The following is a 72,089-nucleotide window of genomic DNA, read 5'->3' on the forward strand; positions in this document are numbered from 1 at the left end:
TCCCACATTACAGGCATTTCCACTGCAAAGCCAATTGACTGCCTCTGAGGCTTTCCCACAAGTTAAGAAGGGTTATACCTAACATAGGATTGCCAATATCCAGGTGGTGGCTCCTGGAATTACAACTGGTCTCCAGGGGACAAAGATCAGTTCCCCTGGAGAAAATGGCTCCCTTGGAGGGTGGACCCTATGGAATTATACCTCACTGAGGCTCCTCTTCTCCATATAGGGCTGCCAAGTCCCCCAGTAGGGACAGAGGATCCTTCATTCCTAGCCTCTGCCCCCCCTCTCACCTGGGCAGAGGGGGTGGAAAGCCCCAGGAAATGGGCCCAGGAGACAAGAAAAAAATCTTCTGTGCCAGCATGTAGCAGGCATGCTTCCTCTGGGCACCATCACATCTTTAAGTGATTCATCACACTCGGAGGCAGGCATGCTCCTGCACTTCACAGGGGCCCAGTAAGTGCCAGGTCTCCCTTCCTAAAAAAAAATAAAAAAAAAATATTTTATTGGATTAGATTATAATATCATTCAGTACATTCATTACCCCCTTGTAGGTCTATTTCTAACCCCCTCCCTTTCCTCCCCCTTTTTAGTTGACTTCCAACAGTTTTCCAACCCTTAGTCTATTTTATTACTTAATTACTTAATATCTCATATACCCTGTTAAACACACACTTAATACTCTTTTCTCTAAGCTTATTAAATCTCTACTAAAAATATCTCTATATCTCTATGGTACAAGTTTCCCTTTAAATACCTCAGGTAAACCATATGTTCTACCTAAAATAATGCTAGCATAATCATATATATTAGCAATCAAGATATTAAAAATATAACATTACATCCATTTTACTTTCCGATTATCTAAACTCTTTACTTTCCACAATCCTCCTGATTCTAATATTAACTTAAACTCTAATATTCTATTACACACCCATCTTTTACTTTTTCTTGTTCTGAGCTTATTTTAAATCTATAAGGTAACTGTTATACTCAAATATCTATTATATACTCTTTACTTAAACTATATATTGTACATAATATCTAGCTAGCTTAATCTTATATATCTTATGTACCAATAGTAAAACATCTATTATTTAATACTCCATAATTTTTACTTTTATCATAACCCCAATAATAGCTTAGATTTCTATAATTATATTCCCCCTTTCCCGGTAAAGTCACTTCTCTCTTCTTCTTCTATTACATTTCAATAATTCTCGAACTGCCACAGTTCCCCTTTCACGTCCCATTTTTTTCTAGATATTGTTTCAATTTCTCCCAATCTGCATTAAATTGTCCTGGATCAAGATCTTTAAGTTTTCTTGTCATTTTGTCCATCTCAGCCATGTACAGCAATTTATAAATCCAATCTTCTGTAGTTGGTATTTCTTGTACTTTCCATTTCTGCGCATATAAAAGTCTTGCTGCTGTAATCATGTAAAATAACAATGTTCTATACTGCATTGGAACATCTTCCATTCCCAAGTTCAGTAGCAGCAATTCTGGGTTCTTATTTATTTGGGTTTGCAAAACCTCATTAATTACTTCAATTATATCTCCCCAGTATTGCTTCGCTACCTCACAAGTCCACCATATGTGGTATAATGATCCTTCATGTTTTTTACATTTCCAGCATTTATTCGACATATTAATATTTCCTAGCGCAATTTTCTTTGGTGTCAAGTACCAACGATAAATCATTTTGTAGACATTCTCTTTAATACTTGTACATGTTGTAATCTTCAAAGTCGTTTTCCACAGGTATTCCCACACCTCCATTGTTATTTCTTGGTGAAAATTTATAGCCCACTTCACCATCTGGACTTTTACTGTTTCATCCTCTGTAAACCATTTTAAAAGTACTTTATAAATCCTTGAAATTTCCTTTTTACCTTCTTGAAAAATTACATCTTCTAATTCTGAATTCTCCATTTTTATTCCTCCTTTCAAACAATCCGAATTGTAAAGATCTCTGATCTGTCTATATTGAAACCATCCATAACATGGAGACAGCTCTTCTTCTGTTTTTATTCTCAATTTTGACAATTCTACTCGAGTTATCTCCTTGTAGGTTAAACATTGCTGCTCATTATCAACAGCTCTCGGATCTATTACTTCATACGGAACCACCCAAGAAGGAATTCCATCTTGTAAGTAATTTTTATACTTCTTCCAAATTGTGAAGAGGCTTCTCCGGATATAGTGGTGTATAAACATAGAGTCTGCTTTTACTTCATCGTACCACAAATATGCATGCCATCCAAATGTTTTTTTGTATCCCTCCAAAGCCAATAACTTGCGGTTTTTCAACGTCATCCATTCTTTTATCCATGCCAAACATATTGCTTCGTGATATAGTCTTAGATTGGGCAGCTGCATTCCACCTCTCTCTTTAGCGTCCTGCAATACTTTCATTTTCACACTGTCAGGTTCGGAATGCTGTATTGTACTGCTTCGCTTAACCGACTCCATCTTTAATCCTTTCAGTGTTTAAGTGCTCTCTCCACAGGTGCCAAGCTTCCCAGGCAGCTATCTCACAGAAGAGGATTGTTTTGGCTACCGACGTTCCACCAAGAGCCGGCCTTGGGAACTTTCGCTATCCTGACTTCAAAGGGGTTGTTTTGAGAACTATGGGGGGAGGTTGGGCCTTCTGTGATCTGTTACTTTGTACCTCATGCTTTGCTAGTCATTGGTAACAATGCATATGTACCATCCTGAATATTGCATTCAGGCTAGTGGACTATAATGGACTATTTCTTCAATAAAAGCCTTTTGGAAACAATGGACTATTGTCTAATTGCAGAAGGCAGACTGGAGTAAGGACATTATCTAGCCACAGTTCTGACATTTTGTTACCAATCACCCTTTCCAATGCCTAAGCCGGATCAAACGGACTCCAAAGCTGTCCCAGTCAGGGATCCTTTGTTTGACCCGTATGCCTCTCCCGGCTCTCAAGGTTTGGAAGCCCAAGAACCTGTACCGCAAGGAGATGGCTCCTCGGTTACAACGATTTATACCCTCGCTCCCAGCAACGCTGATACTCGGCCTAGAGCTACAGCCGCACCGCTCTTCAACTTGCCCACCCCGACGCAGTGGGGTGCAAGGCCACAGGAAACGAGGTAGCGGAGGGCCAGCGCGATGTTTACGCAGCTACAGCTGGATAGTCGGCGCAGTTTGGAATCCATACCTGAACAAACCGGTGGCCGACCGTGGCTGTTCTGGAACAGGACGACCGAACAAACGGAATGGGAAACGTCCCGCCGTGGTGCCCTGAGTTGGGATTATGCGGAAGTCACCCCGTGGTCGGGGCAACCAGATGTAAGTGAGCACCAATGGGTGCAGCTTCAGAGCCGGACAATTGCCATTGATTCAGGGATATCAGCAATCACTGGCCTGACAAAAGGAGTTTTAGCCACGAGATCTCAAGAGGAACAGGGGATAGAAACACCCTTGCCGTGGCAGCAGACGTTAACCACGGGACCGCCGCCCGAAACTATACCAACCTCACAGACGATGGGAGATGTGGGGTCCACGGAATTACGGGAGGAGGAAACTACTGATCGAGTACAGCTGTTGGAGAACAGACTCCTAAATATGGAAGAAAGTTTGGCAAATGCCGTCCACCTGCTTTCAGTGCTAGTGGCGGGGGACAGAGGCCGTGTTCTGCCTGCTGGTCTACCTGACATCAGCCAAAGTTTGGCTAACCTGCAAAATCAACTGTGGCCGCAACAGCCACCAGAGACGGGAGACGAAGACTCCATCACCGGGGAAAGACCCTGCCCAGAGGATCCTTGTCCAGATGAACCCCGTCCCGAGCAACCGATTGCATCAGGAGATGTCGGCACCGACGGGGGAGGTGGAGAACCATGTCCGGAAGACCCTTGTCCTGATCGCCCTATAACTCCGGCTGGCAGTGGGACTGGAGGAGGAGGAGGGGGAGAACCAGGACGACCGCTGGAGCCAGCTTCCCCGATAGTCCCACCACCTACAACTCAAGCGAGCCAGCCCCCAAGCCTTCCGGGAGGAACCACACCGCCGGTCGTTCCAGGAGCAGGCAGGCCTCTTCCTACACCGGGGCCGCGAGGGGATACGGTCCCTCTCCAACCCATCTCTCCTCTTCCACCTCCGTTGCGGCCAGCTCCCACTCCCCTTCAACCAGTACCCGGGGGCCTACCGAGGGGGCGTCCGACACCTTCTGCGCCAGCACTGGTGCATCCGGCACCAAGAGAACCCCAGCCAATCCCCCAGCCGATTCTGGGGGCGCCGGGGATTCCCCAGCCGATTCCGGGAGCACCTCTGCCACACCAACCTCAACCCTACCCTCAGTATCCTCCGCCACAGCTACCGCCAACGCAGCGACAGCCCCCTTTACAACTCGCTCCGCTCGATGCCTACCCAATGCTGGCACCAGCTCCTAGACAAGATCTTCCCATGGGATGGGTCAAACTGGACGCTACGTTTGATGGAGACCCTTCCAAATTGGGATTCTTCCTGGTACAAGTTGTGCAATTTTTCAATCGATGGGGACATCTTTTCGGGAGTGAGGCCAGTCAAATAGAGCATCTGGGATCACGTCTCCAAGGTAAAGCTGCCGACTGGTATGTGGGACTTTATAACGTGGGGGCCCCTGAGTTAGATACGCTCCAAGGGCTAGTGGATGCGATCCGAGCCCAATATGAAGACCCCCTAGAAGAAACTAGGGCCAGAACGGAATTGAAGGCTATTAGGCAAGGCAGCATGTCGGCTAGAGACTATGCCACAAAATTCCGACAACTCGCTGCCAAATGCCCAAGGTGCGAAGAGTCCACCAAGATTATTTTGTACAAACAAGGGTTAAATCCTAAATTGTTGGACCGAGCTCTCATGCAGGATAACCCTCCTACGCTGTTAGGGTGGATACAATTGACCTGCGAAGTTGAAAACTGTCTACTAGAAGTTCGTTTAGTGGAACAACACCAACAACCTCCGGGCCAAAGACGTTCCTCCACTCCTCTCAGGGGGAGCCGGGGGGCTGGATATGCCACTCGTGGAGCAAGAGATGCTAGATGGCAACAAGGGCTATGTTTGCAATGTGGCCAAAGTGGTCATTTTGCGGCGCAATGCCCATATCGGCCTGTGCAAAGACCTCTGCTCCAACTAAGACGTCCAGCCCCCGCAGCCTACCCGGCGCCACCGCGCCCCACTCCAGCTCCAAGGACCGCTCCAAGAGGTAGGGGAGCTTCGAGGAGGAGCCTCCCCGAAAGAGGACTGGAATTGGAAGAAGTCATGGAGGACGATCCAACAGCCCTAACGGGGGGAGAGAATCCAGATAGTCCCACCTCGGGAAACGAAATGGATCTGTCGTAAAAGGACCCAAACGGCAGATCAAACCTTCGGCGGTTCCGGTTCCGAGCCGACCCCGTGGGTCCATACTCTTCATACCAGTAACGTTGGTGAATCCTGACAAGAAAATGCATATTCGCATACAAGCCCTAATTGACTCAGGCTGCTCCAGAGACATTATCGCGCCAGCTTTAGTTAATGGACTAGTACTTCCTGTAAAAGATTTGGAAATACCGGTAATTTTCGAGCAAATGGTTGGCACTAACATGAATCCAGTCACTACCAAAACCACTCCAATCATAACAGGCATGGGTCAACATTGGGAAGTAAGATCATTCGTCATTAGTGCCACAGCGAAATACCCCTTGATCTTGGGAAGCCGGTGGTTATGCGAACATAACCCTTATATCAACTGGGCAGAGGGAAGTATCACGTTTACTCATGAATCATGCAAAGATCATCGTTGGAATCAAAATTGGGGTAGTAATCCTACTGTAACTGAGCCTGCTCTTCTCACCCAAGAAGAAATTAACCAAATACCCAAGCAATACAGAGCATACACCCAAGCCTTCACAGAGGAAGAAGCTAATACTTTACCTCCTCACAGGAGGACGGACTGTGCTGTGGAAATTTTACCGGGCGCCTCGCTGCCCAAGGGCCGGCTATATCCCATGAGTCCTAACGAAAGAGAAGAGCTCCGCAAGTTCATAGACCTGAATCTTCAAAGAGGATTCATTCGCCCGGCTAATAGCCCCCACGCAGCGCCAGTGCTTTTCGTTAAAAAGAAGGATGGGGGCCTAAGACTGTGCACGGACTTTCGGGGACTCAACGCGGTCTCCTCCAGCAACGCCTACCCCATCCCGCTCATCAGGGATCTACTCAACGTCGTGGCGCAAGGTAAGGTCTTTACGAAATTAGATTTAAAAGACGCTTACTTCCATGTCCGTATCCAAGAGGGGGATGAATGGAAAACCGCTTTTAACACGCCCCTCGGCCAGTATGAATACTTAGTTATGCCCTTTGGTCTGGCCGGAGCACCCTCGGTTTTCATGTCCATGATCAATGAAGTGCTACATGAATTTCTATACAAAGGCGTTGTGGTGTACCTAGATGATGTGTTAATCTATTCGGAGACTGAAGAGGAACATGTGGACCTTGTAAAAAGGGTCTTAACCACGCTCATGAATAACAAACTACCCATAAAGCTCTCCAAGTGTGAGTTCCACAAAACAGAACTCACTTATTTAGGCTACTGTATTTCCCAGGAGGGCTTGAAAATGGATCCAGGCAAAATACAGGCAGTATTAAATTGGCAAACCCCCGCGACCCGCAAAGAACTACAATCCTTCTTGGGCTTTGCCAACTTCTATAGAGAGTTCATAGCAAACTTCGCTCAAATCACACTCCCCCTAACCAAACTGTTAAAAACCAAAGACAAGGGGGACCAAGCCAAAAAACCAAGTGCAAAATTGTCCTGGACACCGGAATGCCAAACAGCGTTCCATCTCCTCAAAACGCAGTTTGTTTCAGAACCCGTCCTGCAGCACCCCGATGAAAATCGCCCCTTCATAGTGCAGGTCGACGCCAGCGACGCTGCGATTGGGGGGGTATTACTACAGCGGGGGGCGGACGATAAACTCAGGCCCTGCGCTTTCCTCTCCAGGAAATTTTCAGAAGCGGAAAGAAATTGGAATGTTTGGGAAAAAGAGGCCTTTGCTGTAAAAGCGGCTCTCACTACCTGGAGACATTGGCTAGAAGGTGCCCGTCATCCGTTCAAGGTCTGGACGGACCATAAAAATTTAGAGGCCCTACGCAGCCCTCGCCGATTAAACGCCAAGCAATTGCGATGGGCAGAATACTTCTCCAAGTTCGATTTCACTTTGAATTTTCTCCCAGGCAAAACCAACTTCTTGGCCGACGCTCTATCACACATGCCCCAACACAAAAGCAAAAGGGAGGAGACAATCGACACAGTCTTTTCGCCTATGCAATTAGGGGGCGTGGTGACCACACACAGCCGCACAACCCTATCCCATCCACCCGATCAAGGGTGGAGGCAAAAATTAAAAGCTGAAGTGGAGAAGGAAGGGGGGGATGTGCCCAAAGACAAATTGCAGCGTTCCGACCAAGGGGAATGGCTTTGGGGAGATCGCTTCTACGTACCCAAAAGTTTGAGAAAAGAAGTTTTGCAACGCTGTCATGATGCTCCCACTGCGGGGCACTATGGGTACTTAAAGACGCTTCATCTAGTCCAACGCCAATTTTGGTGGCCGGGCATGCGCAAAGACATCTCCCAATATGTAGCGTCTTGCCCCATTTGTCTCAGTGCCAAATCCCGAAAAGGCAAACCTCCAGGACTCTTACAGCCGTTAGAAACGCCAAGTAGACCGTGGGAAATAATTTCTATGGACTTTATCACTGACTTACCCCCCTCAAAGGGGCATAACTGTATTTTGGTCGTGGTTGATTTGTTCTCCAAGCAAGCTCATTTTATACCTTGCACCACAATTCCCTCTGCTAGGAAACTAGCCGACATCTTCCTAAAAAACATTGTAAAAATACATTCTTTTCCATCCAAGGTGATCTCGGATCGCGGCGGACAATTCGTTGCCAACTTCTGGCGGGAGCTTTTGCAACTGCTGGGCATTGAACAAGGTTTGAGTTCAAGCCATCACCCGGAAACAGACGGACAGTCGGAAAAAACTAATCAGATATTAGAGCAATTTCTACGATGTTACATTAACTTCCAACAAGACAATTGGTTTGACTTGCTCCCCTTGGCAGAGTTTTCATACAATAACAGTGTACACGCTTCCACAGGGGAAACTCCCTTCAAAGTCGTCTATGGCTTCCACTTCAAGCCATTCCCGTTTGAAGCGCTCCCCCCTCCTATTGCAGTTTCCAAAGACGTCTCCGAATGGTAGGGGGAGGCAGCCCAACAATGGACTCAAATTAGAAAACACCTCATCAAAGCCAAACAGGATTACAAAAAATACGCTGACCGCCACCGTGCGGCGGAATGGGAATTACAACCTGGTGATCTCGTTTACCTTTCTACAAACAATCTGAAAGTAACCCAAACCAGCCGCAAGCTCGCATTAAAGTACCTGGGACCTTTTCCTGTTCGCAAAGTAATCAACAAAGTGACTGTTGCCTTGGATTTACCAAAGAATCTACGCCATGTACATGATACCTTCCATGTCAGTTTATTGAAAAAAGCCCCTTCTGCAGACCAGTGGCACACCCGTGCTCCTCCCATCCCTACGTTAATTGATGATCAAACCCACTATGAAGTTCAACAAATATTGGACTCTAAAGTAAAACGTAATCAGCTGTTTTATCTCATCAGATGGAAGGACTTTGATTCTGGGTTCGATGAGTGGGTGAATTCTGTACATGTTCATGCTCCTAGACTAGTTAAAGCATTTCACTCTCGTTATCCATATAAACCTGGGGGGGGGCATCTTAGAGGGGGCAGAATATCAGGTTCGGAATGCTGTATTGTACTGCTTCGCTTAACCGACTCCATCTTTAATCCTTTCAGTGTTTAAGTGCTCTCTCCACAGGTGCCAAGCTTCCCAGGCAGCTATCTCACAGAAGAGGATTGTTTTGGCTACCGACGTTCCACCAAGAGCCGGCCTTGGGAACTTTCGCTATCCTGACTTCAAAGGGGTTGTTTTGAGAACTATGGGGGGAGGTTGGGCCTTCTGTGATCTGTTACTTTGTACCTCATGCTTTGCTAGTCATTGGTAACAATGCATACGTACCATCCTGAATATTGCATTCAGGCTAGTGGACTATAATGGACTATTTCTTCAATAAAAGCCTTTTGGAAACAATGGACTATTGTCTAATTGCAGAAGGCAGACTGGAGTAAGGACATTATCTAGCCACAGTTCTGACACACACGAGGTTTCTTGCCTGCCCACACAAAGTCTGATATTTTCCTTTGCCATTTTTCAAATTGTTTGGAGTCTCGGATAATTGCAATTGTTTGTAACAAGAACATCACTCTTGGCAATACATTCATCTTTACAGCTGCAATTCTTCCCAACCATGACAAATTCAACTTATTCCATTTTATCAAGTCTCGCTCTATTTGTATCCACAATTTCTCATAGTTATTCTTAAATAAGTCTATCTTTTTAACAGTTAGTTCAATACCAAGATATTTCACCTTATTTGTTACTTCACAGTCCATTATTTCCATTAGTTCTTGTTGTTTCTGTTTAGTCATATTCTTACATAGTATCTTTGACTTCCTTTTATTTACATAAAATCCTGCCAAATCTCCAAATTCCTTTATTTTCTCCATTACCTTTGGCATGTTCTCAATTGGGTCATCCACAATTAACATTATATCATCCGCAAATGCTCTGACCTTGTAGGAAAACTCTTTTATTTTTCTTCCTCGGATTGCATCATCTTCCTGTATCTGAATCATCAATATTTCCAAAACCAAAATAAACAACAATGGTGACAAAGGGCAACCCTGTCTTGTACCTTTACCTATTGTTAATTTTTTAGTCACATCATCATTCACCACAATTGCTGCACTCTGGTCCCTATAAATTTCTTTCACTGCTCGTATGAACTTTTCTCCCATTTGCAGCTTCTCCATAGTGGCAAACATAAAATTCCAGTTCAAGTTGTCAAATGCTTTTTCAGCGTCCGCGAAGAAGAAACCAACTTCTCTATCACAACGCTTGTCATAGTATTCAATAGCATTTATAACTGTCCTTAAGTTGTCTTTGATTTGTCTATTTGGCAAAAATCCAGCTTGCTCCTCCGCAATAAATTCAGACATCCATCCTTTTATTCTCTCAGCCAAAATCTTCGCAAAGATTTTGTAATCATTATTCAGCAACGAAATTGGTCTATAATTTTTAACATTGGTCAAATCCTGTCCCTCCTTAGGAATCAATGATATATTAGCTTCTCCCCAAGTATCGGGGATCCTCTGATCTCTCATGACTCCATTAATCACTTCTTTCAGGAAAGGCGCCAGTTCATTAGCCATTACTTTATAGAATTTAGCTGTTAGTCCATCTGGACCTGGTGCCTTTCCTAATTTTGTTGACTGAATTGCCTCTTTTATTTCCTCCTCCGTCACTTCCCTATTCAATTTTTCTCTCCAGCTTTCAGAAATTGCAGGGAGCTTCATCTTTTCCAAATACCTCGTTATAGAGTCTTTATTCACTTCCTTTTTTTGGTACAGCTTTGCATAAAATTTAAAAAAAGCTCTACTAATGGCTGCCTGTTCCAAATATGTCTTATTCTCCTCACAAATTTTATTTATGATTCTCTTCTCTTTTCTTTTCTTCAGTTGCCACGCCAAATATTTCCCAGGCTTGTTTGCACCCTCAAACGACTTCTGGTTCATTCTCTTAAGATTCCATTCCAATTCCTTGTTATTCATTGCTGTCAATTGTTCTTGTAGAATTTTAATATCCTGATATATCTTCTTTTTTCCCGGTCTCTTCTTAAGTTGAATCTCTTTGGCTTTTATTTTCTCCATAATCTCTAACCTCTTCTCCTCTTTTTTCCTTCTAGCTCTTGCATTTAAATCCATTAGTATGCCTCTAGTCACTGCTTTATAAGTGTCCCATACCTTATTAGTCGAAACTTCCTTATTCATATTATATTGTATAAAGAATCTGGTCTCTCTTCGTAACAACTCAATGTTTTCTTCTTCATGCAAAAGATCTTCATTTATTCTCCATCCTTTTCTTTTATTTCTTTTCCCAAATCTCCACATAATTGGGTTGTGATCTGAGCCTACCATAGGCATTATTTCCACATCTTTAGTCCATAACGCTAAGTCTTTGGAGGCCCAGATCATGTCAATTCGTGATAAAGTAAAATGTCTTGCAGAATAAAATGTATATTGTCTAGTTTTGGGGTTCTGTCTCCTCCACACGTCTTCTAAAGTCTCTTGTTCCTTTATTGCAAAAAAAGACTTTGGTAGTAATCCTCTTTTCTTTTGTGCACTTCCTGATTTCTTATCTTCCTCCAAGTTGGTAACTCCATTGAAGTCTCCAGCTAAAATTATCTGATCATAAGATAGTTCATCCAGTTGTTTTCCCAAGTCCTCAAAAAAAAATTCTTTTGCTCCATTAGGTGCATATATTCCAATCACCAACAGCTTTTTTAAATTCCACATAATTTCCACTGCTAAATATCTGGCTTCCACATCGCTCACTACTAATTTTGGCTGTAATTCTTCTTTTATATACAACACCACACCTTTTTTCTTTTTTTTTGAAGCAGCCACAAATTCACTTCCCAATTTTGCAAACTTTAAATACTTTATATCTTGCTTTTTAATATGGGTTTCTTGCAAACATACAATGTCACATTTTTGTTTTAATAGCCAGTGGAAGATATTTTTCCTCTTATTAGGCGAGTTAAGTCCATTTACATTCCAAGATATTATTTTGCACTCCATAATCATAATCTTGTTGTTGGTAAGTCCTTTACATTGTCCCTAATGAACTTTTCCATCTCCAATTCAGATCTGATGCGCTTTTTAGCTCCTCCAAATTCGAAGGACAGTCCTTCTGGTATTTCCCATCTATATCTTATCTTCATGTCCTTCAAAATCTGGACTAAATCTTTATATTTTTTGCGATCTAACAGCACCGATCTGGGCAATTCCTTCATAATAATCACCACCTTGCCATCGACCTCCAATGGGTCCTGGAATTGTTTACTCACAATATTTCTCTTGTGTTTCTAGTCGTGAATTGCACAATCATATCTCTTGGTAATTTCCTCTGGGTCGCAAATCTTGAATTTATTCTGTATACCACATCTAGGAAAGCCACAATTTCTTCTTCCTCTTTCCCCAGGTATCCAGCCAAAACTTCTGTAATCTGTTCTTGGGCAGATTTTCCTTCACTTTCCGGCAAACCACGAAATCTCAGTTGTTTCTCCATATGTTTACTTTCTGCGACAGCCATTCTGCCTCTCATCACCCTCATCTCAGTTCGTTGCGTGTCTGCTAAAGTGTCCATTGCATTTTCTACTACATTAACCCTTTGCTGTGTGGCTTGCAAGTCGTTTTGTATTTTTTCCATACCTTTCGTCAGTTCCGCCAATTCCTTCTTAAGTGTCTCTTTAAACTCTTTTGCCATCTCTTGTATCATATCTTTAACTTCTTTGTTTCCTTCTGAAACTTTTTTATCCAAACTTTCAATTGCTGCTTGCCACTCCTTTTTCGACATCGTGGGGCTAGCTTTGCCTCGCTCCCAGGAGTCCGCTCTTTTTCTTAACTCCGTGGCGTTTAACTTTATATACTTTTACTTTTAAAAGTCCCAAATTTGATCTATTCCTTTAAGAAAAAAAAAACACATTTACACAGTCCAAAATGTCGGGCGTCTTTTCTCTATGGTTATTTCAACTATACTTCTAATCCAAGATGGCCTACTTCCTCTTCCGCTGAAGCCATGACCTTTCCCTTCTTCAAAATGGCGATCTTCTACTTCCTGTCACATAGAAAAGGCCGCTTCTCTCCAGCTTCTCTATTGTTCTGACGTATTTCCTGTTCCTCTGCCACACACAGCAGTTCTCGCGATGTTGAGACTTTCCCACAGTCCACTATCTCTTACTCTCCGCAGGTATGTAAACAATAATCAGCTTTCTCTACTAACTCCGTTATACATAGTCCTTTTTAAAAAAAAATTCTTGCCGGAACTTCCCCTCGTTATAATCAATCTGTGGCAGTTTTTAAATTTCCTTTAGTACTTTATTTCTTAAAGCAATCTGTCCCGTTTCAAGAGATAGTAATCTTTACCTTCTTAGTCGTTTTCGCGGGTTGTAATCACTGTTTCTATATTCAATTCACTTCAGGTCCCCTTGTCCCTGTATGAAGCTTGGGCATGCAGGTCTTATGCCAATCAAATGGGCTCCAAAACTGCTGTAGAGATCTTGGCAAAACCTTTCTTCGGGTGGGACCTCAAGGGACGGGAGAGAGTCCGTTGCGCAGGACCCCCCCTCGCCCGAGATCAACGCGCCCTCAGGTTCTTGAGCGTTCTACGCCTGTTCTCTGCCTGAGAACAGTTGGCTACGGGCAAATCCTCGCCCCTCTAGCCTCCAAAACAGCAGCCCGGACAGCTCAGCTCTTAGAGCTGCGTTAGACCTTCATGGATCCCAAACCGGAAGTCACCAGGTCTCCCTTCCTACTGGGAGGGTAAAGGAACCTGACAAGCCTACCTCTCCAAGCCCTGCCCACACCAGACCCCAAGTCTCAGGAATTTCACAAATGAGAGCGGGTTGTCCAACATCAAAATCTGCTGTGACTGTTTTATTTAATTGTAGCATAGAAACCTAGAGCAAGGATAGTGAAGGTATAGCCTTTTTCAGACATAATCTCCATGAATTCTGGAAGGCCAGCACACTGGTCCTGAATCCTGATATGTGCAGTCACCATGTTATTCAAACCATGGCACCACGTGGTTGGTTTGTATGTACTGAAGCTTTAAATACATGAAAAATACATGCAGTTCCAGGGTACTTATAAGTCTCCGATTCACTTCAGATCTGACACAGCTTTATTCTCAAGATAAAGAACATCCTGCTATGAGAAATAAGGAGAGGGGGAAAAGGAGGACTTCTGCCTTTTCCCAAGTTAATAATAACCACAGGTGGTGGCAATGGAATAGTATTACTAATCCATCCAGTAGTTGATCGGGAGAAACAGAAGGGGATTGATGGTCAGGTTGCTAGGTCCCCCAGGGGCCCAAATGCGGGGCTGGGGATCAGTGGAGTATTCTCCTGCCATATGCATGCAAAGTGGGGGCATGCTTCCCCATCACCCCATTACACTGGCAGTGATTTTGAATTGTTTGGAAGTAATCTTTAATTAATTGAGCTTCAATACAACCCGCTGCTTCCCTGTCGCACTGAAAATGATGGCATTTTCCACTGTAACAGGGGAGCTCAGGAGCATGTGCACTTCTCTTCCTCCATTCCTCCCCCCTCCAGCCAGGTGAGTGGGCCCAGGGGATTGCAGGTGGGGGTGGGAGGCTGGCAAGCCTAATTGATGGGGTGTAAGGAAATACAGATCTGTCTGGCTCCTAGAAAAGGGTCTACAGGAAGAAAATACCACACACACACACCCCACCACCAACAACAACAACAACAACAACCACAACTTCCACTATACTTTTATAGCCCCTAAGTCACTTTGTACTGAGATATTTGAAGGACTGGCATTTGTTTTGCGTCCAGTCTTCTATTTAAGAGCTTCCTCTCAATTCCTGTCTCTGTTTCCCTGTATTCTGAGGTGAGTCAAATAAAAACAAGGTATAGTACTTTCTTTTTGGTGGTACCTCACCTTTGGAATGTCTTCCTCTTGATGCTTGCCTGGCACCAATTCTAATGTTATTTAGGCTCAGGTCAAAGCATTTCTCTTTACCCAGGCTTTTAACTGAAGTTTTATATCTTTGTTGTAGTGGGCTTGTTTTATAGCTTGTCTAAGGTGTTTCTATGACAATGGGTATTTTATTAGAACTGCTTTTAAGTTCTAGAATGATGGGCTGCTGTTTTTATGCTTCTTCAAGGGCACATATAAAAAAATCCATGGTTAGTTTTAAATTATGGTTTTTAGAATTTTATGTTCATATTCTTTGTTTTTACCTTGTTAGCTACCTTGAACAAGTCTCTTGAGATGCAGCCTCTCATTCTCTTAAATATTTAAATATCCTTTGTTGTCAAATGGAGCCCTGTGGCTCAGAGTGGTAAGCTACAGTACTGCAGCCCAAGCTCTGCTCAGTCACGACCTGAGTTCAATCCTGGTGGAAGCCGGGTTCAGGTAGCCAGCTCACGGTTGACTCAGCCTTCCATCCTTCTGAGGTTGGTAAAATGCAGGGCTCATTTCGAGGGGGAATGCACAGGAACGCATTTCCGGCAGTTCCCCAAAAAGGTCACATGTTAAGTGGCCCCGCCCACCTGACTCTCGGCCATTTTGGGCCCGTTTCGGCCTGGATTGGGGCTGAAATGGCTCAGATCAGGCCTCTGACAGGAGGTGGATCACTCTCCCACTCAGCAGTGGCCTGATCCTGACCATTTTTGGCCCCTTTTCAGCCATTTCCAGCCCATTTTTGCCATTTTGGGCCCAATTTCGGCCCAGTATGGCCAGGATTGGATCCAAAACAGCCAGGATAGGTGATGTCAGGGGGTGTAGCATATGCAAATCAGTTATACTAATGATACTCTTCTGGTGACAGCAAGAGGCATGGCATATGCTAATGAATTATGCTAATGAGTTATGCTGATGAGTTCCTCCAGCTCTTTTTCTACGAAATGACCCCTGGTAAAATGAGTACCCAGTTTCCTGTGGGTAAAGTGTAGATGACTGGGGAAGGCAATGGCAAACCACACTGTAACAAAAAGTCTGCCAAGAAAATGTCGTGATGAGACGTCCTCCCATGGGTCATTAATGACTTGGTGCTTGCGCAAGGTGCAGGAACAATTCTGCACTTATCAGCAGGCTAAATTAGGGGGTGATGTTGTCACGAACCCCTGGGAGTGCGCCCAGGGCAGTGTTCCCCCACATCTCCTCCCTTGCTGGCCAGGTGAGTAGAGGCAAGGGGCGAAGAGTGGGAATAGGAGATTTCCCCGCCCCCAGTGAGGAAATTGCATCCCTAGACCCTACCGAGGCCCCTCCTTTCCCCAAACCCCACTTTGTCAAGGCTCCACCCCCCCAAATCACCAGGAATTTCCCAATCCAGAGCTGGCAACCCATGCTTCTCTCTGCTTTATAAGGATTTTATTATTTTAAATATTATTTCATTGTTTGTCACCGAGAAGGTGGCTAAGTTTCTCCATTCTGCTTTGAAGTTGCATCAAAGGATATCATGGAAATAATCTCTAAATATATTTATGTATTTGTAATGCAGTATTCTTTTAACCTTGTTGTTTCTTTTTTGTAAGTGGATAACTTGAATTGCTGCTATATGCCAATAAAGGCTAACTTGAACTTTAACTATTATTTCATTATTGAAAGCCACCTTATTTATTTTCAAATATAAAGGTAGGGTATAAATATTCTAATGTGTAAATATAATATTTAAATATTTCCTATGTGGACTATACCTAATCTTATCATTCTAACTGGAATAGAATTGACCCTGGGAGAAGTCCCACCTTACCTGAACCAGGATCTGGACATACATTCTTTAATCAAAGTATCTCCGTTATTGATCAGTATGCTTTTAGCCATAGAAAGAATTTGTCATATTAACATTTATCAAAGAAACCGTTTCCCACCTTAGACTGACTGTACCAGTGATCCTATCTATTTATCTAAGGTAAGAAATTTCGTATCTGAATTATGTACCAAAGCTCCACTTCAGTAATCAGAGTAAGGCTGCTCTTGCCATGCCTAGAAGCCCCCGGCCCCATACTCACCGGGGCTGGCATTTTCAGGGCTCATGAGGGAAGGGAACAGCAGGAGTGGCTCCTTCCCTTCGGGCCAGCCCCGGCTTTTGCAACGTGTGGCTCCAAGCTGAGTCGTGCGGTTTGTTTTACCCAGCCAGCCAATCAGCAAAGCTGGCTGGGTGTTTGAATGTGGGAGCTGTTGCTGGACCTGAGGGAAGAAGTTTCCCCTCAGGTCCTCCCACATTCTATTTAGCCAGGGCCAGCATAACAGCCCTTCAGTCGGCTCCAGAACAGCGATCCCCTCCCACCCTCCATTCTTGTTCAGTTTTCTTGTTTCAGCGGCAATAATGTTCGAATTAAGTTAGGGTTGGTTTTTGTATTAGCCTAGGATTAGCTGTCATTGTTAAACATACTGGTGAAAACCTTTTGTTAAAGAATGAGAATCCTTGGAACAGTCTCTTTGTTTAAGGTGTTAAACTGTCACAACTTGGGGTTGGCAGTTGGGGCATTGGGCACCAATCCCTTGGAGGGGAAACAGGGCCTGCTGGCACTGTTTCCTCATAGATGAGGAACCCCATAAAGGATCTTAGACCAGGCATGGCAGTGGCACGCCCAACTTGGGGGGCTGCCAAGGCATGCCTGCTTCCAGATGATGGGGGACCCACACAGAGGCTACCGCCCAGTGTGGATCCCTCAACTGTCATCCCGTGGTGTCCCCTTCAGCAGGTGGGCTGAAGGGGTGAGGAGGTCATCAGCTGGCAGATGGGTAATCCGATGCTGGGATCCGTGCCCTACGCAGCTACTGCTCCTTTTTTTCTGTAACCAATAAAGTTGTGGCCTGTTTTTTCTCCAACAAAGTTGTTTGTGTATTTGTTCTCCTGCACTAGACCCCTTGCCTTTAAGCTGGTCCCGCAAATCTCTCCCTTTTTACCATACTTAAAACTTTCCCCATGGCCCCCTTCTTCCTCATGTTCAATCAGACATGGATCCCTCATAATATCTCTTTCCTTGTTTCCAAATCTGGCAAGAAAATAACTTTTAAATAAATTTGGCTGCTTATCCTAAAACTAGGGAATCTGTCCCCAAAGTGTTTTTGCTTCTTTCCGTCTTGTGAACTATTGAGAAATGTGATATTGCTACACTTCCTTTTTTGGATTATTTACTGCTCAGAGTCTTGGACCTTGCTGTGGGATTTGAGCCTCCTTTTAGATCTGTACAGATCAGTTCTTATAGCCAGCCATCTCTTCCTCCTCTGTCTTCCTCACCTCATGGATTTCTTGCTTTCCCTCTTGAATGGAAAAAAATGGTGCAGTGTTGTGATCACTGTTTCTCTCACTTTGTGTTTGTCTCTCTCTCTCTGTGTGTGTGTGTGTGTGTGTGTGTGAGAGAGAGAGAGAGAGAGAGAGAGAGATCTTCTCAAGCTTTGATAGATCTTTGAACATGAGAATGAGAGAACAACCTTATGCCAATTTGATTTGAAAGGTGGAACCATTAAAAAAACTCCATTAACATTCTTTCATTATAAGCCCTGCCCCCAGTGAAGCACACACTTGGGCAATGATCTCAAAGCATCATGTTCATTAAGTACAAGATGTTAGGGGTAATAGGTTTGCAGTACTATTGACTAATGTGCATTCTGTTTTATGGATGCCAATATTTCCCAGCACAGATTCGATATAAAAGTATTTGGAAGGCGAAACCTGTAAATTATATATTTGTATATATCCTCATTATCTAATCTAGGTTCAATAAAACATATATGTTTCAGTACAGAAATGGGCAAGACAGTTTTGAAGAGTACATACCATGAAAGTTATGGTGGAAGGAACTTTCTGTTATTAACAACAAAATATCCTGGGAGACATTTTTTTAATTAATCAGTAATCTCGTGAAACATATACTGAAGCTGATGTTTTTTTAATTACGCTATGGCTGTATTTTGTTTCAGTCCTTTCTGCTTTTCACAAGTAGAATCTACATTTGATGTACAAGTAATGTAGTGGTCATGGCAACCAAGAATGGCATTTGTGAGTTTTGCTGCCAATAGCAATTCTGAATAAAGTCTAGCAAGAGAATTTTGGCTTATAAAAGCAGGACTCCTAACAATCAAAATTCTAGAGAGTGATAATCATAGCATATTGTTACACAAAGCCTTGTACTGTTCAAGTTACAAAAAGACTTCATGACTATCTGCTGTATTAAATTTGCACAGAGAACTGTTGCATGTGAACATATTCCCCATCGTTAATGTGAATGTAATTCTGGGATTCCCATAATGCATCAGTATTTTTTTTTCATTTTCTTTTATGAATTTTGTAGAGTGGAAATAGTGTTTTTTAAACACAGAGCTGATTCACCCATTTCATTCTGACAAAGTGCAGTCCTCTCACTAACCTATAATCAGGGGTCCTTTTGTAGAAAAAGAGCTGGAGGAACTCATTAGCATAACTTATTAGCATAACTCATTAGCATATGCCACACCTCTTGCCATCACTAGAAGTGTGTCATTAGCATAACTGATGTGTATATGCCACACCCCCTGACATCACCTATCCTGGCTGTTTTGGATCCAATCCTGACTATTCAGGGCCAAAATTGGGCCCAAAATGGCAAAAAGGGGCTGAAAATGGCCAAAAAGGGGCCCAAAATGGTCAGGTTCTGGCCACTGCTGAGCGGGAGAGTGATCCACCACCCATCAGAGGCCCGATCCGGGCTGTTTTGGCCCCAATCCAAGCCAAAACAGGCCCAAAATGGCAGAGAGTCAGGTGGGCAGAGCCAACTGACATTTGACCTCTTTGGGGAACTGCTGGAACTGCATTCCTGTGCGTTCCCCCTCAAAATGAGCCCTGCCTATAATACCTTAGACAGTAAATTGGACTGGGAGAGGGGGTTAAAAGTTTGATCATGACAAAAATCACTCTCCATATGGAAAACTTGCATGTCATGAAAATAGCTCATGTTGGAAGTGATATATAGATGTGGTACAAATTACCTCATGTAGTCTTCTTCTAGGCACATGAATCAATTTCCATAACGGGATCATTGCTTACAAAAGGCTGTAGTATGAAAGATTCAGTTTCATAAGCGACTAAAATAGAATAATGTCTACATCATGAGGTTTCCATATAATTACAACATAGAGGGGTTAATTAGAATGGACGCCTATGTAAATAGAATAATTTAGTACAATGGTTAATCTGGTCTGTTGATGTGATTTTCAGTAAATTATTAGCTTGTGATCAGGGACCTCACAGACCACTAGTTTTTGTAGGTGGTTGAAACTTACAGATAGAGAATGAATGATTAATAGATAGAAAGATATGATAGTTATAAGAAGAATGGTTTTTCCAAAGAGTTGTACATGTGTATGCACGCAAATATGTACACATACGTACGCACGTGCACTTACACATATGTGCACATACATGTATTTATGATAAGTTTTCAAAAGGAGGGAGAGTTTTAGAGGATTTTATTTTGTTGCTATTTTAATTAATATTTCTTGGTTGATTAAATCTTTTTTTAAAATAATTTTTTCATATCTCTTAATCTCTTATAGTCTGCAGTTTTCTTATACTGCGTACCTGTGATTTAGAAATGAATCAGTAAAGCCATTTGCCAAAAATATCCTTCATTATTATTATATTACTACTAAAATGTATAAAGTATTTTTCCACCGTATACTTGAAGAATGCTACGTGAATTTAAAACACATTACAATTACTCTCAAGATGAAAATGTGTGTGTGGGGGCTGACTTCAGTTGTGCTCTGACACCTTCATTTGCCTGTTGTGCTCAGGGATTTAATACATGTCGATTTCCCCATCTTTGAGGATTTCAGTGCTCAGGATGCCTTGCTTCATCCCTTTGCGAGCTCTTTTCCCCAAAATATCTATCTAGATTATTCTTATTTTGCCATGATATTTGTTTTTAACCTCTTTTTTAACCTTCTGGTTCTTATTATACTTTTTTTTTTCAAAAAATTAAAATATGTTTCTTTCTATGAGTGCTATTATGTGTTTTACAGTGCAGTTCTAAGCAGTTTTAAGTCCATTAAGTCAATAGGTTTAGAAGTGTGTACTTCGCACTTTTAGTTACCTGATCAGTTGCAAACTAAAAGAAATAATGTTAATCTATATTTTGAAAATCAATATGGTTCAAAATAATCTCTTTTCATCTAGGTACCACTAGGGATCCCAGGTCCCTCGGTGAGGGAGGTGAATCCCCCACTCCCACCTTGTAGCCTCTGCCACCACTCACCTGGCCAGCAGAGGTGGAAAGGCACGAAAATAGGCCTCCTGGGCGTACTCCCAGGATGGTGTGACAACATCACTCCCGATAGTGATGTCATCGCGCTGCACTGCTGTGCTTAGCAACAGGGTGATTTGGGCCCCAAATGGGCCAAAGCAGGTCTGTTGGGGGCCCCAATCAGCCTGCTAAGAAACATGTACATGCAAGGAGCAAAACAAAGGTGCGTGCCTGGTCCCCCTCTCCTGCTGGGAAGGTAAGGTGACCTGGCAATCCTAGGTACCAATAAATATTATTGTAAATGGACTTTCTACTCCTAATGGGTATTTCTGTCACATCATTTTCTTGTGTTTTAGAATGAAAAAACAATTTTTAAGCACCAAAAGATTGCTATGACCCGTTCAATTTTGTTTTAACTAGAGGTTATAACTGTTGCTTTTTCTTCAGCTTAAATGGGTAACTTCCTCCGGGCTCCCATGGATACTTAATTGGGATATGGGTGTTCTCTCTGAAAAACTAGTAACGATTAAGAAAACAACAGCTTATTGTTTCGAGTCAGTAACCTAACAACAGAATAGTCAGCTAACATTTGGGTAGCAATACCATTAAAGATCACAATAAGACACTTGGTACAAAACCATAAAGAAACACTAATGTACAAGAACATAATAGTACCTCAAGTTATAAAATAAATACACAAAAACAATGAAAGAGTATGGGGGAAAACAGATGTAATGTTTTGCATATAATGGATTTAATTTGGATTTTATTTTTGCTTGCTAATGTGGGGGTTTTAATAACATTTACTGTTAGTTAAATGTAGGCCTCTGAGGAAAAGAGGAGGAGGGCTAGATGGGTAAGTAGAGTCTACTCTGATTGACTGGTAACTGTGGGGTGGAGTGAACTGCAGTTTTGAGTCAGAGGATGGAAGTTTCAGTTCTGGGGGTTCCAGAATCGTCCCATTTCATTAATAGTGCCTGCTCAGTACTGATCTGTCTGGGTTTTTTGTTTTAGTCCATGGCATGCACTTTGGTTGCATATGTGCAAAAACATGCTGCTCTTTTCGAGGGTGGGTGGGTAAATGAGGTTCTGGGAAAGCTGTTTTCGCACTTAACCAAAACCAGCATCAACTATTAGCTCCCGTGCTAGTCTAACAAAAGTGTAAAAATCCTAAGTAGACTTACTCCAGTCTAAGCCCATTGAAATCAATTAGACTGTAGTAATTCTGTTTACGATTTCCTTTGCTTTACGATTTCCCCACAATGAGGAGCAAATTCAAATCCCTCCTTTTGATGCTCAGCATTCCGCTGCAAAATAGGAAGTTCTCACTACCAATCTTCTCTATCGCCCATGTGCAGGAAGGCAAGCAGACAGAATGATTGACTGAATCCCTCCCCCTGCCCCCACTCAAACAGATCTAAATTTTCCTTTTGCTACGAGGGCAGGTAGGATTGTTTTTGAGAGGGAGGAGTTACTTGCTTGCCAATTGACTCAGAAAAAGAGAGAGCCCTGATAGACTACAAAAGCAATCCTTTTTTTTTTTTTTGAAAATTTTTTATTGGGTTAGAACTACAAAAGCAATCCTAAATAGTTTGACTCAGATGTAAGTCTCATGTTATGCAATAGTGCTTACTACCAGGGAAGTCTCTTTAGAATTCAGCATATGATTGAAGTCTTCCAGTGCCCTGATTTGGGTGGAGGGAGACAGATCTGTGCCTGGGTAGCGATGCAAAATAAACCAAGAAACACCCCAGCAGGTCTACTCAGATGTAAGTCCCATGTTATTCAATAGAGCTTACTACCAGGGAAGTGTCTTTCAAATTGCAGCCTATTAATAACATAAGGTCTCTCTCCCTTGGGATCTGATTGGTGCTGTTCAGGAAAATAAGCGAGTGCTGTACCTCCCTGCTGCTGGAAGGTACAAACTAAAACAAAACACACAAACTTTTTGGTGGGAGAGACTCATTACAATTTTGTTTTCCTGCATTTGGTTCAATGTTCTGGAAGGTGCTTTAATGAGCTGAACCGGCAAGTTCTGTGTGTACTTTCAGCTTTTAAACATATGACTTCATACCAATGTACAAAGACATTAAGAAAGAGTCCAGGTAATTGAGAAATATAAATGTTCAGTTTGGAAGGGTATGTATATGTAGCCCAGTTGTTGTAATCAAGGGTGGTTCAAAGTCTAAGGTATCCTTTCTTAAAATACTCCTCTTTGTGCTCACACACCTTGGCATAAGTGCAACTGTATTTATTATGACAGAGATAAAAAGAACGTGTAATGCTGGAGAGCCCACACCAAATGCAATCTGCTCCAATCTGAAAAGACAGTCTGGGGATCAATCTCCTGTCCAGGAAGTGAGTTTGGCATAGAGAAGCCTGGAGAAAAGGCCTGCACCAGAATAAAAGAGTTCAGCAGCAAAGTTCTGAAGAAGAGTCCAGTACAAGTTGCTCTTTTTGTAGCTCATGCCTACAGCTTATTCAACTGAGGCCTTTCCTCCAATATAACCACTTCTTGGAGCAAGCGCAAGTGCTTTGAAAAGGCTTTCCTTGCTTCCCTTCCCCAGTTCAAAACAAATAAACCTTATGCTTAACAACCCACCAAGGTTACAATGAACAAAGTACCTACATCCATACACTCCTCCAAGCATGCAAAATAAGCAGTTGCTTTGTTTCATCCAACAGCCTACACTTCTAAAGCTCTACATATATGTATACTAAGACATAAAAGACAAACCATGTTGCTTTTTATCCCTGCACATGTGTAGTACACCACTCATGTGCAGGGATAAGAAGCGAGCAGGGTCAATACAGTTTCCTTCCCCGCTGCCTCCACAGGCCCGGAAAGACCCAGTGTGGCAGCTGCCTTGGTGTTTTCGGAGGCCCAGGAAGACCCAGGCCAGCAATGGGAAAACCCAGTACTGTGGCACCAAGCCTTCTCGCTGCTGAGGAGCCCATGACCGATCGCCGAGGAGCCTGCTGCTGAGGAGTCTGCTATGGTGGGCCTGCACTTCACAGTGGTCCACTGTGATGCAGGGCTGCCTGGCCCAGTGCCCCACTGTGGTGTGGGGCTGCCCAGCCTGGTGACCTGCTGTTGCACACGGCTACCTGGCTCAGCAGCCCACTGCAGCCCACTCTGGCAGCCTGCTGCAGCATGGGACTGCTGAGCCTGGCAGCCTGCTGAGGCATGGGGCTGCCTGACCCAGCGGCCCATTGCAGCGCAGCCCAGCCTATTGCAGTGTGGCCCGGTGGGGTGCTGCACTGTGGAGCTGCCCTGCTCATTGTGGCCTGTCCTGTCCTGGAGGCACGCTGCAATATAGGACTACCCAGCCCATTGTGGCACCAGCCAGCTTGGGCGAGCCCATTGCAATGCTGTAACGTGTGGCTACCCAGTCCATTGCAGCATGGGGCAACTCGGCAGAGGAATGGCAGAGGAGCCCGCCAGCTGCTCAGCTGGGCAGGGAGAAGGCTTTCTCCATGCCCAGCTGAGGGGCGGCTGCTTTGCCACCCCCTTACTCACAGATCAGCTGGCCCACGGGCAAGGGGGGGCAGCGGAGCATCCACCCATCCACCACTCAGCTAGGCAGAGAGAAGTCTTTCTCCCTGCCCAGCTGATCCGTAGCCCAGCCTGGTGGTCTGCTGCAGTGCAGGGCAGTCCGTCTGGCAGTCTTATGCAGTGTGAGACAGCCTGTCCCACTGCAATACCAGACATGCTGTCCCTCCAGAGGTCGCCGCCTGCAGAGGGTCGACCAGATGAGCCTGCCCATCCCTCCACTGCAAGCCACCTGCCAGCCTCTGCAGCCCCGCTTGAATTGGGGAAGAAGCAGGAAGGGCGAGCCACCTGCCAGCCTCTGCTGCCCCACTTGAGCCAGGGAAAGGTGTGAGAAGAGCCACCCACCTGCCACCCTCCAAAGCCTTGCTTGAGCTGGGGATGGGGAGGGAAGGGCAAGCTGCCTGCCACCCTCCAAAGCCCTGCTTGAGCTGGGGATGGAGAGGGAAGAGCAAGCTGCCTGCCACCCTCCAAAACCCCACTTGAGCTAAGGATGAGGAGAGAAGGGTGAGCCTGCCTGCTCTGCCCTCTGCAGCTCCGATTGAGCTGGGGACAGGGTGGAAAGAGCAAGCCACCTGCAGCTCTCTGAAATCCTGCTTGAGCTGGTGAAGGGAGGGGAAGGGCAAGCCTGCCGGCTCTGCCTCCACCGCCCTGACTGACCATTGGATGGGGCAGGAAGGGTGAGCCACCTGCTACCCTCCAAAGCCCCGCTTGAGCTGGGGATGGGGAGGGAAGGGTGAGCCACTTGCTGCAATCTGTAGCCCCACTTGAGCCAGGGAAAGGGGAGGGGAGGGTGAGGTATCCCTGGAGCCAGGGATGGGGTGGGAAGGTGGGCCTGTCTGTCAGCTCACCCCAGCCCTCCCTCCCTGCCAGCCCTTCCATGCTTCCCCACCTGCCAGTCCTCCCATGCCCCCCTGCCTGTCTGCCTTCCCATGCCCCCTACCTGTTAGCCCTCCCATGTCCCCCCGGTCTGACAACCCTCCCCAGCCCCAGCTTTCTAGAGCCCATTGTATTTTTCCCCACAACAGGCTTTGATACTAGTATGTAATATTTTTAAGTAAAAATGTAATGGACCCCAATCTGTGCTTCTGAACTGGGAAGCATTCCACGCCATCTTTTTTTGCAAAACAAAATGCATGCTAAAATGTGGAGCAGCCCACAATATCAGTAAAGTTAACATACAAAGTGGGCTTATACAAACAGAGATGAGCATTCAAGTGGTCTGCAGAACATAGGCACTGTGGAAAGTTATTTTAAATCACTCCACATGGAAGCTGTTATCACATGGTAAGCTGTTTGTATATAATGGTTCATGTACAATTACAGCAATTTTCTCCATACCAGAGCAGAAATCTGAAAGGAGAGGTTTGTGCTGATGCAGAGAAAATTATCCCAACCATGTGCTAAGCCATTGCTCATAATACATGAAAACAGCCACCATGCTGATTAATTTAAAGTGAAAACTATGTGGTAGCCATAATATGTATACTGGCCCCATCATGACTCAGAGTGAGTGAATGAACAATGAGGAAAAAGAAGAAAGAAAGGTGAGTTCAATGTCACAAAACATCCAAAGATGTTCAGCCAAGAAAATCATTATGAATGAACTACAGTCATATGAGGAAAGGCTTTTAGGCTTCAGGGCTTAAGATAAGAGAGAGAAGAAGGTTGACATATATACATGCTGGACTGATATAGACAAGGGATGTGGTATTCACTTCAAACACAAGAAAATTAAATCCAGCTCTGAGAGTTATCCCCTCAGGTGATTGGCCAAATGCTTTAATGACATCTTTGTTTTAAAGTTACAGCTTTAGCTTTCTGCTTGCACGTAAAAATAGATCTCCTGTTCCTACTCCATGTATTCAATGCATAGGAAAGTCCAGCAGCATAAAGGATTTTTTTTTTTACCTGTGGGGTTTGAGTATTCCAGTGTATTTCCCTCAAGCAAGCTGGAAAGAAATGGCAAGATAGTACATTGTTCATTCTCCCTCTTCTAAAATGAATTTGCAGCCCCAGCCAGAATGAAGAGACAGACACAGGCTTGGCATTAACGGGCCGTTTATTAACATGACCATTAACATAAACCACGGCAAGGGCCAACTAAGCTGTACAGGTCAAGCCACGGGGTCAACTCCGGACCTCTGCCTTGACCTGCCTGGGCGAGTCTCAAAGCCCCGGGTGTAGGCCAACCCTTGAATGGCTGCAACCCGGCCAGCCAGGCAATGGATCCCCCCATCAAGCACCTAATGCCCCAGCCGTATAGCATGAGGGGAGGCCTTGTCCCTGGGGATCCCCGCAGGCGCCTGCCTGTGCTATGGTAGCCACCTCAAGCATACCGCACTGATGGCAGACCCTGTTCTCCACCCATGGGGAAGCGCCACTGGATGCTCACCAGCCTGCACCTTATTCCCAAAACTCTCCTGCCAATGACATGACTAAGCAGCACTACCCAGTCAATGCCTCAAAACACTGCCATTAGTGCAAGATAGGCAAAAAGATCCCTTTTCCAAAAGCCAATCAGGAAAAAAGGTAAAAAATTCCTACCTGGCTCTGGACACAGCAGCCGGCTAATCCTACACTAAAACAGGGTGAGGTGGGTTGGCCAAGTGAGTGAAGCGACTGAAGACCGGGGAAAGCGGAGCCACCTGCAAATGGCACTTGGCTCCGCCCCCCAGCCAAAGCCCCAGATGCCCAGAAAAGGAGCCTATCTCTCCCTCCATAAAGTATTGATTGATTGATATTGGTATTGGTATTGGTATCTCTCCCTCCGGGCAGGGCTGCAAAGGGAAGGCTCCCAGTGTGACAGCTACGCTGCCTTCGGGTGAGCCGACTTGCAGCCCCAGCCAGAATGAAGAGACAGACACAGGCTTGGAATTAAAGGGCCATTTATTAACATGACCATTCACATAAACCACGGCAAGGGCCAACTAAGTGGTACAAGTCAAGCCACGGGGTTATTCTCAGACCTCTGCCTTGACCTGCCTGGGCAAGCCCCAAAGCCCTGGGTGTAGGCCATCCCTAGAATGACTCCAACCCAGCCAACCAGGCAATGGATCCCCCCATCAAGCACCTAACACCCCAGCCGTATAGCATGAGGGAAAGTCTTGTCCCTGGGGATCCCCGGAGGTGCCTGCCTGTGCTATGTTAGCTGCCTCAAGCATACCGCACTGATGGCAGACCCTGTTCCCCACCTCTGGGGAAGTGCCACTGGGTGCTCACTGGCCCGCATCCTAATCCCAAAACTCTCCTGGCACCACAAGGGTCAAGCCTCTACTTAGACCCTCATGCCCCACATATGGCTTAAAGCCAACCGAAGTCCTTGCCACAGGTCATTCAGAAACAACTCATTGCCCTCCATCGACAGGTGTACACCGTCACCTCTGTAGAGGTGGGCAAATTCGGCCCTAATTCTAGGGTGTGGCAAATAAATGCCCAAGCCATGTCCCCAAGGACTTTTTAATGGCGTGATTAGCCTTACGATGGGCCCCCTCAATTGCCCGAGGATCAAAAGCCTCCAGCCAAACCTGTCATTGTAGTGTCTTTGACCAAAATATAACCACGCCCGGCCATCGGCTGCTTATAAACCGTAGGTCTTCAGCTACTTGCATTGACAGGGCCTTACCCTGCATTAACCCCAGGTCATTACCACCAAGGTGAATTACCACAATATGTGGGGGAGGACCCTTCCTTCCCTGAAACAAGAGCGGCAGCAGGCCCGGCCATCTCAGACCATGCCGTCCCTGCCACTTGACAGTGGCCACAGCACTCAAACCCAGCTGGGATCCAATCAGCATTCTCCTAGCTTGGTAGGCCGCCCGGAACACCATGCTGTGGCCACAAATCAGGATCCTCTTCCTCCCTTGGCTCGACACGGCACCTGAGGAAAGAGCAATTAGTATGGCCTTTTAAAACTGAGGCAGGGGGCGGATATAGGTCTGAAAAGCCCCCGACTGCCACCTGCCCATTTGCTGTATCGCCCGGTGAGGGTACCCCATAGCTACTGCCGTAGAGGTAGCCCCAACCCTAAAGGAATGGGTGCCAAATTTAACCCCCAACAAACCACTTTTCTTAAGCGCCCTCTCTGTCACAGCCCCAAACTGATACCTAGTTAATGGGGTCTGATCTTCGTGGCGGAATAAGACACCCTGGTCTTCCCCCTGAAGAGTGACATACTCCCTAAGGGCCTTAACAAGGCACAACTCCTGCTTCACACAGGAGCCCAAAAGAAAAGTACTCCCATGCTGCCGCTGATCCGTCTTGGACCGTTGAATACAAAGGGAGACTTTATCCCCAACAAATTTAATATCTTGGGCTGACAAAGCCCGGCCAGAAGCATCCTTATGAGACAAGGACACCAGCTCACTGACCCGCAAGGCCCCAAAGAATGCAGTCAAGGAAGCAGCATGAAAGAACTTCCTTTCAAATACCAAGGAGCACACCTTTCCCCCATGTGGCCCCCAACCCCTTCAATACAGATGGGGAGATGGGCTGCCTGTGGTCCCTTGGCGCCCTAACTTTCCTAGCTCAGCCTTCTAACATCTTTCTAATCCTGAAAACACCTGTGAATTCAGGTAAGCCATGCACCTTGCTTGCAAAGGCTAAAGCAGCCAGCTGTCCCCTAATGGACTTCACAGAAAGACCCCTCCCATGCTGCACCACACAAAAGTGCATCAAGTGTTCAGGTGGGATGGGCCACAATGCTGGAGCCCGGCCATTGCCCTAAACTCATAGAGCTGCCCTACCACATGGTCGTAGGCTCTGCGTGTGCTGGGGGCAATGGACAGTTGGATCGCTCTATTTGCTTCTGCCATCCAAGATGCCAAAGCTCCTGGGGCATCCTTGCTGGTTGCCTGTCGGCCCAAGGGGCAAGCTACCAGAATCATTCCATCTGTTGGTGAGACAAGGTGTCTGCCACACCATTATTAACACCTGGAACGTGTCTGGCCCTAAATAAAATGTTTAATTGTAAACATTTCAAAGTAAAGGCCCTCACTAGCCTCATCACCCTCGGGGATCTAGAAGACAGAGTGTTGACCACATGCTCCAAAGCCAAGTTGTCACACCAAAAGTGGACAGCCTGGTTAGCCAAATCCAGTCCCCAAAGCCACACTGCCACTAACAAGGGAAAGAACTCCAAAAATGTAAGGTCTTTGGACAATCCCTAGGCTACCCAATCTGCTAGCCATTGGTCGACACACCAATGCCGCCTAAAAAATATTCTGAAGCCAGTAGACCCGGAGGCATCTGAGGTAACTTGGAGCTCCGCTTCTAATAACAAATTCTCCCTCCAAAAGGTCACCGTATTAAAGGTATCCAAAAATTCCCTCCAAACCAGTAGGTCTTCCTGCATACCTTTACTAGTTCATAATCGATGATGGGGCAACTGCAAGGTCCCCATAGCATCGCACAGCCGCCTGAGAAAAGCCCTCCCAGGGGCAACCGGCTTACAGGGAAAATTTAAATGGCCAACTAATTGCTGCAACTCAAGAAGAGATACCTTGTCTCTACTCAAGCAGTCCTCCAACTGGTACCTAAGATCTACCACTTTCTCTAAGGGTAACCTTAAGGTCTGCTGAACTGTGTCTAGTTCTATTCCTAAAAACGTAAGGACAACAGACAGTCCCTCAGTTTTTTCATGAGCTAAAGAAAGCCCCAGTTCCTCAGCCAGCTCCATGAACCCTGCCTATAGCCTGGCACACTGCCCAGTGCTAGCTGGCCCAGACATCATAAAGTCATCGAAATAATGGGCGGTATCAGGGCAAGCACAGCGTCATCGCAACTCCCATTCCAAAAATGAACTGAAGCGCTCAAACGCTGAGCAAGATATGGAGCACCCCATCGGAAGGGCCTTGTACATATAGAACTTGCCCTCAAATGAAAACCCCAGGAGCTCAAAGTCTTCTGGGTGAACAGGGAGCCGGCAAAAGGCAGACTTAATATGGCACTTTGCCATCTCAGCTCCCACCCCACACCAGCGCACAACCTTGACCACTTGGTCAAATGAAGTGTAGTGCACTGTACAGAGTTCATCAGGAATGCCGTCATTCACCGATCCCCCTTTGGGAAAAGATAAGTGGTGGATAAGGTGAAATTCATCGGGCACCTTTTTTGGCACCACACCCAAAGGGGAAACCCTCAAGGAAGGAATAGGAGGGGCAGCAAATGGCCCCAAGACCCTACCCTCAGCACATTCCTTAGAAATTTTTTGCTGGACCACCTCTTCCATGACAGCCACTGATCTAAGGTTGGCTGCCATGAAAGGTCTCTGGGGCCCTAAAAAGGGATCCTAAACCCTAACTTAAAACCATTAAGTAAATAGTAAGCATCACAGTGCCGAGGGTAACCTCGAAGCAACCGTTCAAGTATCCTCAGCTTTACTGGACTGGGCCCCTTTACCAGTCCCTTGTTGGCCACCTCCCCCTCCAAAGCATTTTCCACCCTGCTTTGCTTTGGGGCAAGCTGCATATGGGTGGGTTCTAGCACATGAAGGACACTCGTGCGTGTACTTGCACGCTTTTCTGTTGCAAACCCCTTTGAACGTGAAGTCCCAACAGAGCAGCCATAATTGAACCTGCTGCCCTGCAGAGCTGCGGAAACCTGATCTTTGTGACGGCCGGAATATCAGATGGCCACTATCTGTTCTGTCACCCAGATTAGATTTGCAGAAACAAAGAAAACGCAGGGACCACGACAACCAAATCCAGCTTTTATGTTCCAAATTGTAGAACTGAAATATACAATGCACTGGAGCTTGATATATATAAATATTGAGTCAAAAAATACCACCAAACCTCCCGGCGGGAGATGGCAACGGGCTTGCCGGCTTGCAATTTTCCCGTTTCGCAAGAGTTATGCTTCTTCCAAAGCCAAAACTTTTCTGAAATTAATATACAAATACAAATCAGGATGTAACCATCAAGCAAAACTTTCTGCAATAGATAATTTCATTTACAACTTCATTTGCAAACTTAATTGATTATGTACATGGTAAATAGCATCATGAAATGAATAAGTATAGCATCATGAAATGAATAAGAAAGCCCACTTCCAAAAAGATCCCCCAAATGCATTCAAAATATTCAAAAATATAATCCAATGCATTCAAAAATATACATTCAATATTTTCCCTTTATAAACTTAACTTTTTCAACATCCTCTTTGCACTTGATAAAGAACATAACATTTAGAAAGGGGATCACATTAAACCATTGTTCCCCTTTATAATCTCATATACAAACTTAATAATATATAAACTTCATAATATACAAGTAATTACTTCATGCAATGGTTAAACTCACCAATACACTTGAAAAATAAACCTTCAATCCTTTCTTTTTTCTGAAGTCAATCTGTTCCGAACTCTTTTTTTGAGCATTTGGTGAGGAACGCTGTGTTAATTAACTATTTAAAGGGAGCGGATCTTGTCAAATCAATCATCCCCATCCCCACAATTAAAGGGTCAGGGTCGCAAGGCTCTTTAGGAAAAGAATGTGAAAGTGTCTGATATAAACAACAATGAAAGGACCAATTATATCTTATCCTAAAAAGGGAGTGAAATCAGCCTCATTGTTAAGCCCAAATGGTGATAGGCTATTTAAACGAAAAATCCACTGAGTCTCCAGGCGTAACAAAGCTCTCCGTGTGTCAGAAGAATGTTTGCAAGACAAGGTCTGTAATACAGAAAACTGCAATTCATGTTCATGTGTGTGCCTATCCTGGAAATGCTGGCTCAAAGGGGCTTCTAATGACTTGTTTCTAATTCTGGATAGATGTTCTTGAATGCGAAGTCTCAAGGGTCTGACGGTGGTTCCAACATACAGTAAATTACATGTACAACAGATTACATATACCACGCTGGATGTGGCACAGGTGGAAAAACCTTTTACATACAATTTTCTACCCGTTTTTGGGTTGGTGATACTATCCACACTCACTGCAAGATCACAGACATTACAATGCCCACATTTAAAGTGGTCACAGGGCAAATTACAGGTAGGTGTTCTGTCCACAAAATCAGAATGAACTACTGCATCCTTAATGCTCTTTGTTTTTCTTAACCCCACCAATGGGGGAGACTTGCACCCTGGGATATTCTGCATAATGTGCCCTGGTACTCTATTTCTCTGACATAATCGGTGGTGTTTAGCACAACTACCCCACCCCCTTTGTCGGCAGGTTTGAGGACGATGGATTTGTCAACACCAAGGTTTTTAAGGGCCCTACGTTCTGAGAGGGTTAAATTTTGCTTAACATGGCGTGGTCTTTTTTCCAATTTGTCCACCTCTAATTTGACCAGATGTTCAAATGCACCAATTAAACGGTCATCTACCTTAGACATGAAGGTGGATCTATGTCTTACTCCGCCCAGCTGTCTCTGTGTGTCACGTGCACCAAATAATTTGTGTAATTTAATTAATCTTATTAACTTAAAGAGATCCACTCTGGTTTTAAACGCATCATAATATGCCGTTGGTACAAATCCTAAACCTTTATTCAACACCCCGATTTCATCATCTGATAGTGCCCTATTGGATAAATTAAATACTAGGTCTGAAACCTGCCCCTCCTGGGTTTGTTGCTTCTCCCTAAAAAACGACCTGTTCTTTGCTCACCATACACAACTTCCCTACTCCTCAAGGTTCTCACATGTTGTTGTTCATCACCAGAGAGGTCGGTATCCAAGGGGGTCTGTGGTTTCAAAATCAGATCCTGCTTCCCGAACAGACCTCCAAGTAACCCTCTTTTTCTTCCTTTGTAATGTTGGTCTGTCCTCCCAAACATAAATGTTCCCACTAGCGTAATCCCGCCAGTCCCTGGCCACTTTCTTATTTTTAATGTCCTTCAGTTTCTGCTCACATTCTTTAATTAAGCGCTTAGTGTTGGTCAGTTGGAGTTCAAATTCATCACTAGACATAGACCCCTTGATTTTCTCAGTCAAAGTGTCCGCCTCTACCTTCAAATTGTCAACCTCACCAAATGCAGTCTCTATTAATAAGAGCATCAGATCAAAAGAACAATGATTTAGAATTGATGCCCAACGTTTCTTAAAGGCATCGTTGTCTTTGAACATCCCTGGAGGCTTGTGAATTCTGAGGCCCCGGGGAATCATGTTGTTCTTACTATATTCTCTTAAGGAAACAGCGTGGGCATGAAACCATGCCTGTTTATTCAGGAGCAGCTCCAAAGAGTCCCAGTCCTCACTGGGTGTAGAAGAGGTTGCTTCCAGTACATCCTTTGCAATGGACAAAATCCTCTCTCTTTCTTCTAACGAGTAGGCAAAGGTCTCCGTGCCGTCCATGATGCCCAATCTCACAAGTGAAAAGAAAGAAAAAATGGGGGGACGTCGCAAAGTCAATGCAGAAACAAAGAAAACGCAGGGACCACGACAACCAAATCCAGCTTTCATGTTCCAAATTGTAGAACTGAAATATACAATGCACTGGAGCTTGATATATATAAATATTGAGTCAAAAAATACCACCAAACCTCCCGGCGGGAGATGGCAATGGGCTTGCCGGCTTGCAATTTTCCCGTTTCGCAGGAGTTATGCTTCTTCCAAAGCCACAACTTTTCTGAAATTAATATACAAATACAAATCAGGATGTAACCATCAAGCAAAACTTTCTGATTAGATTTGGCAGAGGCCATCACCTGCACACACAGTTGAATGAGAATTTGATCCCAAGGAAGGCTGGGATTCAAGGCTGCATGCATGCAGAACTCCTCGTCATACCGCAACCAAACCACCCCCTCAAAATCAGTATATCTGCTGTAGATGATATTCATGTACTGAAACAAAGGGAGAGCCCTCCAGAGCTGTGCCCTAGCCAATACACCTGCATAAACAAGGAACCCAGGCAACCAATGTGACCAGGTCCTATCAATCCACCGATGTCAGATCTTCTCCTTGTCCCTATCATCCAAATCATCTTTATCCTTCTTCTCCAGTTCCCTGAAGAGAAGGGTGAAGATGTCCACATACTCCCCTTTTATAATCTTGTCTTGGGTGGCCTGTGTCAAATGGTCTCCCACAGGCAACACCGTGTCTCCTGGGGGCAACACCCTATATGGAACCATGCCACACATAGGGGATCCGTAAGGGTCAGGACCCAGCTGAGGTCCATAACCATAAGGCCACCCAACAGTGGAAAGAGGGTAGGTCTGGCTATCCCCACTGGTGGCACCCCCCATAGCAGGTAAAACTTGCACCTGCTGCTGGCTCAATGACCCACTGGCATAACCAGGCAAAACCGGCAAGCCTGCCGAAGACCAACCCTGCATGGAAAACGTATATGAAGACGAAGAAGTTGCAACCCCCGTGGCTCCAGGTTGTCCCCAAGGACCCCAAGGCCAGTTGCCAACCAGCTGAGGCAGAGATGACTTACCCTCAGATACTGGCATTTCCACTGCAATCCTCAGCCACAGGAGCTGCCCCGGACAGAAAACTAACCAAATATCAATAACCCAAAAGGGCTATCCGGAGCAACAGTATATTACAACAAATCAGCAAAAATATATATCACATTTAATAATTCATATACAGAAGTGCTCACAGTGAATAAATACTATATATCCAATATATCAATTCCTCAAGCCTAATACTTTTTCATATAGTCATCAAAATACATACAATTACTCAATTACTCAGGGTAAACACAGGTCATTAGTAACACAAGTCATTGGTGGGACATAGCAAAAACTTTTACAAAAAGCATGTGAACAGTCAACTGTCTTTTAAATTTCTTGTCCTTCTATATCCTATCGAGGGAACCTGGTCACAACCCTCTATACTTGACACTAGATGCCAATGTTTCCGTATGATATTTCTCCTAAACTCTTGTCATCCAACTTAAAAATTGTGACATCCAAAAAATTGACACAGTCTAGACTTCCTGTCCAGGTAAACTGTATATTCGGGTCTATAGTGTTCATCCAGGATACCAATTCCTCTGATATTGTTTGATCATTTATTATAAGCAGGATGTCGTCAATAAATCTCCTGTACCACAGAACATTTTTATAAAAGGGATTATCCCTACTATTCAGAAAATGTCTTTCCTCTAGACTAGACATAAAGAGATTGGCAACACTGGGGGCCACCGAGGACCCCATCTCCACTCCCTTAATCTGGTAGTAATACTGAGTGTTCAAGCAAAAATACTTTCTCTCCAAAATAATGTCCAAGAGAGATTATTTGTATGGAGCTATGGCTGATCTTTCTGAATGTTTTGCATACTCAAATGAGGAGAGAAATAAGATACTTTCTCAAAAATTGTCTTTGCTTGGGGGTCAACCTGACACTTGGACGGATGAATGGAATACGTTACTTAACTTGGGTATGAAAAAATCAAAAATGGAATTACATGCAGCTTCATTAATTGATTATTCTTTACATAAGTACATACCAAGGGGTCTTAGGATCCACAAGCCCCCTGGTATGTTTTTGGATGAAGAGAATTTTAAAACATGCTGGGTTGCAATACTGAACTGATGCTCCTTTGACCTAATGCTCCTTCTCATAGAAACAGCTAATGCAGAGGTGCAGAAATTGACAGGAGAAATAGAGCATATTGAAGAGTCCATTAAGCCCAATTTAACAGCGGAGGAATTTGACAATAGAAGGAAGGAATTGGATAAGAGTATTAGAGAGTTGGGAGAAAAATTAAAAGAACTAAAAATTAAAAAATTCAACCGGGATAAGAAAGACTACACTAATGGAAAAGTATATCTGTGGAGAGTTGATCCCATCCCATGCAAGAGGGTCTCGTGGGCACACCCAGTAGAAACTCTCTCGGAATTTGATACAACGGAGCCTTCAGAATCAGAGACATCGGGGGATGAAAGCTATCGCAGCCTCCCCTTAAAAAGTAGGGCTGCACTGAGAGACAATTCGGGTCGTTTTTTAGGAGGGGGCCCACAGAGACAACAGAAACGGGGGAGGCGGAAGACGTAATCTTAAATCTTTCAGACAGACCTATCACCCCACTTGAAAAAACAGTGCTCAATAAGGGGTTGGGGTTTGTACCCACGCCTAAATATGACCCCTTTAGCACAAGGGTGGACTTTTTCAGGTTAATCAGATCTATTAAGTTAAAAAAAAAATTGGTAAGCAAACGGTTGTGCAGAAAACGGTTGTTTTGAAACAGAGGTCTACGTTTGTCCCGGATGTACATGAACCCATGATTGATTCTTTTGAAAAAGTTGTCTTGAGAGATATTAAAAAATTGGAGAGCAATGCACGGCGTCCGTGGTATAATTTGACAAGCTTGGAATTTAAAGCATTAGATAACCTGCAGAGAGATAAGAATATCATAATAAAACCTGCGGATAAGGGGGGGAGCATAGTGATTCAAACACAATGATTATGTTAAAAAGATAGAGAGACAATTATCAGTTAGGAGAGATTATGTGCCTATCACCCACAATCCCCTCTCACAGATCCAACAAATTATTAAAATTGTACTGGATGAGGGCTTGGTAAATCATGAGATTGATGAGAAAACCAATAAAGCATTAATAAATAGCTCTCCTAGAACTCCAGTGTTCTATACCCCCCCCTAAAATCCATAAAGGGGGACATCCTCCCCCCGGAAGACCCAACATCTCAGGGATGGATTCAGTACTGGAGCCTTTAGCACAGTACCTGGACATATTCTTACAACCACTAGTAGCAAACACCAGCATTTTTGAAGGACTCTATGACTCTCATAAATTTGATTGAGTCTTTACGGCTCCCAGCTGGAGCTTTTTTGATGACATTAGACGTGAGCGCACTCTACACCTCGATCCCTCATGAAGGGGCAAGAGAGGTGGTAGAAGAGGCTTTACTTAAAAGAGATACCCAACATCCTTCTACTCCGTTCCTTCTATCTCTCTTGGACATTATTTTGGAGAGAAATTATTTTTGCTTCAACACTTAGTATTACTACCAGATTAAGGGGGTGGTGATGGGGTCCTCGGTAGCCCCCAGTGTTGCCAATCTCTTTATGTCTAGTCTAGAAGAAAGACATTTTCTGAATAGTAGGGATAATCCCTTTTATAAAAATGTTCTGTGGTACAGGAGATTTATTGACGACATCTTGCTTATAATAAATGATCAAACAATATCAGAGGAATTGGTATCCTGGATGAACACTATAGACCTGAATATACAGTTTACCTGGACAGAAAGTCTAGACTGTGTCAATTTTTTGGATGTCACAATTTTTAAGTTGGATGACAAGAGTTTAGGAGTGAGGCCATTTAGGCAATTGACAGATAGACCGTCTTATCTCCATTATTCATCATTCCATCCACGACATTTAAGGAGAAATATTCCCACCTCACAGTACTTGTGTGACTTAAACGGAACTCCACTGGGTCACAAGATGAGTGGAGTAGAAAATCATTAGACAGAACTTTTAGATCAAGAGGGTATCCGTCTTCAGTAATTAGTGAGGCAAATCAGAGGGCATCCCAAGCATTACGCAAAGATCTACTGACACCAAAAAAAGGTGCGAGAAACAAGGACTCCTGTGGGCATTACATTTTACTACCTTAGCCCCGGGGATTAGAAATATCATACGGAAACATTGGCATTGTTTACCCTGAGTAATTGAGTAATTGTATGTATTTTGATGACTATATGAACAAGTATTAGGCTTGAGGAATTGATATATTGGATATATAGTATTTATTCACTGTGAGCACTTCTGTATATGAATTATTAAATGTGATATATATTTTTGCTGATTTGTTGTAATATACTGTTGCTCCAGATAGCCCTTCCATATGATATTTGGTTCCACTGCAATGGCAACTTGTCCGTTATCCATTGGCCACTCCTGCTTAACCTCCACCACACCCTCAGTTGACATCAAGGGTTCCTGGCAACCGACTCCATCCCCCGTCACCTCTCTTGATGACCCCTCAAGAGCAGAAAGACAAGATACAAATTCTTTGTAAAACTAAGCTCTAGAGATTTTTTTAGGAGCTCAGCATGGCCGAGCAGGTGCTGTAACTGGTGCAGGTGCTACAACTGGTGCAGCATCACTCCTAGCCCTCTCAAGTGCTGTAATACGCTCTAAAAGCTCCTGCCTGCTTGGACCACTATTGTCCTCATCCAAAAAGGAATGGGCAGGTGGAGGCTTTTTAGGTGCAGGCCTTTTAACTGGCTGCTTACCCTTGGATGGGCCACTCCCTTTTTTAGAAGGCATTGTGTAACTTGGCGATTGTATAGCCACCAATTAAGTATCCCAAAAGGGGCCAGGTTCACAGCCAAGCCACTGAACCAGAATGTACTGGCACCTCCCCTGCAGTAGTAGCTGTCCACTAGATGGCACCACAAGAGCCCTGAAGAAGCCCACAGAAAATGCCTGCCACCCAAAAAACAGCCCCAAAATGGCCACCAGGCAGGAGCACAGGTGGACACAGAATAAGCCCGGCTACAGATAATGGCCCCTGTATAATTATTGCAGATTAATAGCCAAGGATAATAGCAAGTAAAGGCAACCCCCCTCCTCAAATATCCCTTCCGAGAAGGCGATGGGCTCAAGTGACAACAAGGGGAGACAGGCCTCGGGTGGGGAATGAGAGGAAGGAAGAACACCGGCCGCTATACAAGCAGGGGCCTGTTCCCCCTCGGCGACAGCACACAAGCCCAGTGTGCTAATAGCATTGGCCGCCGAGACCCCACCGCACACAGCGGCCCTTAACACAGGGGCTCGGTGCCACAACCACTGGCGCTGAGAAACAGGCAACTGGGCAGCAGACAAGCCCCTTTTTTAAAAAAGTGCTGCCTGCATTGCTGCCGCCGAAATGGTGCCACAGCTGCCAGCGCCCAAATGCTGCCCTGGAAGCTCCTCAAGCCAAAAGCGCCTCCAGAGCAAAGCTCTCAGTCGGTCTGTCCCAGGCTGCTCCCTGCTACTCACCAATCGGATGGAGGGGAGAGAAGAAAAATCTCTTCTACTTCCATCAAGTGAGTGAAGCGACTGAAGACCAGGGAAAGCAGAACTGCCTGCAAATGGCACTTGGCTCTGCCCCTCAGCCAAAGCCCCGGATGCCTGGGAAGGGAGCTTATCTCTCCCTCCAGGAAGGGCTGCAAAGGGAAGGCTCCTGGCATGACAGCTACGCTGCCACCGGGTGAGCCGACTTCTTCAGTTTAGTAGCTGATGTGGAAATGTACCCCCCAAAATAATAATTCAAATTGAGGAACTTGTCGTATTTTATTTTAAAAACTTGTGTCCCATTCTTCAGTATCAGATACAATGCGAGTCATATTCTGAAATCAGCCTGATAATTATTTACTTTGATTCCAGGAACCATGATTTCAAGGAGGAAGTATTACTGCTTTATAGGTAATCAAAATTCTTGCTTGCATATAGACAGACATGTATTGCCATTCTTTCCAGGCTGGAGCCTTCGTTTCCCCAAAATGTAGTACATAGGTAAGGGGTTCTGAATACTGCCTTCTCACATTACTTCCCTTATCAGAACTTGGCTAAGAATAAATATACTTCATATATCACATTAAGTCATTGGACTGGACAGGATTTAGTTCCTCTGACCTGAACATTTTGCATATTTGTGTGTCCTCCTTTAGATTTATGACTCATCATGAATGGGAGCTACTGCCTGTCATTTTCCCACACTGGTGCGAATATCATGGGGCAGGGGGGAATCAGGGGGAAACTGTGGCTGCTTTTTGCTTTCACATGAAAATATAGCCCTCAGTTCTGAATCAGCAATTCTCTCTCACACAGAGAGTGATGACTTGATCTTGAAATCAGACAGAAAATTGCCAGAAAAACAATCTAGCTGCAAAACTCCCACCTGCTTCTGAATATCAGAAATAATTTTGATTGGATTAGGAACCTTTCTGATACTTCCAAATCAGCTCTCATTAGTAAATTTCCAGCTGCACATTCCTAGTGAGTAGGAGCCATCCTTGTTCCCAGGGCAGAAGAAGGTTACTGCTCTGATTTTTCAGTAATATTTTATAGAAAAATTGCTTGTTGTCACCTTTTCATCACAGCTTGCTATTTTATGTTTAATATGCTGATTTTTAAATGAATTGCAGCTGCCTTAGTTTAGGTAATCAAAGAAAGCCAGCTACATACACCCAAACAGCTGTATTTGCATTAGCGGATCTTTTTCTTTCTTTCTTTCTTTCTTTCTTTCTTTCTTTCTTTCTTTCTTTCTTTCTTTCTTTCTTTCTTTCTTTCTTTCTTTCTTTCTTTCTTTCTTTCTTTCTTTCTTTCTTTCTTTCTTTCTTTCTTTTGCAAGCTGATTGTTAGGATGATCCCAGACAAAGGGTACATGTATTTCACATACCAGGAAAGATGCACAAAATCATTCTGTAATACATACACAATGTGTCATGTATGGACTGAGCTATATCATCATAATTAATGTTTGGGAAACACCCGGCCCATTTACAGCTTTCACAAGACTGTTCCAGGGAATAAAATGCTAGCAGCTAGATCTGAGTTAGTAACCTATTAGCTGAACTGAGGAGTCTTTCCAAGAAGCCTCCCTAGCCAAGTACAATTCTTACTTTTCCATTAGTGGCTGAAGAGAATGACTGAGGGTATATTCAAGTGTGAATTTACCGTCTTGGTACAATGGAAGAATACATGCTTTGAATGTAGAAAGTCCTAAATTTAATCATTAGTATATTAAGCTAAAAACCATTAGGTAACAGGTATTGAGAGGGAACTTCTCTGAGGCCCTTGACAGCTTAGCTGAACCAGTGGCCCAACTTGTTATAAAGCAGCCTTGTGGAACAAAGAGAGTTTCACATTGCAGGTGAAACTTTGAAAGTGCCTTGCTACGTGTGTCAATTAAACTGCCTGCAGTGTCTTCACCCTAGGACCAATTTCTGCAAGGGATATGTGGTGATGACAACTCTGCACACAGGTGGAAATCATGGATATGAGGAATTCTTATGTTACATGTGTTGTGCAGAACACTACTAAACAAAAGCACTTCCACATGGCAAAATTTGAACTTCCTGTGAGAAAAACATTATTCAAAGACATTTAAAGGATGACAAAATGAGTTTGTGTGCATTCTATAAAATTTCTCAGGAAACTTCTTCCACCCTCAATCGAAACATCAAAGGCACTTTGAGAAGGAGGGAGAAAGGTTAAAAAAAGAGCTACAAGGAGGAGGAAAGGCTCCCATAGACTCTGACATTTTCAACAGCCTGTATACAATGGCTGGAATAAGTCATATGACCTAATGATGGACAATGGGAAGATTGTTAGTTGATATTTTTGCTAGCTAGGAGAAGTGAAATTCCTAGCAAAATAAACACCACTGTCTTTCCCTCCTACTGTCAAAATAAGGAACCAGAGTGATGGGTTGCTCTTACTTCTGCCTTAGGAAGACAATGCCACAGTGGAGGTTAATGCTGAGCATGCCATTATTGAAATTCACAGCACTCTGCCATGAATTATATAAACCTCTATGAGCATAGTAAATTACTGTGAGCATTATTTGTGCAATCTCAGCTTTGTACAAAACTCAGTATTCATTGACAGAGAGTTCCACAGTAATGAGAAGCAATAAAATACAGCACAGTTGTTGTTCCCCAACATAGACACCTCAGCCCACTTCTACATCTGCCTGTTTCCTCCTTGTGTTTTTTGTAAACAGGGAAGGAACATCTGGTGCTAAGCCACTAACATAGCTCTGGGTGTAATGATATGAATTGTTTCTGTTCCCAAAGGGGAAAAAGGTATTTTCAATCTGTTTTGAAATTTCTTGTTGTAAACCATTGAACAAGTTTATATAGGCAGCTACTGGCAAGAATACCAAGTCATATCCAGACTACTCACTTCAGAAAAAAAAAGTCTTCTGTTTTGACAAGTCATACAAATATACTCATGGTGAAAGACTTTCCCCAAGTATACACATAAATACATCTAACAATGAAGTTGGGACTATTGGTATCCAATTTGATTCTGTATGACATATTTATATCTTATAGCCAGCGTTTGCAGAGCAGCAGCTAAACTCTTGAAGATTGACTCAAATATTGAGCCTGAGGAAAACAGAGCTATAAATAATGTATGTTCATAGATGATAACGCAAAGAAGCTAGTGAATGACATTTAACACAATGGAAAGTTTTCAGACTGCAAACAGTATGCTTTCCATTCACTGAGGTGTTGCTGTGATAGTCTTTAGGAGATGTCATTGCCCAGAAGGAACCACATGTTTGGAAAGTATTGAAATCATATCTAGTCCAGCCATGCCTTAAGACTAAAACCATCCATACACTGGCTACATAAAATTAACCCTGGCCAATGCTGATCACAAGTAAAAGGCTGCCAAGCAACTAGCTGCTGGAGGGCAATGGTGAGGACATGATTGTCAGTGGTATAAGATCTGGGCTGAACTTCTGTTCCCCTTCTTATTACTAGTATTTAAACCTAGGAGAGGCCAGAGGTATGATCCTTAACTTGTAGCTAGAGATGGGCATGATCCACATTACGATCAGAAAAACCCCACGATAATGGCGAACGCGCTATCGGGACCCGGTGGATCATGCTCGGGCACGGCCAATGATCCAGCGGTCAGGAGGGGGGCTGGATTGGGGCTTGATTGGGGCGATCGCGCTTGGATCGCGAAGCCAGACACTCAGGCACCAGCAATCTATTCCCCTGGCAACGGAGCCAGGGGAATGCCTGAGCTGTGTTTGCCCTCCTTCTGTCACCCTGGAAACCCGAATGGAAGCCCAGATTTCCTTGATCAGCAGGGCTTCCTTTCAACCATGGAGCAGCAAAGCAGTCACCAGCTGGGAGAAGACACCCAAGGGAGGGGGGTGTTCTGTAGCCATGGGCACTCCAATCTCATCCCTGCAAACCCTGATAGGCAGCTCTGACGGCCAAACACATACAGCCAAACACAAACACAGATGCCGCCGGCATCAGCCACCATTCCTGTATCACTGGGAACAGCAGGGCGCCCCTCCGCTTTTGCCTCCACGATCCACGATCCACGGATCGGAAACGAGAGATGACCAGTGTGGATCGTTAATTCGGGATCTTCACTGGCGCCGATCCATGATCAGCTTGATCGGTATTTTTTTTGGGATTGTGTCCACCTCTACTCTTAGCCTATGGTCCTGAGTGAGCCAGCACAATGGATCCTGGAACACGTCAAAGCTCCATGTGTGTGTGTTTGTGTGTGTTGTGTGTGTGTGTGTGTGTAATCTGTTTGGAGTCCCCAGTTGGAGAAAAGTGGGATAGAAATATTTAAATAAAGAAATGATTCAAAAGTGACTCAAAGCCACAACTCAAACAAAAAAAAGTGAAACATTTCTCTGAAGCTCCATGAAATATATATGGCTCTTCCCTCCCACATTTTATCTTAGGTAGGCTTGGCTGAGAGAGACTGAGCTGCTAAAAGCCACCTAGCGTGCTTCATGGCTAAGTGGGATTACAATGCAGGTGTCCCCAGTATTCTAATTACAACATCAACTAGCTTCTGTAAAGGAATGTAAGCCTGTACATTTAAAAAAGTTTTTATGCACAAAACCTAAAAATCCAACATCACCATCCATGTAATGTAAGTGGTCATACTTACCCTCACAATATTACGGCTTATGAATATGGCAATATCATAAGCCTCACTGTTCAAAACACAGACAAGCTGCCTGGCTAGGCAGAAGATGGAAAAGTACTGGAATGTGAGAACTGAAGCAAGACTAACTTGGCCCCACACCCTGGAGTATGTGCACAACCATAGAACAATGGAGGTCTCCAGAAGTACTTGAATGAATCTATTCACACACCTTGCCAATTCTACCCTTTACCCACTCTCCTATTATAGCCTCACCCATTGAGCCTTCATGGGTCATTAAAAAATAATTTTACACCTATAGTTCCTCTTAGGAAGACCAAATCAAACCTTCCTAGTTCATTGTCCCACCTTGGAGACAGTTCGCCAGCCTTATTGTCTCACCCTGGACAATCCTTTGACCCATGCTGGGAAGAACCATTAAGACATTGTTTTAGGGCAGAGACTCTCCGTCCTGCCTCAGGGCATGTTTTATAGTATATCTGACTGTCCGGCCCTGTGCTCAGTGTGTGTGTGTTCCAGACTTTTCACACACCCTCAGATGGTCTGTCTGAGCCCTTCTCCCTCTTGCCATGAAGTACTGGTCACTGAAGCTGCTCTCCCTTGGACACACTCAATCTTCTGGACCTGGTAACTATAAACCCAACTCTACAATTCTCTCTAACTTTCCTCCCTGTTTCTTTTCTAGTTAGCTCTGTGTGTGTGCTGTGTGTTTTGTGTGCAATCGATCTGTAGTATTTTAAATAAAAACCTGTCAGTCCTTGGCAAGTAGACTCCCTCAGTTCTCCACAGCAAACATGCAGGTGTAATGGTTGAAATAACTTTATCAAAGATTCAGCAAGTTCAAGGTGCTCAGACAAGTGCATTGGCAGAAGTGACGTAACTCGGGTTGGTGATGTTAGTTATAGGGAACGTTCCCGGCATCAGGATAAGGACCGTTAAAGTTTTTGGGGGCAAAAGAGCCAGTGGGGCTGTCAGGGAGAAGCCAGGTTTAGATTAGACAGAACAAAGAATGAAATCATCTCAGTTCCCAAGAAAGATACATTTCGAGCTGGCTGCAGCCAGCCTTCAAGGGAAAGAGAAAGCAGCAGGGAAAGAGAAAGTAAATATTTGTGAGATAACCGACAGACTTAACATCAATAAGAAACTTCTTATGCCCTCAGAGGGCCAGTATATAACATAGAATACATTTATGGCAGATTGCAGCAGGCATATATGACAAAACCCCTTTTTGATTGAACATCTGCCTGCTTTTTGAAAGGGTTCTCTGGAGGAAGGGATACTCGTATACATTGGTGCAAAAGATTCTTCTCCTTGTTGCTAATTCCCCCTACTCACAAGGAGGCCTGCTCTTTGGGTAACAGTAATACCTTTTATTAGGGCCAACCCAATAACACAAAACAGTACGTAAGATTACAAGCTCACTAGAACTCTTAATCAAGCCAGAAGTTACAAAATTTTATAAAAGTAGTAAGAACAGTACCTATGGACCCTTTACTCTTAGACAGTACTGCCACCATGGGGTGGGGGCATTGTGGCACCAAAGAACTGCTGTAGTGTATGATCACGTCCAATTCTCTCTGTTGTAGTAGGGAGACCTGAGGAAGTCTCTTGTCTCCAATATGACACCTGGCTCTCCCTCATTAACCTTTCCTGTACATAAATAACATTGTCAACAGCTGGCTGACAACTCTTGAGAGTCTGGGAGGCAGGGACATAGGTGATGTCACTGGGCAATGGCATGGTGTCAATTCTAGGGAAAACCAGAAAGTGACATAACACCGCTCTAGGAATCACTGGAAACTCTATGGAGTTTCCAGCAACAAGACAGCAACAATACAACTCTATGGAGTTTCCAGCAACAAGACAGCCCACACCCTGCAGTAGCATCACTGTAAGAGTGACAATCTGGAGGCCTGCAGCAACATTAGCTAGAGTCCCTGCTATAGTCTGAGAGGGTGTGAGGTCCAAAATGCCTACTTGCTGTCAGTTCTGGGGACAAAGGCATCATCCACCTGCTACTTTAATATACTTTATGGCCTTCAAATATTAGTTTTGTTAGCCCTTTTGTTGTGTGCATATATTGTTCATATTTATAGTACCATCCTAAGCAGGTCTATTCAGAATCCTACTCAGGTCTATTCAATGGGGCTTACTCGAAGTGTGACAGGTTTGGGGCACAATTAATCTAATCTGTTAATGGTTTACCTGCATGCAAATGGCATAATCTGCCACCATACCTATTCCATTTTATCTGCAATCCCAAGTACCACTATTTGCCTACACAAGTGACCAAAGGGAAGAAACAGGGTTACAGTGAGACAATTGCTCAGCACATTTCACAGAAATCATTGCTGCCCTACTACACAAGGAAAGGACAGAAGCAAGTATGGGATAGAAGTGCATGTTAAAGAGGATGGAAAGGGTTTATTATGAACACCTTTCTCTCTTCAAAACCCTGGCATAGTTTATCCTAACATATCGTGATGGGGCCCATATTTTTCTTATCCAGAAAGCTTAACAATAGCAACATTCTTCCCTTTTTCTCCTTTATAATGAATTATTTATTGTTTAGGCTAATGGACTAATTATAGCTGTGTTTTGGTACTTTAAAAATAGACCAAATCAATGTACTACTTAGTAAAGCCATTCTATTTGTTTGTTTTCAGCAAGAAGTAATGAGTTATGTGGGTTGTAAAAGCTGGTGAATGATTTAAATTGGGTTAATTCTTTTTGTATTTGGAATGTGTGATTAAGTTATAGCTACAGTTTCAAAATGGAAAAGTCATCCTGTTCACAAGATCAGACACACAACATAGTCTGTTATTCAGGATTTCATCATCGGTTAAGCTGTTAATCAGTAGATTTAAGTAATCAAGGTCATATATTATCTTTTAATTTTAAGTCACAGCTATTGAAATGGCCTCTGTACTTTCTATAGATCATGTTGAACATGTGCTGAGGACAGCAGAACAAGAGATCCTTAATCTTTCTCCTAGAAGGACCACCATAGCTTACATCACATAGACCACTATGGCTGCTCCTGTATCCAGCAATAGCGGAGCAAAAAGCATTTCTCAGCCACCAAACAGCAACTGAGATCAGGCCAGGAGAGGCTGACTTCATTGTATGAGATTGCTTGGCTTACAACTTCCCAACATTTTGTGAATAGCCTAGCCATTTTGTGATTGACTGTGCCCCCTTCTGACTGCCATTTTGTGATATCACCCACTCCCTATTCTCAAAATTCCAAAACTGTCCACAAACTCAACAAGATTGGGAAACCCTGTGTCATGTCTGTACCTCATACATGCCATTAATTGATGCTGACCTGTTGTTCTGAACCAATGTTTAATGCTATACCTTAATGTCATATTGCCAATGCTGTAACTACTTTGCTTTCACAGGCTTTGCTTTCACTGAAGCTGCAGGTGCCTTATCAAACAGCTTTGGAACTCTCAGTGTCTTTGACCTTGTACACTGCCCATGAATGTTTCAAGTTTAATCTCCTACTGTCTCCTTGTCTGGACTTGATAGTTAAAATATGCAGGAGATTTCAGGACTGATTCCCACCAAAAATTATGGTTGCTGGTGGGAGGGGGAATGGAGCAATTGTGATCCTTAAGAAGAAAGGTTTTCATACAAGTCGTCATTCCTGTCAACCTGTTTTCTACTGCTTAGTTGCTAATCTTGCTTCTGAGTGATCCTATGGACATATCTGTGGAAATCTGATTTCTGAATAAAACCATTTAACCAAGAGCCTGGATTCTTGCTGCAATGATATAGGGATCTATCTGCCATAGTCTGTCATCCATAGCCTGACATTTTGACAGGAATACTTCTTTATTTCTTCTGTACCTGTAACCTTTGGAGAATGGCTACCGGCTTCACATCATCAGAGCCAGACCCAGGGACTATGGAGCCAGATGATTTAACGAGCAACCCAGAACTGCAACTGGGACCAGGTGCAAGTCCTGGAGGACATTCTAGAAAGCTGGTGCCTGTGACTCAACCGAGACTGGACTACCTAATGGATGCTAATATATCTGAGCTGAGGGGACTTGGAGCCGCAGGGACCCTCCTGATGTATCCTAAACTTGGAGCAATCCCCAAGGCTGGGTCTACCTACTATCAGTGGAATCTACCACCCACTCATGAGTGGGCCCCTCGCAGATCCATAACTGCAGAAGAGAGAATCCAACACTGTGGGAGGGCAGTGTATTTTCAGCACTCCTTGGAGATGGAGGAGTATTTCAACGATCTGAGAGTAATGGAAGCTCCCAGTGACCTGTCATCGGTAAGAGCAATTGCTCCCACAGGATGGGGGAGAGGAGCGCACCCGTATCCGCATCGATGGAGTGCCAGGTTGCTAAAATCCTCAAATATTGACTTCACAGAGTATGGGAGAAATTGGGGGGCCCTGGATTACCCCCCAGCAATGCCACCGGGTATCGTGGGCTTGCACTGGAACCTGGAGAGGATCCACTAAATGTGTGTGAAATGGTAGTGGCGGCCAGGCTGAGTAACCAGGATTAGGGCCAGATGTTGCAGCTACCCGTGCCACCAGAGATGACAGCATAATCGGTGCTTGTGGATGTACAAATACAGGGGGACCCTGGATTACCTCCTGGCAATGGGCAAGACCTTTTGGATCTTACCACTGAGGATGAAACTGACATAAGTGAATCAGAAGCTGCAGCTGGGCTGGTAAACCCAATTGGGGGCCAGACACCACAGCCAACCGGGTCAGAAGAGAGAGCCACCCCAAGTTTCTTTATGTGGTACCCTTCCCTGGGCCACACCCAAGTTTTGAAAGCAGTGTATGACTCAGAAAATTATCGAGACCTGGAGGAACAAGACCAGGCAATTAGGATCCAACAAGAATGGGAACGAGATGTCCAAAGTGTACAAGTGATGAGGATCCTGCCGGCAGAACCCGCGGGGAAAACGCACAAGGAGCTCCGGGAGTCAGAACCAAGGACTTCCCTGCAGCAACCACTACCAGGAGAGCGAGGGAAAACTCCACTGATTGACCAGGGACCAATAAACACTGTAGGACTAACACCTTTGGAAAGGAGAAGGACACTTTTAATGACCCCCTCACAGTTCATGGGAGATCAAATAATTCCCCCAACTACACAGTTTCCAATAGTAACTGGAATGGGGAGAAGGAGACCCATCCAACCCCCCCTTCTAGTTACTGGCTATAAGATACCACCCTGGGGAGTAGGGGTCGGTCCACCCAGGAGGCTGCTGCATTTGATCATTCCCCACCCCCATAAATGGCTCAGGGGCACCACTTGTCATACCGGGGGGAGAGTATCGGGAATCCTACAAGATCGAGCTCCCCCCGCAATGGTCACAGTTCCTACTTTACTACCCCAAGGGAGAGTGGGGCCTCCCCAGGGGGGACACAGCCATTGACTGCTCTGCCTGCTGTACTGAATGTAGAGGCATTGGTTGCCACAACAGGGATGAGAGTGCCCCAAAGCACCCAACCACAGGGAGCCCTGATGGTAGTCCCAACAGGGATAGGATTACAAATGGGCCATCTGCTACCAGGAGGCCCCACAGTATACCCCCCCCGGAGAGTATCGGGGAGTCAAGCACAAGCCTCTCAACCATCCCACAGGGGGGTGACTCAAGCCGCCCCTATAGTGTATGGAAGAAATATGGGGCATGCCAAATACCCTACATAGCACAAGGACATGGGCATCCACCCCCTAGAGCGACCCCAATACAGCAGTCAGCAGCGCAACAGGGAATAGGAGCTCCCGGTGCGGGACTGCTGCAATGATGGTTTAAATTAGAAGCCAGATTCAATGGAAAACCTGAAGACATGGGATTTTTCATAGTACAAGCCATGGAACTTTTCCAAGATTGGGGACATTTGTTTCCAACTGAACAGTCGAGTGAGCCATTTAGGATCTCGATTAGGGGCCCCAGCAGCTGCATGGTATGTGAAATGGGAGCACCCGAATTATATGATTTAAATGCTTTTGTGTATGCTTTAAAAGCCTAATTTGAAGACCTCCTGGAAGAGGAAAGGGCCTGAACAGAGCTCAGAGCCATAAGGCAGGGGTCCAGATCCATACGAGAGTATGCTGCCGAATTCAGGCCACTAGCCACCAAAGTTCATGACTATCATGAAGGAAACTTTTCCAAAATGGACTAAATGTTGATCTGCTAGACAGAGCGTTAATGCAGGACGACTCACAGACTCTGTTAGGGTGGATCCAATTAGCACGCAAAGTCAAAAATAGAAACCAAGTTGTAAAGCTCGCACGAATGCAGCAACATGTAGGGCTGAGGAGGCCAGTCACCGAAGGAAGGGGAGGTACCCAGCTGGGGCCAAGGTCCCAGGAGTGGGAAGAGAATTACGATGGAGACAAGAACTATGTTTGAAATGTGGAGGTGTTGGACATTTTGCAGCCCAATGCCCTGTATGGCCAGCGCCAGGGGGAAGGGGCCAAGGCTCATCAAAGCCAGCGATCCCTCCTAAACAGCATGGCCAGAGATTACCTCCGAAGCGTGGGAGGCCTGAGACCAGCTTGGATGCTGATGAGAGCCCCAGAGAAGCCGAGGAAACCGCACATAAAGAAGCAGAGGAGAGCATTACCCCTCCATTGGGAAACGAGACAGACCTGCAGTAAAAAGGTTGCAATGGCAGGTCCCAAAAGAGCCAAAGCCACCCAAGGTGAGAGAAAAAGATGCCCTACTGTTTATGCTAGTGATGTTATTGAACCCAAAAAGGGGAACCCATGTGCGAGTGCAAGCATTAATAGATTCTGGATGCACTCAGGACTTAATATCACCAGCCCTGGTCACAGGATTAGGGTTGGAAGTGATAGAACTCAAAGACCCTACAGTGTTTGAGCAAATGGATGGGTCTAGTATGACTCTGGCTCCCTATTGAACTGAACCTACCCTGACAGGCATGGGGAATCATTGGGAAAATAGAACGTATGTAGTCAGTGATGTAGCCAATACCCCTTGGCACTGGGAAGTCGTTGGCTTTGGGACCATGTCCCATATATCAAATGGTCCACTGGAGAAGTGATTTTCAGAGGGGACTGATTGTGCCAGATATGTATGGACTAAAGTATGGGGGTGAGAAGCACCCTCCCCATTAGAGAGTGTGTTATTAACCTCTGAGGAGGAAAAATCCATTCCCCTCGAATACCAAGATTTAAAACTAGTGTTTGATGAAAAAGAAGCCAATGAACTCCCCCCTCATAGAGACATGGACTGTGCTATTGAATTAATTCCAGGGGGGAAGTTGCCTAAAGGAAAATTGTACTCTATGAGCCCAGCAGAAAGAAAGGAACTAAGAGAGTTCATTGATAAAAAACCTGGAGCGAGGATTCATCCACCCTGTCAGCTCCCCACATGCTGTGCCTGTATTGTTTTGCAAAAAGAAAGACGGGGGGCTGAGGCTGTGTACTGATTATTGTGGATTAAATGCTGTGTTCATGTCAAATGCGGACACCCTCTCTTTGATCAGAGACTTACTCAGTGTGGTAGCACAAGGGAAAATCTTTTCAAAATTGGACTTGAAAGATGCTTACTTCCAAGTACGGATAAGGGAGGGGGATGAATGGAAAACTGCCTTCAATACCCCTCTGGGGCAATTCGAATATCTCATGATGCCTTTCGGCCTGCAGGGGGCACCAGGTGTGTTTATACACCTGATTAATGAAGTCTTACATGAAAACCTGTACAAAGGTGTGGTTGTTTATCTAGATGACGTATTGATTTATTCTCCAGATAAAGAATCCCATGTGGAATTGGTCAGAAAGGTGCTGACCACTTTAAAGAATCACAAGTTGCCAGTAAAACTGTCTACGTGTTCCATAAAGAGGAACTGGGTTTTTTGGAGTACTGAGTCTCTCATCAAGGACTAAAAATGGACCCTTCAAAAATCCAAGCTGTAGTGAGTGGGAACCCCTGGGAACCCCCCCAAATGAGAAGGCAGTTGCAGTTGTTTCTAGGGTTCGCTAATTTTTACCGACCCTTCATAAAGAACTTTGCTCAAATTGCTCTCCCCTTAACAGACATGCTAAAAACGAAGGGGAAAGGACTGCAAGGGGAAAGGCCCAGCAGTAAGTTGAATTGAACTATAGAATGCCAGGAGGCTTTCAAAAAACTGAAAAAAACCTGTTTATTTCTGAACCGGTTCTACAGCACCCTGATGAGAACTGGGAATTTGTGGTCCAGGTAGATGCGAGCAACACCACCATAGGGTGTGTGTGTGGGGGGGGGGATTCTCCTACAACTCAATAAGGAGGGGAAATTGTATCCCTGCACATACATTTCTAAAAAATTCTCTGAAACTGAACACAATTGGAGCATATGGGAGAAAGAGGCTGAAATTTGCACTTACCACCAGGCGACACTGGTTAGAAGGGGCTAAATTATCTTTTGAAATATGGACTGATCACAAAAACCTAAAAGTGTTGTGCACCCCCCACCCCCGCAAACTGAATGCCAAACAGTTAAGGTGAGTGGAATTGTTTTCTAAGTTCAACTTCATGGTGAAGTACCTCCCTGGCCAATCAAATTTCCTAGCGGATGCACTTTCACACATGCCCCAACAAGACAGCAAGGAGGAGGAGATAATTGATACAGTTTTCTCACCAGCTCAACTGGGAGGAGCGATGACGACATGCAGCCAGGCTGCAAAAACACAGAGCAACCCAAAACATGATCTCTCAGAATGGGGAGACAGGATAAAAGCTGAAACAGAAAAAGAGGGGGGAAATGTGCCCAAAACTGATCTGAAACAGGAGGGAGAGAGCCACTGGTACAGAATGGACAAATTATACATCCCAGCCAGCTTAAGAAAGGAAATTTTGCAGCAATGCCATGATGTAAAAATGGCTGGACATTTTGGGTATTTTAAAACCCTACACTTAGTACAAAGACAGTTTTGGTGGCCAGCTATGAGAAAATATGTTTCTCAGTACATAAGCTCATGCCCAGTGTGCGTAATGGGAAAATCTAGGAGAGAGAAACACCCTGGACTGTTGCAACCGCTAGAAACCCCTCCTAGAGCATGGGCTGTAATCTCAATGGATTTTATCACAGATCTCTCCCCCTCAAAGGGGTACACAGTAATTTTAGTAGTGGTGGATTTATTCTCCAAGCAGGCTCATTTTATTCCCTGCACTACTATTCCCACATCCAAGAAACTGGCCAACCTTTTCATGAAGCACATAGTCAAACTGCATTTGTTTCCTACCAAAGTAATCTCGGATCGAGGTGTACAGTTCGTTGCCATCTTCCGGCAGGAGCTTCTGATAGTTACTAGTATTGAACAAAGTCTTAGCTCCGCTCATCATCCTCAAACCGATGGACAAAGTGAACACACAAACCAAGTGCTAGAACAGTTTTTAAGATTCTACATTAATTATCAATAGGATGATTGGATTGATTTTTTTGATTTTGCCAAATATGCATACAACAACTCGCTACACAGCTCTACAGGAGCTACTCCATTTAAAATAGTACATGGATATGAAGGAAATGCCTTGCCTTTTGCTACCACACCTAACCCCCAACAATCAGGAGATTTAGGAGAATGATGGACTAATTTAACTTCCCAATGGGAAATCATACAAAAGAATTTGGACAAAGCAAAAGAGGACTACAAAAAGTTTGCTGACAGAAAACATTCTGAACAATGGACACTACAACCAGGAGATTTTGTGTATATCTCCACAAAACATAAAAGGGGAGCAACCAAGCAAAAAATTAGGATGGAAATACTTAGGGCCATTTCCTATTAGGAAATTAATCAATGAAATGACTGTGGAAATAGAGCTCCCCAAAAACTTAAGACAAATCCATTCCGTTTTCCACTTCAGCCTTCTGAAAAAGGCTCCCCCCCACCTGAACAATGGCATCCAAAAAAGGGCTTTGGAACTCTCAGTGCCTTTGACCTTGTACACTGCTCACTCCCATGAGTTACTGTGTTTCAAGTTTAATCTCCTACTGTCTCTGTGTCTGGACTTGATAGTAAAATATGTGAGGAGTTCTCAGGACTGATTCCCACCAAAAGTTGTGGTTGCTGGTGGGAGGGGGAAGGGAGCAATTGTGTTCCTTAAGAAGAAAGGTTTTCACACATGTCATCATTCCTGTCAACCTGTTTTCTACTGCTTAGTTGCTAATCTTGCTTCTGAGTAATCCTATGGACATATCTGTGAAAATGATCTGATTTCTGAGTAAAACCATTTAACCAAGAGCCTGGATTCTTGCTGCAAGGGTACAGGGATCTATCTGACATAGCCTGTCATCCATAGCCTGACACCCTGTGTATGGATTTTAAGCTTCCTTCAGCTTTCGTGCAAAAGTGAAACAGTCTCTAGGACCAAAGGTAAGACCCAAAACCAGCCATTTATTTTTGTGAGAAGAATGTTTGTGTGTTTTAGCTATCACTATGCAGATTTTGGGCAATGAAACATGTGGCCATTACCTCCTGAATCAAAGCAAAAATCAGCAGTTTGGATCAGCTCATTCTAAAAGTGGCCTTAGTGCTGAATCATTTGGAATGGTTCAATAAACAGCACCTTAGCTCATTTTCAAAACACTGAGAAAGTTGACCTCATAGCCTTAATTAGAAGTTTGACGTTATAGTATCATTTTATTTAACCTTGCTTGATTGGTTCTTGTCCATGAGCAAGCACTTACAACATTTCCACCCCTCCCCACCATCTGCATAACAGGGCCAATGTTACTCTGGCATGATTAGCATATTAAACACTTTTCATACTTAATGGATACTTTAACAAACTTTCTTTGGGAAATGCTTTATGGATCATGTCATGAATCTCTGAATTAATTACAAAACAATTATGTTAGTCAGCTTTTCAAAGCTGAGCAGGTAGCAGAGCAAAATCTAATGATGTCTAACAAAAAAAAAAGTCGTATCTACATTGTCCTGGTTTTACCAAGAATACAAGTTTACAGCTGTTTTGGTCCAAAAGCAAATGCCTACAACAAATACATGCAAATACTTTTATGCAACCAGCCTAATAATAACCAAGCCTGGAATTCTGGCAAAACTAATGGGGTTGCCTAGCAATGGCCTCTGAGGGCATTTGTTTCTTAAGGTACCAAGCACTCCTTTTATCATTGGAGGGGGGATTAACTCCCCTTTATTTTAAGATTTCATATTCTTCTACAAACCTGGGGTGTTTTCAGGTTTGAAGAAAGAGCTATCTTGTGTCTTCACAGCTCCAATCTCCGGATATGTGTATTCTCAGATTTGTCTGAATTCATAATTAGATATATTGATTGATTATTACTTTGTGTTGCATTTCCACATTCACACACTGTTGCTAATTCCATGTGTTTTTAGATGGCATGCATGTTTCCTGATCAGCTAAATTCAGGTACCGTACAAGTAGGCAGTTTTTTATAGCCATATTGGTCCAAAGCAAGAGCCAAAACCATATTACGTATAAAACTTTTTATACGGGGGAGGAAAAAATTAGATGCCTCCACAAGTCCTTGAGGGTCCCCAACTTGTAACAATATTGTTTGCCATGACTGTGGTGCCTTTCAACAGTTACCATGTTTTCTTTAAGCTTTTGTATCTTTTCAATGCACAATTAAAAGTTCATATTTTCAAGAATATGTTCATATTTTCAAGAATCTAACACATAAAACCTCTTTCTTGGACACATATGAAAGGGTGTCTCATATGCAGTTGCATGACTGAATTTATGAGTATAGATCATGTTGAAACTATTAGGTGGTTTTTAGCAACTCTTTTAACTTGGCAGAAAAAAACTTTTGCAAAGCATTAAATATATAGAAAGTGGTCTGCAGGGCTGAAAGAATGAATTAAGAAACATATGCACCATCAAGTCATAACTGTCTTATGTGACCTCAGCATGGGATTTTCAAGGCAAGTGAGAAGCAGAAGTGGTTTGCCAAGGACTTCCTATGCAAAGTCTTCCTCGGTGGTCCCCCACCCAAGTACCAACCCTGTTTAGTTTCTGAGATCTGATGCAATCAGGCTATTCCATCCTCCCCCCCCCATGACTAGCTGTAGATTTTAAACCATGTGACCCCTATGCAAAGGAGACCAACAGTTCAATCACACTGTTAATACTGTAAATGTACACAAAATTTCATAGACATGATGCTAGTCCTGCTTTGACTTCAGGAACAGGTAGGAAACCCTTCAAGTTCATGTGCCTCAAGGCTTATGTGTTGCACATAGCAGAAACACCTGCATTGCAGCCTGGTCACTTTAGAATATCCATTGTGGTGCTGGAATATCAAATGGTGCTGCTACTAAGGGCCAAATTCACGAGACATAATGAATTATGGAAACAGCATCAGTTACGAAGGGCACATGTGTGTTTTTAAATGCAGTATTCCCCTTCAAAACACATAAAAGATGGACGAGCTATAATTATTTCCTGTTTAGGAAATACACAAAGTAATAGTTCAGCTCTACTTTGCTACAGTCAGATCGCATGTGGAGTACAGTGCCCTCTTCTAGGTTAAAGAAGGAAGTAGACAAATTGGAACAGGTTCAGAGGAAAGTAATGAAGATGAATAGGAATCTTAAAGTCAAGTTCTATGAGGAAGAGCTGAAGGAACTAAAGACTGGAGAAGTATGTTGAAAGTCATGACAGCACTCTGGACAAAAAATTGTTAGATATCAAAGCCAAACTTCAATAATTTGTTGATTGACTTTTTAAAGTCATCTAGACCACTGGTCTAGATGATTACCAAATCCTGGAGAGTAAAACACTATGCATAATAGAATCCACTATTAATTAGAGATGGGCATGAACCTGAATACAAACCAAAAAAACCCACGAACCAGCCCGGTTCATGGTTCACGAACCAGTGGTTCATGGAAGCTTGTTTCCACAAACTTCCATGAACTGGTCTACTGGTTCATTTGGTTCATTTTAAAGGGCAATGCCTCTTTCCATGCCACTGCAAAACAGCAGGGAAATGGCAGTTTAGATGGCCATTTCCGCACTGCTTGGAGCAGCAGGGAAATGGCCATTTAAACTTTTCCTGCTACTTGCAAGCAGCAGGTCCCTTTAAACTATCAGCTGGCAGGCTGATCCCCCCTGCCGCCTGCCAGCTGATAGTTTAAAGGGACCTGCCACTTGCAAACAGCAGGAAAGGGCCCTTAAAACTATCAAATGCCCCTTTCCCTGCCACTGCTAAGCGTCCGGAACGGGGCATTTGAACCCCACGAACTATGAACCATGAACTGGTTCGTGAACTTGCCCCAGTTCATGGGGGTTCCTGGTTTATGAAAACACCATGAACCACGAACCCTACGGTTCATTTTTTTTGTGGTTCATGCCCATGTCTACTATTAATCTGCTAATCACACATGTCCATTTTCTCAAAAAAAATTGCTATTCAAAATAGAGATATTCTAAAAACTTGCAGAGCATTTTACTAAAGTGCTGAGAAAAATGGGCTGCCATCTACGCCTGTTTTATGACTGAACTGTTATTTATTATGGTTTTAATGAACAAATTTTAATGTAAATGTAATTTTGATGTCATCTGCTTTGAGCCTGTTCATGGAGAAAGCAGACTACACATCAATCAATAAATTAAGCACCACTTGTGGTTTGAGGGTTGGTAAGTTAAACAATTATCCTGAGTTAGGTCATTTCCCACTATATTTAGAGGTCTGTGACTAATGGGATAAAATGAACGCATTTATTTGAGACCTTTAATCCTATTCCTTAGTAAATAAGAACTAATTAAAATTGAACATAATTTTTATCCTACAGCATTAACTATTTTAAAAAACATCACTATAGTTATTTGTTCATGACACAATCAACAGTACTTCTAATCAACATATCCAGATAATTTTTTTAAAATATGGATTTCATCTGAGGAACTCTTGATTGTTTAATAAATCAAATGCTATTAAAATGCAGTAATATGAATCTCATTTTGAGTGCCACTGGTGTAAATTCAGGGGGAAAAACGCTTAAAGAAACAATTCAGGATTTATATCACTTCCAATTATTTCACTTATTTCAATCCATTTTTCCAAACAAGAATGGGTCTAAAGTGGCTGGGTATGTCTTAGAAGTTTTATTATCACATTAAAAGAAAACCTACCAAGAATTTAACAAATTCCAGAGGGGGAGAACAGAGGAAGCAATGCTTTTCTTTTTTTAAAGGAATTTTATTCACTTTGAAACATTTATAATTCACTCATCCCTAATTCACCCATCCCTAATTCACTTAAAACTCCCTCTTTAAACAAGCAGTGACCACAACACAACTCATAGTGGTGGAACTGGGCTCCAGGATAGGGTTGGAGGGGTACAATTTGGCTGAAGATAGAGTTGTTGATGGAACAATTTTGCTGAAGCTAAGTAAGCATGGTTTAGTCTGTGCCCGGACAGATGACCTCTTCTTATTCATATGTAAACCACTTTGAGTTCCATAATGGAAGAAAGGTGATATATAAATTTAATAAATAAAATGAACATTATGAGGGTTTTCATTTTAATGCTGGGACATGTTTAGCATAATAGAACATTTTCAGCTTCCTCAAAGGGCAATGGACTTGTGGGTTCAGCGAATTGTAAACACTTGTCTGTAAATCTATGTCAAGTACCTTTGCTGTCCTTGTAGCATGTCTCTTATGAATTGCTCTGAGATCATCTTCTTGGCAAATACACATTCCCTTCCTATGTTAGTGAATTTGAGAGAATAATACAGGCTCCAGGTGGCTTGCTTTGGAGAGTCTTAACAGGACGTTTCCCATTTTTCTTCATCATGACATTTATGGGCAAAAGGTATATTGAAATACTTACATCTGCTTCTCCTGATGAAATTAAATATGGATTTATGCCAGCTATAAAGTATGGGCCTTTTTGATCAATTTTGTTCATCTAAGTAAGTGAATGGGGTGGGGGTGGGGATACTAAAGACTGATAAAAGAATAAAGAAAACCTGGCAAGTATATACTCTATAAGATAAGAAAGTCATCTGACATCTACACTTTCACTATATTAGTACTCCCTTATGTATTTTTAGAACGTTTTCATTGACAAAAGCGCTGGATTTCTTTATTCATCACTTTCATGTAGCACTAAAAGTAGGGAGTGATTAATAATTGACTTGCACTTTAATAAGACAGACAAATGGTAACCTACAAGAATGATATAAACAACAGCACTAAATCAATATGCTGTTTCCTTCTGCTGAGAAAATGTTTATTTATTACTCTACAACTATTTAAAAAAAATCATTCCTGGGCAATCTGACTTGTAACTGGTACATTGCTGCTGCCATTGCAATTCTTACAAGGTAACCCATTCCATTATGTGATGCAGGCAACTACTGTCTTCTTTCCTTGTTGTGTGCATTGTGGTCTGGAATACATTACATAGATTGGTTGTGGTTGGTCCTGTCTTTGAGTAGATGGTCCTCTGGTCTTTCCCTGGTACAGCTTGTGATTTTATGGGTTGGTTCACAAATGCTTACCCATCATTTAATTTCTATATTATTGAATAATGTATACTGAATGAATGCTCTTGAATGTCTGATTGACAAGATAAAGAAATATTGTGTCTAAAGTAAAATGAAAGTTATATTTGTGACTATAGGTATATGATGATTCAAATCACTTCTTGATTTTATACTTATGATGCACTCAAAAATGGAAAATGTGTATGTAAACTTGCCCTGTAGTGCTAGAGAAAGACAGTTACTAAAAGCCATACTACAGTGTTCTATATGCAGTAAGTCTCAAGTTCAATAGACAGCATTGCTACTTCAATAAAGTAGCAGAGCTGGGGAAGAGTACTGACTGAAGCTTACTGTTACTGAAAGTTACTGCCAATCAAACTAGCCAATACTGAGCTAGATGAAATAATTATTTAACTCAATATGTTTCATATAGGAAAGTGGATTCGAATAAAACATGGCCAAAGTCCTATCAAGCACAGCCAATTCATTAAAAAGGCAACTGACTAATTTCCTCCAACTGTGATATGTGATCTGGACTGTTCTGGCTGTGTTTCTAGTTGTGCCATGATATTTTGTGATGATAAGGAGCAGGGAAGAATAACAAGAAGATAGACTGAGTGATTATGTGCCTGACAGAGACCTCATCCAACCAGAACACTTAGCCTTGTTTGAGCTCTACAGTACCATCCCTGACTAGGGTTGCCAGCTTTTGCGAAGTTTAAGCCCTTAGCTCCTAGTTGCATCAGGTTGCCAGTTGGACTGATGGCTGGGAGAGTTAGAGACATAAATATTGTGTGTCTTATTTTGAATGAGATACTTTCTACCTATCAGGCTGAAATTTGGAAGCAAAGCTTCCCTAATTGTAGAGTTCAGTTCCTGAGTGCATCATGGCAGTGGAGGCAGTGGGATATACAGGTTGGTAGGAATGTGTTGCTCTGTGAGCTATGCATAGTGTTCAAAGAAATGGATGTGTCATAACATCTAATGGTGTTGATGGGCAACCTGTAGTCTGAGTAAGAGGCTAGTTAGGACAGAATACGAGGAAAGAGAATGGTTTCCAACTGGCAAAGGTAACAGACAAGGCTGTATATTATCTCCCTATCTGTTCAATCTATATGCAGAACATATTAGATTTAGATGGTGGAGTGAAAATTGGTGGAAGGAACATTAACGCTTTGAGATAAGCAGATGGCAGAAAATAGTGAAGAATCGAAATGACTACTGGTGAAGTTTAAGGGAGAAAGTGGCAAAGCAGAATTACAGCTAAACAAAAAGAAGACAAAAGTAATGACTACCAAGGAATTACACAATTTTCTGATTGACAATGAGAAATTAGACTTCTTCCTGGGAGAATTTTGTTTCCTTTATTATTAATTCCCAAAGGGACTGTTTTGTTATTGTTTTGTACGGTTTTGTTAGGTATTGTTTCATTTTCATAATTCTATTTCATTATTATTTCCCATTGGTTTCAACTGAAGTACTCCCCTCTTAGGTCTGTACCTTCCTGGTTTTCTATCTGAACTGAACAATGCTCGGGGAGGCAGGATGCAGTATTCCACTAGGACATTTACATTGCTTAATATCAAACAGATAGAATAAAGGGGCCCTTTTTAAGGCAATGAGAGTTTAACATTAAAGTCTAGAGGAGAATTAATAGGAATAGGAAACAGCAACACATAAATCAGCTTGAGGAACTGGACTGAAGCTACTTAGCTTGAATAACAGTAGCTTAAGCTTGCTGGGAGGACTTCCAGTATCAGGCGGACTGCTACCACTATTGGATGGTGCTGCTTTTCCAAATTATTCTTTACTCTCCCTCTCCCTCTGCCAGATCTGCCTCCACCATCCTTCCCACCAGAGCCAGAAGATCCCCTGCCAGTCATGATGTGCTGTGTTTGTGCACAGATGTCAGATAAGATGCTATAATGTGGGTATGAAATGTATACAATTTTATTACTGGATCATGTGTGATAAAATAAATAAACAAAATTAAAGTGTTGCCCTTGGGTTGCACGTGGGAAACCCAGACAGACAACATAGACTGAGTTACAAGAGACAGACAAATTCCAAACTAATTGTAATTCCTAAAGAACCACAGCATCTTCAGTCAGGATGGGGCGAGGGGGGGGGAGGTGGAGACAGTTAAAAATCAAAAGGGTTTGATAAGAGAAGAACACTGAGGCAACACACAATCACAACAAGCCACACACTGAAATAAAGCAGATAAAACGGGGGGGGGGGGAGGATTAAATTAAAAAAAAAACTGGGCTCCAAAGAGCCAGAAGTGACAAAAGGAAGCCAGAAAGCAAGCCACATTACCTCCATGTGGAGGTAATAAGGGTGGAGGGAGCAATCACTAAGTAAAAACAAAAGAAATGCTTCAGAAAGAATTACAACACACACACACAAATAAAAACTATATTAAAGAAGAAAAACAAGAAAAAAGATATAATATAGTATTTAAAAAGTACACTGCACTTTGGCACAAGAAAACTCACCCTTTGAGTTGCTTTTATCTTTCCTACTAACAAGTAAACTGCAGTATGTGAAACAAACTCTGATCTGATTCAAAGTTCCACTTCATGTGCTTCAGGATTGGACTACTTCACATGTATATGTAATCATAGCAGCTACCATCTGCAATCAGTCAAGAAAACCCAGAGGCACTCCCCCCTCAACTCAAGGTCACTATAAACATTATTTCTTTTACAAATCCAGAGGAGTTAGCTGTGTTAGTCTGTAGTAGCAAAATAGAAAAAGAGTCCAGTAGCACCTTTAAGATTAACTAACTTTACCATAGCATAAGCTTTCGAGAATCACAGTTCTCTTCATCAGATGCATCTGATGAAGAGAACTGTGATTCTCGAAAGCTTATGCTATGGTAAAGTTGGTTAGTCTTAAAGGTGCTACTGGACTCTTTTCTATTTCTTTTACAAGTTCACCAGAGAGCCAGCCCATGCGCTGTGCAGTTGTAACTCTCTTTGTATGGGTTCTATGGGGCTTAGGAAGCAAACTTCCACACATTGCAAGTTAAATAATTTTTTACAAAAAAATGTTTAACAATGAGTACAATACAACTATTTTTCCCTTTAACTAAACTCATAAGTGCAACCATACAGAAACTTTTAGCCAACAATGTCTTTGAAAAGGTAAACAGTTAAACTTGTCAAATCTCACCAAGTGAGAGAGTCCTTTTCCACAATCTTTGCAATTTGAAGCAAATGGAACCCAGTCTTCTGTCTTCTTCTTGGAGAATTACAGCCCTGCAAAAATAATCTAATCCTGTCATATTGTTCACATACAATATTTCTGATTACCTTATTCAAGGTGATAAGAACATATTAATTATTATTAAGCTCCCCAGCAACCAGCTTCTTTCTCAGCTGCCTAGCTGTAGCTACTGACTCCACCCTTCTGGGCTGAATGCATTACCTCATAGGGGTTACAAAGTCACACAGCAGCTCTGTGGAATAGCTTCTATAAAAAAGAAAAGCTCAAATGGGCTCGGAAAGCTGCCACCAGAAGAGGGAGAACTCCTGCCTTTCTTCCAAGTTTTTTCCCCATGCAAAAACAGTATGATGGTGGGGGGGGGAGAGATTTTCCTATTTCTACTAGAAATGGGCACGAACTGAAATACGAACCAAAATTAAGCACGAACCAGGCCGGTTCGCAGTTTGCGAACCAGAGGTTCATCAGATCTCATTTCTGATGAACCACCACAAACTTTAGGTTGGTTCATTTGGTTCATTTTTTGGTTCATCACTGCAGACAGCCTAGTGCCAATCAATCAGTTTCCTAGGCAACAGGGGATGGACTTCCTGCAGACCTTCTGCTGACCCGAAAAGTGAACTTCTGTAGGCCCGGAAGTGACGGTTTTCTGACCTGGATGTGACATTTTCACAAAGCAAATGGACCGGTTCGCGAACCAGGGGCAGGTTCATGAAAGTTCGTGGTTTGTGGTTCATGAAATTTGATGAACCACGAACCACATGGTTCGGTTTTTCCCAGTTCATGCCCATCTCTAATTTCTACTGCTCCATGTGGAGGTATTGTGAACATTCCATTTTTTTATAGGATTCGTTTCTCAGATCTGTTGTGTGACTGCACAGAGCACTGGTTGGCTCTGTGGAAAACTCATAAAAGAAGTAATATTTAGAGTGACCTTCAGGAACACAGCCTTATATATCCCTGTTAGGAAAGCACAGCAGAGGCAGAGATACAAAAACTCCCTCCTGCAATAACAAAAGCTACTAAACAAAATGAAAGAAACCCATGGGTTTGTTTTATTGTAGGCTGTTTAGGTAACAAATTTGTTCCATTTTCATATTAATTACTATAATTATGAAAGACCCCATTTTCATAATTATTGTATTTAATAATGAAAGAAATGCACAAGTCTAAAAGAAACTGAAATTGTTAAAGATTTTCTTTTCCTTGGCTAAATCATTAACCAAAAGGGAGAGTGCAACAAAGAAATCAGAAGGAGATTGAGACTTGGAAAAACAGCCATAAAGTAACTAGAAAAGAACTTTAAGGATAAGGATATGTCATTGGGGACCAATATCAAGATAATTCAAACTATGATATTTCCCATTATTACATATAAATGTAAATGCTGGACAGTGAAGGAAGCTGCCAGGGAGAAAGTTTATTCATTTTGTTAGCAGTCAGACCCCTCTCCCAGCTAAGAGGGCAGTTTATGGATGGAATATCATAAACGCCTTCCTCTTATGCCATCAGTCCAAGGCACTGCCTGGCCCAAGACAGAGTGAATGCCAACTGAGTAGGTGCCTGGGAAACTACCAGAATATCAGATAGAGGTGGTTGACTGGCTGCCCCTCCATGTCCCATAGAGATGCATTGATAACAAGGCTTCCTGAGAAAAGCCCTGTCTAAAGTCGTCAATAACTTCCTATTCCTCCCCTCACCCATTTACCTTAATGAAAGCTATTCAGCAAATCTGAGAGCTTTCCCCATCCAATAATAAAAAAACCTTTCCTGTTGAACATCTGCCTGATTTATTTGAGAGTTCTCTAAGGGAAATATTGGTGGAGTTTCCTAGTTACCTCCTCTTGCTTGTCTCCTTTAATGTTAATTTCCCCTACTAATTAAGGACACCTCCTATTTGGGTAACAATTTGAAATGTGGTGCTGGAGGGTAGTTTTACGGATACCATGGATGGTGAAAAAAACAAATAAGTTGGTTCTAGATCAAATCAAGCCTGAATCCTCCTTAGAAGCTAAAATGATGAAACTGAGGCTATTGAACTTTGGTCACATCATGAGAAGGTGAGACTCACTGTAAAAGACAATAATATTAGGAAATATGGAAAGCAGTAGGACAAGAGGAAGACTCCAAATGAAATAGTTTGATTCAATAAAGGAAGCCACAGCCTCCAGTTGACAATACCTGAGCAAGGCTGATAATGATAGTGTTGGAAATATAATGTCTTGTGTACAAAGAAGGCAGAAGACACAAAATACCTGCAAGAGGCAGCGGGTCTGACAGTGAGATAGTTGGCAGAGTGGGGTACTTCTTTCCTCCTCTCTTCTGTCCTTCTTGCATGTCTCCAGATTGGTATTCTTAGGCTGCTTCCTGCTTCTTCCCAGAAGTTCCTCCTCCTTTTTTACTGAGGTAGTTGGTATCTATTCTGTTTCTCTCATTTCTGCCAAAATTGTAGTTCCTGAATAAACTCTCTTCATTCACTTCTTATTCAGACTCAAGATCATTCCTAAGATATATCAGAGCCTACAGATAGGACATTTTGGAAGTCATTAATTCATAGGGTCATCGTAAGTTGGAAGCTACTTTACATCACATAATACACACGCATACACACGCGTACGCATGCACACCCACCCACACCCAGAGGAACTTGTTTCCCATTGAAACCAATGGCAACAACTACCAAATTGTTTAATTGTCCAGTAGCAGCAATATTAAACAATATGAACATCTTTTAAAAAACAAAATAAGCCAAACCCAAACTCAAACCCGAATAAAAGTCTATGTTTTTACACAAATTGCTATACACACAAGCCAAGATGTCCCCTGCAAGGGAAAAACATGTATACAGCAGAGTACTTAAAAGCAATATTTTGGGGATCTTTGACCCGTGTATACCAAGGTCCAGATCCAGCAAAATATTCAGAATAACTAGGAGAAATAAGCACTCTTAAAATGAAAAGGGGTTTTATTGAAATAACATAAGCAAAATTAAACAACTGTTACAATAAATGAGAGAGAGAGAGATTGCAAAACAGCAAACAAAAAGCCTTTCCCTGACAGCTACCTGTCGGTAAGGGAAAACAAGGTCGGGGGGAATGAGAGCATACAACTTAGAGTGGAGTGTGGGGATCCTGTAGAGATCTTTAGGGAACTTGTACCACACAGGGGCAGTAGCTGGAAAATCTGCTGCCAAGTATTGAGGATTTGGGGGCTATTGTTATAGCACAGATGTTCATGATCAGGAATGTGCTAGTCATAAGATGGGGCAATGACAAGTGACAGATGGTTGCCTTTGGAGGATGATCAGTCTGTAATAAGGCTGATCACTTACTATTTTGATGCCCTGCAGTAAGGCTATCAGAATACCTAATTCTGGAGAATTACCCAACTTTAAAGTGGGGAGGCTGCTGATATTGAAAAGGAGAATTTTCCTGGTCTTTATAAAAGATAAAAATGATTCCTGGAGGAGGTTTGGAGAAACACAGCCCAAAGGCTGGGTGAATAACAAAATTAAGGAGAGGGCAGAAACCTTCCTGTACAGTTGCTAAGATAAGGGGAAGAACTAGCTGGGTCAGTACATTGCTCATTTTCTTGGAGACCTGGGTCATTCATCAGGGTCAAATTATTCAGAGAGGAAGCTCCAAAGTCTTTAGGGAGAATAGCGATCTGGTTTAGAGACCAAGAAACCATCTTAAAGGTGGCAAAATTTGCTGTGCAGGCATATGACTCCTGAAGTATTTCGTAGGGGAAATATTTAAATATTTAAATTATTTTAAGAACATAAGAACATAAGCAAAGCCATGTTGGATCAGGCCAGTGGCCCATCCAGTCCAACATTCTGTCACACACAGTGGCTAGAAATCCAGTGCCATCTAAAGGACTGTCAGTGAGGCCAGGACACCAGAAGCCCTCCCACTGCCTTCCTTCCAGCACCAAGACAACAGAGCACCACCTCCCCACAAAGAGAATACCATCTATCTCCTGTGGCTAATAGCCACTGATGGACCTCTGCTCCATATATTTGTCCAGTCCCCTCTTGAAGCTGGCAATGCTTGTAGCTGCCACCACCTCCTGTGGCAACGAATTCCATGTGAATGCAAAATGGAGGTCTCCTTGAGGCAAGGGTCTGGGGCTACAATGTGCACTGCCCTAGCTTTAAATGCTCAAAAGTTTTACCTTGACTGTATGTTTTAATTTGATTGTATGCCATTACTTGTTTGGTCTTTGACCGTATTAAACTTTGATTGATAGCCATCTGGTTTAATTATCCTGAGGTGGGCTTTAGGGAAGAGCAGGTCTTCATTCCATTGCTGCTTAATGACTTATTGTGGCTTTATTGCCCTCAGCATGGCTCACTGCTGCTTAACAAGTCACTGCTTTTAATTTAACTTTAGCAGGACTTAGACTCCATTTTCTACCCCCAAGCTCATATTAGAACCAAATAGGGGGCGCAAAATGGAGGTCTCCTTGAGGCAAGGGTCTGGGGCTACAATGTGCACTGCCCTAGCTTTAAATGCTCAAAAGTCCATTGTTTCACCAAACTAAATCTAATTCACAGAGATACCCCCCCAACCAATCCAAGCCAATCAATATTTTAAATTTTGAATCTGGAAATCTGGGGATTTCTTCTGAAAATATAAATTGCCCCCCTAGTCGGAATGAATAGACAGACACAGGTGTTGGATCTAAAGGGCCACTTTATTTATTTAACCTCAACACAACATTAATATAACTGCGGCAGGGGAAAGCGGTACAGGCTAAGCCACGGGGTCAAATCTAGACCTCCGCCTTGACCTGTCTGGGCGAGCCCCGAAGCCCCGGGTGCGAGCCATCCACCTGGATGGCTAGGAGACCTGGCTGGCCTGGCAAATTGGTTTCCCCCTTTCAAGCTCCTAAGCCTCAGCCGTACAGCAGTGAGGGAAGGACTTGCACGTGGGGTTCCCCAGGCAGTCTGCCCACGCGCGCTGGCAGCTGTCACAAGCAGTACCAGCCACTCCTAGCAGACCCCTCCTCCCTACCAATAGGGAAACGCCAAGGGTGCTCACCGGCCCGCTGCTTTTACCAAACTCTATTCTGCCACCGCCAGGCCAATCCTCTGCTTAGGCTCTGGCACCCCACTATTGGCCTAGTGCCAACCTAAGCCCCAGCCGCAAGTCGTTGAGGAAAATATCATTGCCAGTTTCTGACAGATGAACCCCATCTGCTCTGTAGAGACCGGCAATTTCGGCCCTGATCCTAGGGTGCGGTAAATACACACCTAAACCCTCACCCAGTGCTTTCTGAATAGCCCTATTGGCCTTCATCCGAGCCCGTTCTACTGCAGAACGATTTACAGCTTCCTGCCAGACCTGCCGTGGCAACATGGCAGACCACATAATAAGCACTCCCGGCCAACGCAGGAGTATCTCTTGCATATCCTATTTGGCCTGGAGAGATAGCGCCCTACCATACACAAACCCAAGGTCATTTCCACCCAAATGAATGACCAATATGTGGGGCACAGGACCCCGCCGCTCCTTAAACAGGAGTGGCAACAAACCAGGCCACCTAAGGCCACACCGACCCTGCCACTCCATCGTCGCCCATTCACTCAAGCCGAGTTGGGACCCAATCTGCGTCCGTCTGGCTTGATGAGCAGCCCAAAAGACCATGCTGTGGCCGCAGATCAAAATCCGACGCTTTTCCCGGGGAGACACAGCACCTAAGAAAACACCATTAGTAACATTTAAAAACTGGATAGTGGACGAACATAGGAACGATAGGCAGTGGATTTCCATCTGCCCACACCCTGAATAACCTGCACGGGATACCCCATGGCTGCTGCTGTAGACGCAGCCCCAATCCGAAAGGAATGGGTGCCAAATTTAACTCCTGCTAATCCCAATTTGGCCAGTGCCCTTTCCGTCACTGCCCAAAACTGGTACCGAGTCAGGGGCAACCCATCCTCATGCAGAAACAAACCCCCCGGTACCTCACCTCGGACCCTCAAATACTTACGAAGAGCCCGTACCGGACACAACCCTGGGTCATCACATGGCCTGAGGCTAATGACAACCCCCTTTTGCTTCTGATCAGTTTTAGATTTACGGATCCGGAGGGCAACCCCTCCCTCATTGAACGAAACATCCTGCACCATCAAAGCCCTGCCCGATAAGTCCACCTTGGACATAGCGACTAATTCACTAATTCGCAGCACACCAAAAAATGCTAACAAGGCTGTGGCATGAAACAGGTACAAATGCGACCCCAAGTCTTGCTAAGCCCCCTCAAAATTGATGGAGAGATAGGCTCTCTAGGGTCAGCATGAGCCACTGACTCACGAGACCAGCCCTCTAACATTTTACGGACACGGAAGTCCCCCGTGGCCTCAGAGAACCCCCGAGCCTTACTCACAAAGGCCAACACTGCTAACTGGCCCCTAATGGACTTAACCGCCAGCCCACGACCCTTCTGATGCACACAAAAGTGCAACAAATGCTCAACAGGAATGGGCCATAACTGCTGCAGGCCCACACCCCTCCTAAAGTCCCCAAATTGGCCTACCGCTCTGTCATAGGCACACTGGGTGCTGGGGGCCAACGCCAGCCTTATGGCCCTGGACGCTTCGACCTCCCAAGCTGCCATAACTCCAGGGGCATTGGTGTCGGCTCTGGGTCTGCCTCTGGGGCAAGTTGCCAAAATCGCTCCATCTGTTGGCGAGACAAAGCGTCTGCCACACCATTACTAACACCAGGAACGTGTTTGGCCTTAAATAAAATGTTCCACCGGAGACAAAGCAACATAAAGGCTCTAACAAGCCTCATAACCCGGCCTGATCTAGAAAACAAGGAGTTTACAATGTGAACAACCGCTTGGTTGTCACACCAAAAATGGACTACCCTGTTGGACAACTCCTTCCCCCACAAGTGGACTGCCACCAAAAGGGGGAAAAACTCCAAAAAGGTTAAGTCCTTATCTAAGCCAAACGCATGCCACTCAGGAGGCCACCTGTCAGCATACCAGTGCTTACGGAAGTAAACCCCAAAGCCTAATGAGCCTGATGCATCAGAGATAACCTGCAGCTCGGCCTCGAGCAGCAGGTCCTCACTCCAGAACGTGACCCCATTGAAATCCCTGAGAAAGGCGGACCAAACGTCCAAATCCTCCCTCATTCCCCTGGTAACCTTGAGGCGATGATGGGGTGCCCTAAGCGACGACATAGCATCACATAGCCTCCGCAAAAAGGCCCTACCAGGGGCCACCGCTTTGCAAGCAAAGTTCAAGTGACCCACCAACTGCTGCAGCTCCAACAGGGACACCTTTCGCTTTGACCCAAACTCCAGCAGCCTTACCTTGAGGTCAGCCACCTTCTCGGGGGGGGAGCCTAAAACACTGCTGCACTGTATCGAGCTCTATACCTAAAAACATCAAAACCCGTGAAGGACCCTCCATTTTCTCGTGCGCCAAAGGAACGCCCAGTTCATCTGCCAAATGAACAAAAGTGCTCAGAAGCCGGGCACATTGGCCAGACCCCGCTACCCCAACGAACAAAAAAATCATCTAAATAATGCACAGAGTCACGACTATGCGCCCTGCGCTGCAATTCCCACTCCAAAAATGAGCTAAAGCATTCAAAAGCCGCAAGTGCCTAGTAAGTATAAGTAATAGTGCCTAGCAAGTATAAGAAATTTAAGAAGGTTATATAGGTAACTGTATTGAAACAAAAAGGTTTATTGTGGAAAAGAAGTAGGAACATAAATTCCTATTTTTTCATAATAATCTGAAAAACAAAAACAAATGGATGACAGAATACTGCTAGTATTTTTGAAATGGCAAACAGTTACCAATGATTTCTTTCTGCAAGAGTAAAGTAGTCCTCTTCTTCCCCCTTCCCATTTAGGTTTCAGGAGTGTCCACATGCTGATATCCTATTTTCAAAATTCAGGGAATGATTACATGAACAAATCATCATATTTTTATAGCAGCGGTACTACAATTTATAATCACATTTTAACAGAGCATCTGGCTCTGTGAAATGAAACAGAAGCAATAACATTCACTTGGTAAATATAGACCAGTATTGCACTGGCAAGTCATAACTAGAAGTGGGCACGATCCCAAAAAAAATACCGATCAAGCTGATCGTGGACTGGCGCCGGCAACGATCCTGAATTAACGATCCACACCGGTCATCTCTCGTTTCCGATCCGTGGATCGTGGATCGGATTGTGGATCGTGGATGCAAAAGCGGAGGGGCACCCCGCTGTTCCCAGCAATACAGGAATGGTGGCTGATGCCGGCGGCATCTGTGTTTGTGTTTGGCTGTCTGTGTTTGGCCGTCAGAGCTGCTTATCAGGGTTTTCAGGGATGAGATTGGAGTGCCCATTGCTACAGAACACCCCCTTCCCCCTCCCTCCCTTGGGTGTCTTCTCCCAGCTGGTGACTGCTTTGCTGCTCCGTGGTTGGAAGGAAGCCCTGCTGATCAAGGAAATCTGGGCTTCCATTCGGGTTTCCAGGGTGACTGAAGGAGGGCAAACACAGCTCAGGCATTCCCCTGGCTCCATTGCCAGGGGAATAGCTTGCTGGCGCCTGAGTGTCTGGCTTCCCGATCTGAGCCTGATCAAGCCCCCCTCCCGACTGCTGGATCGTTGGCCGTGCCCAAGCATGATCCGCCGGGTCCCGATCGCGCGATCGCCATTATTGTGGGGGGTTTCGATCGTAATGCGGATCGTGCCCATCTCTAGCCATAACATTAAATGGAATATTCATTTAGCATCACAAGTCTATGCTAAGGGAAGTCATTTGTACTTATTTCCCAGGGATAATGAAACAGTCATGAACAACCATGTTCTGATCTCCTCTCTTGTTTCTACATTTCACAAAGCTGACCCCAGATTAGTCCAGCACAGGTTACACAGGATCAGTGTCATGGTCAGAACCAGATTATCTCTAGGTGTTTTTCAGAAAAAAATGGATTATATATTTATACCATATGCATTTAATGGGATATGTACCTAAACAGGCCATGAGAAGTTAACGTAATCTCATTGTGAGTCCTTGCATCAATTACAGCTTCATCTCAAAGACTCTTTGCATAACCATCAGTTTCAAAATGGCCCCATAGTACTGTGATCAATTTTCCAAAATAATCCTTATAATTTACTGTGTTGTCTCTTCCATTGACTGTAATGCTCTTGTGGTGGCCTTTGTGCACATTCAGAGCTTTTTTTTATAAAAAAAAAAAACGGTCTTAAGAGAAATCCTGGTGAAGAATATCGCCAAAACATCAAGGTAGAATGAAAGACAAATGCAGAGCAAAATAAA

The sequence above is a fragment of the Eublepharis macularius genome, chromosome 8 (genome assembly GCF_028583425.1).
Source record: "Eublepharis macularius isolate TG4126 chromosome 8, MPM_Emac_v1.0, whole genome shotgun sequence".
Lineage (NCBI taxonomy): Eukaryota > Metazoa > Chordata > Lepidosauria > Squamata > Eublepharidae > Eublepharis > Eublepharis macularius.